This window comes from Ziziphus jujuba, chromosome 1, assembly GCF_031755915.1.
Source record: "Ziziphus jujuba cultivar Dongzao chromosome 1, ASM3175591v1".
NCBI classification, from domain to species: Eukaryota; Viridiplantae; Streptophyta; class Magnoliopsida; order Rosales; family Rhamnaceae; genus Ziziphus; species Ziziphus jujuba.
In genome coordinates this window covers 13,934,515-13,995,587 of record NC_083379.1, presented here as the reverse complement: position 1 = coordinate 13,995,587, position 61,073 = coordinate 13,934,515, and the positions used below count along the sequence as shown (strand labels likewise).

At 32.1% G+C, this 61,073-nt stretch overlaps 5 protein-coding genes and 1 pseudogene across 8 annotated transcripts; 2 read left to right on the top strand and 4 right to left on the bottom strand.

Moving 5' to 3' along the window:
• Positions 1-10,903: 10,903 nt before the first annotated feature.
• On the bottom strand, positions 10,904-17,492 carry LOC107418458 (probable phospholipid-transporting ATPase 4). Its single transcript, XM_060820096.1, is given in 11 exon segments — positions 10,904-11,680; positions 11,802-11,993; positions 12,121-12,219; positions 12,315-12,440; positions 12,626-12,835; positions 13,030-13,114; positions 13,362-13,450; positions 13,590-13,866; positions 13,980-14,093; positions 14,193-15,664; positions 17,079-17,492. Coding segments are annotated over 11 exon segments (3,780 nt in total). The 3' UTR covers positions 10,904-10,978.
• Positions 17,493-20,700: 3,208 nt separating this feature from the next.
• Positions 20,701-25,277, top strand: LOC107418384 (uncharacterized). Of its 2 annotated transcripts, none has more exons than XM_060813959.1 (2): positions 20,701-21,063; positions 22,143-25,277. In XM_060813959.1, the coding sequence occupies exon 2, from the start codon at positions 22,158-22,160 to the stop codon at positions 25,149-25,151; it is 2,994 nt and encodes a 997-aa protein (XP_060669942.1). In that variant the 5' UTR covers positions 20,701-21,063; positions 22,143-22,157; the 3' UTR covers positions 25,152-25,277. The 2 variants fall into 2 exon arrangements, with proteins under 2 accessions (XP_060669942.1, XP_015882567.3); XM_016027081.4 differs by having other exon boundaries at positions 22,095-25,277.
• Positions 25,278-27,063: 1,786 nt separating this feature from the next.
• Positions 27,064-31,852, bottom strand: LOC107418555 (geranylgeranyl transferase type-2 subunit alpha 1). The gene is made up of 8 exons (XM_016027261.4): positions 31,511-31,852; positions 31,217-31,379; positions 30,822-30,982; positions 30,618-30,722; positions 29,357-30,160; positions 29,077-29,257; positions 28,272-28,458; positions 27,064-27,609 (listed from the first exon to the last, which is right to left on the bottom strand). Exons 1-8 carry the CDS (start codon positions 31,624-31,626, stop codon positions 27,221-27,223), a joined length of 2,106 nt encoding a protein of 701 aa, XP_015882747.3. The 5' UTR covers positions 31,627-31,852; the 3' UTR covers positions 27,064-27,220.
• A 3,067-nt stretch (positions 31,853-34,919) lies between these two features.
• On the top strand, positions 34,920-43,315 carry LOC107418662 (uncharacterized). Of its 3 annotated transcripts, none has more exons than XM_016027368.4 (13): positions 34,924-35,200; positions 36,354-36,969; positions 37,548-37,732; positions 38,486-38,566; positions 38,663-38,704; positions 38,795-38,839; positions 39,058-39,144; positions 39,554-39,680; positions 39,772-39,852; positions 40,938-41,063; positions 41,335-41,399; positions 42,427-42,532; positions 42,944-43,315. In XM_016027368.4, the coding sequence occupies exons 1-13, from the start codon at positions 35,162-35,164 to the stop codon at positions 43,042-43,044; spliced, it is 1,701 nt and encodes a 566-aa protein (XP_015882854.2). In that variant the 5' UTR covers positions 34,924-35,161; the 3' UTR covers positions 43,045-43,315. The 3 variants fall into 3 exon arrangements, 2 of the variants coding, with proteins under 2 accessions (XP_015882854.2, XP_015882850.2); XM_016027364.4 differs by having other exon boundaries at positions 34,925-35,200; positions 40,932-41,063; XR_007241702.2 differs by lacking the exon at positions 41,335-41,399 and having other exon boundaries at positions 34,920-35,200; positions 40,932-41,063.
• A 425-nt stretch (positions 43,316-43,740) lies between these two features.
• LOC107418468 (alpha-glucosidase) lies at positions 43,741-48,906 on the bottom strand. The gene is made up of 5 exons (XM_016027169.3): positions 48,662-48,906; positions 46,709-47,439; positions 46,023-46,253; positions 45,153-45,799; positions 43,741-44,711 (listed from the first exon to the last, which is right to left on the bottom strand). Exons 1-5 carry the CDS (start codon positions 48,889-48,891, stop codon positions 43,827-43,829), a joined length of 2,724 nt encoding a protein of 907 aa, XP_015882655.3. The 5' UTR covers positions 48,892-48,906; the 3' UTR covers positions 43,741-43,826.
• Positions 48,907-50,791: 1,885 nt separating this feature from the next.
• LOC125422832 (alpha-glucosidase-like) lies at positions 50,792-55,644 on the bottom strand (annotated as a pseudogene).
• Positions 55,645-61,073: the final 5,429 nt, after the last annotated feature.

Below are 61,073 nucleotides of genomic sequence, written 5' to 3'. Positions count from 1 at the left end.
TCCATGGTTGTGAAGTGCTCGTCGATACGAGTTCACAGACTAGCGGCACGCTCAAAACGGACATCCGGTTAAAAAGTTATGGACGTTTGAAGTTTACCGGATACCGTATTATTTTAATGTTTTTGTGTCGGTGAACAGTGAAATGCCACGTGTCAGCTTCTGAGTGGTCCACGTGTCATGAACAGTGTCATGCAGGGGTTTTATTTGTTAAAACACTCGGGGAAGAGAGAGAAAGAGAGAGAGGAGAGAGAAAGAGAGAGAGAGTCACGGGCCGCCGGTCATTTTCACGTTTTCCGGCCTAGTTACTGTACACGCGCCGGCCAGCCAGATTACCCACCTCATTTCCGGCAAAACCTCCAAATTTCACGGCGAACGGCCGCCGGACGCGCCCGGATCGGACCTCCGAAGTTTGGCGGCGAGTTTTTCCCCTCCACCGCCGGCCACCGCGAATCGACCCTGTTTCGGCCGATCTACAGTACACGCGCCAGCTAGTCTTGATCCTCTCCTCAAGTCCGGCCTACCCACCAAAAATCACGGCCATCGGACCACCGACGCGCCGGGATCGGAGCGTTTTCCAGCAAGGGGTCGAAAATCTTCAAACGGTGATTTCGCCGCCGTCCGACCTCCGTTTTGCTCACCTCCGGTCCCGTTGGATTGCTCTCCTCACGATCTATAAGTCTGCAAAATTTCACAGCCAACGGCCACCGCACGCGCTGCAGCCGGCGACGGTTGCCGGTGACCGCGGCGACCTGCCGGAAATTACTGTTCCGGCGAATACCCGAAATTCCGGCCAGCTCCAGTCCGCTGTGTTCGACCTCCTGAATCCGAATCCGGCTTCCGTTTCCGCCAATTCGCGACGGTTTGGGAGAATTGCGGAGCCGAAACTCAAAAAGTTTTCCGGCGATATTCCGACCCCGTCGGGTCCGATCACCGGGAAGTAAGACCGAATCTGTGATCAGCATCACTCGAGCTTTGATTCGGTATATAACTCGTAAATTCTAGATATCGTTTGTGTTTTGACCCCCCGGGTACCGGGTATTATTTACCCGAATAAAATATTAATTTATTTGACTGTCTGTGAATTTTGTTCTAGTAGCACCGGTGAGTCGTAGAATTGATCCCGTAGTGGATCATGGGTTAATTGCGTGCTCCAGGTGAGTGACCCACCTTCAAATTAATTTTGGGGAATTTAATTGATGAATATATTATGTGTGAATTAAATATTTGGAATTTAATTTCTATGTGCCAAATATTTATTGGATTTATTGTAGAATTATTTATGAATTTATTGGATTTAAGAAAATGCGAATTCTACAAATTTATGCCGTGTGGAATTATTTTATGGTTTTGAGGATTTTGAAATTGGTGTGGTTTTAATGGTAAATTAGGCACGATTTGATTTTCAAATATTTCAAAGAAAATATTTGGTTATGTTGCTGATTTCAATTTTTATAAAATATGCCCATGGAATATTATGAGATTTGACTATGATATTTCGAGAATTATTTATGCTTGGAAAAATGTGGATATTTAAATTGATGGATTTGGAAGTTGGTGGATTTGAAAATCATGGAATTTATGGCATTGATTATAAAGAAATTGTGGAGAATTTTCCGGTTCAAGCGGATGGATTATGCCCGCTATGCTTATGAAAAATGTGAAATTTGTTTTATGATTTAAATTTATGGATTTTATGATTTTTAGATGCACCGTGCACGTACTGGTGTTCTGATTATGTGATATGGTATATGTGATATGGATATTGTGCACACGGATATGATTAGCGCGCAGGTGGGTGTGAGTAGCGCGCAGGTGATATTATGAGGGTGTCCTGTGGATGCCATCGGAGAGGGTGACCACCCCCCATTGGCCGGGACACCAGGTTAGCAGCGGCGCAGTGGGACGCCACGCGACCGTATGCCGGTTTCTTTCTATAACCTCCTGTCTGGCGGTACCTTGGGACGCTGGGTACTGTTGGCGCCACTGGTATATAGTGGATGCATCAAATGATTTCAGAACTGTGTTTTAAAAATAAAATGTTTTGAAACTGTATGGGAATTAAAAATTAACTATTACTGTTCTGGTATTTATTTGATGTCTTGGTTTTCGGGGAGTATGAATAAAGGGTTTTGTGAAAATGTTTTAAAAGGGGAACTCTTCCAACTGAGAGAATTGTAAGGGTTTTGAGAGAAATTATTATTTTCCAAATAATTATTATTTATATACCTATTACCGTGGTATTATATTGTATAGTAGTAGGGTCGCTCACTGAGATGATTAGCATCTTACACTCTTAAATTCCGTTCCTCTACGTACCAGGTTGTCGGCGTTCACTCGGAGCGGACTTGATCTTCCTCGCTGTTTTAGTTCGTGCTGTACCCTGTTTTTCTTTTATTGCAGTTGTAATATTTCTTTCATTCTTGTTGTATTTATTATGCACTAGATTACTGTATTTATTTTGAAGTGCTGCAATCTGTGGAATCAATTTGTAGTATTGTGGGAGGAATAAGGGGATATTTTTAGAAGTGCGTTTTCAGTGCAGGTAGTTTGTGGTAAGTAAATCCCTTAGGGGAGGCTCTGCCGGATTTTCCGTTGGAGAGTTCGGTAGGGTTTCCCTGGGATCAGGGCTGTCTAGGGTTCCGGGGAAGGAATTCTGGACGGGTCCTGACATAAAGGGTGCATTTTTATGTAAATAGGTACATTTTCAATTTAAAAGGTGTCTATTCAAATTAAAAGCTATATGTAAATATATGTAAATTCATGAAGAGGTATATATGAAACCTTTTTGATTTAATAGGAATCTATTCTTTTTAAAAGGTACCTTTTCTAATTAAAAGGGTGTGTATTGATAGGCATGTTTATGCCCATAAATATAAGCCCCTAATTTTGGCATTCATATATTAGATATTAGAAAGCATTAGTATACAAAAATGAGAGAGTTTTAAGCATTTTTTTCATTCATAGGATCTTGCAAATTGGAGTGCAAGTTTTACAATATTAAAGTTGTTGTATCTTAGGAGACAAACACCATCTATCCACAAACATCTATGTGAGGCATAATTCATCTTAAAATTATGATATCCAACACAAATCTCAACTTATTTAACATTTTTTTTTTATATATATATAGTTAACTTCTCTCTATATATATATATTGGATTTACTTGCTTTTATATAAATATATATAAATATATATATATATATATTTAAGTTCTAATTTTATATAAATATTTATGCATAAGTATATATTTATAATTAAATATATATTATAAATATTTTTGAGTTATATTATAGCAATATCACACCTATTTTTTCCTACAGTTTTGACTTTTAATTACCAAGTAAGAATCGATCTCTTTCCTAATTCCTTTTGCATTTGAACACTCCTATAACACATATAAAACGAATTCATCTCCCCCACAATACATATCACAGATCTTGCTTGATTTTATTTTTTCTGCGACATAAATTTTCGGCATAAAGAAGATCTGCAATATATGCTCTCCACAAGAAAATTTTTATTTTATCTCCCTCACTACACATATTCATCTGAAATAATGTTAGCTTCTTCATGTGAAAAAACAGTTTCGAATCAAACTAGTATTCCAGCCACTTGACAATGATAGAAGAATATCAGTAATCTGTGCATCATGATCCAGAATTTTCAGAGACAACACTGGATAAGCGCTAAAGGACGGCAACCATGAATCTGTACAAATCCAAATCTGCTTAGCATTTCCCACTCTCCATATATACACCCACATTCTAAAAGAACACAACCCTATTTCAAACTACGCTAAAGATGCTATGGTTTATTGGACTTAGATCCTCTGCTTGTGTTTCTTTTATTCTTGTGTATGCTTATTTTTTTAACACAGAAAATATTTAATCATGTGTTTTATTTGAATTTAATTATGTCTTAAAAAATTGTATCAATAAAATAGATACATATCATCCATTGAATTGACAATGCACCACTAAGATTGAAAAACAAACATAAACAAATATAGAAAAACTAAGCAGAGTATCCTAATTCTAGTTTATTACCCACTCTAGCATCCATAAAATAAGTAAATTAACATAATCTCTAGGAGGCTAACGTTTGAAGCCCTAGCTATTGCCATAGCTAAAATAACTAATATATATTTGGCCATATATACGTCCTTAAAATTACCTATGCACATCTATGGGTTTTGGTCTAGTTCATTTATTTGCTTTTACTGGCACTAACACTCTCATTTCCTTGCATTGATATTTTAGGTAATCTGTTTCCTTTTTTTTTTTTTTTTAATATCATATTTTCATTTTAAGAGCAATTCATTCACACACAAATATTAATATTAGAGGTATTAAATTATTTAATAAATTAATTTATATATCAAATAAAATGGTAAATGATGTGGTAATATTTAATTAGTTTATTTTTTATTTATTTATTGATTTAAGATTTTACTTATTCATACCTAAGTTATATGAAAACATCAACCAATAATATATTAATTATACTATTTGGTAAATAAATTTTATGACTATTGTAATATTTATAGTATTATTGTTCACACACTTTAAAATAATATTTTCTTTGATAAATTTCTGCAAATTAATTCAGAGTTAAAGTTTAAACGACACACTGTATATAACTCATACATATCTTACCATTATCATCATGATCATTGACCATGAAGTTTGAAATCCGTGATCTACTACTATACATATGTGCCATTTTTCATTTCCTTGACAAATGACTACAATTTAGTTGAAGTTATTTGTTGTCGGTCAAAGAGTTCCACCTACCACTTACAAATTGATATAGCTCATTTTAATTAATTATTTCTTTTAAAGAAAAACAATTTTGTTGACCTTGTAGTGACTAACTTTTTATTACTATTTGAATATAATAGTAGCGATGGTTATTGATTGATGCATGCAATGGGTCTAATTAAGATTGCTTGGGATTACATTTATTCTGTAAGCACTTTGCATGAATCAATGATTACAAAATGAACTAAATTAACTATAAATCTTCCGGTGGATATAGAGTCGGAAAAAGTGCCTGGCTGATCATTTCTCAAATATTTAATTAAGATATATATGAAACAATTTTTTTCCCAAAAAAATAAAAAAAAAAAAGGAAAAAATAGTCATAGTATAACTTGTATTTTTTTTATTCCCCTTCTTTCTATCCATTTCATGTTTAAATTGTCTTAGTTATATTATATATTGAATCTAATTATATTGTCCTGAATTGTCAATTAAGTTTTTAATTTATTTAAGGGTGAAGTTTCAGAACAAACTTTAATATTACATTTATCTCTAACTCCTAATAAAATTTTGATCTCACTTAACAAATTCAAAAACATTACCATTGATTATATCTATGGAGATGGTATGCATATTGATTATGTTCTTAATATAAAATGAGAATTTATGAATGTATTAAATGCTAAGAATATGTAACCTTAATAAATAATTTAAAACTAAAATTCTAATTCCAAAAGTACTAACAATTAATCTTACTCCTTACGATAGCAGTGGATTCTCAATACAAGTTAGGATCGTACATGCTGATCCTTAGGGTTTGATCAGATGTACCCAAAAAAAAAAAAAAAAAAAAATCAATTGCTGTCGGGGCAAAAGGTACAACACATTGCTTTATCATGAGAGGGGCATGATGATTTGAAAACATATTGGTTGAATTTTCAATTTTCTCTGAAATTTGGAAGCAAATCAAAAGCTTATAGCATCAAAGTCCACCAGCAATCATCATCCCAAGTTGTAGCATATTGCTCTATAGGCTAGCTAGTTACAAGGGAATAGAAGTCCTTGTAGCCAATTGGGGAGCCATTTACAAAATTCCCATTAGCAGGTAAGTTAGGTTTGTTCAATCAATTTTCTTTTTGGAGAATTAATAAACCAGCTCATGGTATAGGACAGCTTAATTAGGTGAAATTCCTGGTCAAAACTATGGAAAATAATTAGGGAGTAGCCATGAATGATGAAAATCAAACTTTTGTAGTGGTGTGATATAGACTTGCATCCATTAATTTGCATAGTCAACTGCAAAGGAAACATGATATTCGACCGTTGGAAAAGAAAAAGGAAAATCTCTTTCGGTTGGTAGAGAGAAAGCGGAGGGAAACAACGGCAAGAATTTCAAATATAGACTAAAAAAATATAAATTGAAAACAAATAAATAAATAAAAAATGTCTTTTCAAAGCAAAGGAGGGGTCCCAACATGTGAGAAATTATATATCTACCTTTTTCTGTCCCCCGCAAGACCCCTTTCTACTAAACCAAATGCTGTTAATTAGGTCATTTAAAAAGAAACTAAAGAGGATCAATTGATCTCCAATGAAGAAGGAAAAGATTGTTAGTGTTACTATTCTAAATTTGGAAAATGGGTTGAGCTAGCCTACCTCAATGTAGAAAAATGGAATAAACAATGAAAGGTATTATTGAACCTTCAATATTTTATTGTTTGGATGGTGGAATGTGGGCACTAGAATTCGGAACATTGTTTGAGGGAAACCATCAACATATAGTTAAGGGTTGTTTAATGCATTTTAATTACTTATGCATCTTTGATTTACTATCTTTTTCATAAACTTAAAGCCACATGTTTTGAAAACTTACAATTGAATCCTTTGATTCGCAAGTTAGTTTCAACTGAAGACAACAGAAAACTGAACGAATGGTGGTAGACAAAAATAAACATATATCTCCTATGTGCTTAGCTCCAGTTCGGTGCTTATCTAATAAAGTTAAAAGCTTCACAGTGGCCATATATAATATACAAACAAGTATTTGGAACCTATTACCAAAGTCCGTGTATTTAGAACCATATAAATTATTATTATTATTATTATTATCATTTAAAACATTTTTTCTAGTGTTTCGAATATATAATTTTTTAGATATGAATGTAAGTAGCATCCTAATTCAGCCAACCTCCTTTAATAATGTTATAAATTAATTTGAATACACTTCGTTATAAATGTATCAAAATTATAAATGTATCAAAGTCATTACTTTACTGAAATAGTCTAAAATAGTTAAGGAAAGACGAATTTATTGACTGACGGGTCTCCAAAGTTATATAGAAGGTGCAGTACTAAAAGCATGATAGATTGTGAAGCCCCTTAAACTTTTCCAACTAAGGCTAGAAGTGGAAAATTACAGAAAATTTAGGAGGCAACATAGAAAATTACCCCTTTCTATTTATTTATTTCTTTTTTGGTTATATATTATATATGAAAAATATTATTTATCACCATACATGAATTATCATCAATGAAATACCTGTATGTTAATAATAATTTAAAATTTTATTTTTAAAATTTTATTATAATAAATAATATAATTAAATGTCTCAATTAAAATTACCATATAAACTGATGATTGATCGTTACTTGTAATAATAAATAATAAAACTTATTATATATATATATATAAATGTGCATGTGTGTATGTGTGTAATTTCACATGATAAATAAAGTAATGTCAACAAGGATTTGATTTCTTGATTACAATGGCAAGATCCTGCCTGGAGCTGTTGACATAGACAATATTAACCATTGCCACGCACAGTGACACCGACTTTTTTCCTTTTATTTATTTTGTGACCATTAATTAATAATGACATAAATTGACCTGAGATAGCTCTTAACACTACCATTTAGCAATCCATAAAGTCATAAGAGACCAAGTACGATATTACAATAATGAAATCACAATAAAATAAAATATGATTGATGAAAGGACTTTATGGCTCTCAGACATCCCATGATCCCCATGGAGAGGAATAATTGTTACTGGAATTGATTAAGATAATTAAAATCATTAAGACAGGAAGTGGCTTGAACCTTAAGCAAACCTTTTGCGTCTCATAATGCCCATTATCCTCTTATTAATAGTAGTTAAAGTATAATTTATATCGTTTTTAACCGACACCAAAAAACAATTAAAGATACGATTAGATTTTTATACATATCATATACATCTACTTTTTAGCAAATCGTTGACAAATACATGTTTATTTTACTTATTTATATATTTAATTTTATAACCAGACTTTCATCATATTGATCTAATAATTTTAGCATAATAATTTTTTCTATATGTCACTTTTTAGATTTGTATGAGATTCATTTTATCCAAATAAAATTTTAATATTCAATATTACTAGAGTTGTCAAAATATTCACAATATTTATTTATTAAATGATCTGATAGATGATATAATAATATTTAATTAATTTATTTTTTATCCATTTATCCGTTTAAAAATTTACTTTTTTAATATATCAAATAATAATATTTTAATACATATTATTTAATAGATAAATTTGATAAATATTTTGATACCAATAATATTACTGTTTAATATTTTATTAATTAATTCATATTAAATTACTAATATATTTTTAAATTTAATATTTAAAATTATTCAATTCCTACTAAAGGAGTTATAATCGTCAAATCATGAAAATGTCGACTTTGTAGTGGAATCTGACTCTTTAATCTCATCCTTTTAAAGAAGGATAGTACATTTTTATCTTCCTTCTTCATTTTCTCTCCCAAATAAAAACAAATTACCGAGAATAAATTAACGTTATATATGAGTTGTATGTACATGGAGAAGTACCAAGAATCTTATCCGGACAGGTGTATATGATATGCATGCGAATTGTCTGTGGATAGTTTGGAAGTTTGTGGTGGATAATGATTCTGTATTTGATGGGTTTGCACGTTGTGTGACATGATCAGTAAATCTTATGTATACAGAAGAGCATGCGAGAAAGAATAAGAAAATCATTTTTTGGGTGGTGAGGGCCAGGAGACAAGTCAGAATATCTTTAATCATTAATTTTGGACCTAAATCATACTTTTTCTAAGACACACTTTAATATTTTATGCACTTTATTACCCTTAGAGGTTTATAAAACGAAGCATGGGAGAGATTTCTTGGAATTTGGCATGATGAATTTGACTTTACAGAGAGAGTTTTATATTTTGCTTAGTGGACCACTTACACTCTTCCAAAAGAAAATTGCACATCAACAATTCGGTCAAGTAACTTGTTGAAGCAAAGTATATTTGATTTGTAGGTTATTATTATAAATATTTTTCTTATAGAGGAGTCCTTTTGAAGTTTCTTTAATATTTTGAAGTGGGAAGGCAAATGTGGATTTATAACAAATATGGGGAACATAAATAACTCATTGCCTTAAACTTTTGAAATAATGAGGAATAAAATAGGGAAATTATGGAGAGGTAATGGAAGAAGAAGGAGGATTGGACGTGTTAGCTAAATAGATTTTTTTTATGTTAGAACATGAGGGTCCCCAAGACCCTTTATTGCCATGCGGTGGTAGGAACAAGAGAACAAAGCATGGCCAACAAGGAAATTATGTTATGGTCACCGAGGGAGAAAAGAGTGCAGATAAATGACTTAACTCGTATTCAAAAAAAGCTAATATGGTACACTAATCTATATCGACTTCATCCCACATCTCTCTCTCTTTTGTCCCCTTGGAATCCCATGACCCCCCCACCCCATAATGGGATACTCTTCCAAGTGTCATGCCATGCAACACAAAATGTGTTTTGAGTATTTTGATTGCTTAACTAACAAATTATATAGAAACAACTAAATGCCAAAACCATTATTTTCGTTATTTTCGATTTGAATTTTATTATACTTTAAATGATTGGAAACAAAAGAAAATATATATATATATATATATATATATATAAATCTGACTCTTCCCTCTTGAAAATAAATGGCCAACTCGGAAGGACTGAGCCCAAGCCCATTACAAAGCCTACTTAGCTCTCACCCACTCTTTAATTGCCAACAATATTACTTGTTCATATTTTTGGTACGACGGGTTTGCACACCTATTTTATAGTGACTGTGAGCCTCTTATTCCATGGAGTTGGCCCTTCCTTACGTGTAATTCAGTGTATAAATCACATGATTTTCAAGCCCATTATATATAGTTTAGAAAATACCAATTAGATTTAGCACATTGATAAACATTTTCAATTACATTTATTACTTTGAAACGAGATTTACTTCTCGTTATATTTTAAGAATGATCAATTTGGAGGTGACGCATCAACTCTACTTAATTTCAAGGATAGTTCTTGAGGTTTTTTTTTTTTTTTTTTTTTTTTTTTTTTTTTTTACTTGGTAAAATGGCTGGTACGTTCAACCGTTCAAGGAAGGTAACTACCTATTTTTATGGTGGGTTGAATCATATTTCATGTACTTTATGATTTAATCGAGACAATGTTGCAGGTGACCAAATGAAAAGGTAAAAAGTAAATATAATAGATAAAAAGAAAATAAAAATTGAAAATAGGAAGGAAATGGGTGTTTTACTTTTACATTTACATGCACGGATCGAGCCCATAAACAAATATGGCCAGTGTTTTTTTACAAAGAAAAAAAATTCTTTTCCAGTGTACAACGGAAGTTTTATACACTGCCAAAATGTCTCTATGCACGCTCATTATATAATTTTATTTGATTAAAATTTTAAAAATTTACTAAAATATTAAGACGTTTAGTTACAAAGTATTGAATATGTTATGTTTGATTACAAAAATACTGAATATGTCTAAAATTTTCGGTTGTAACTATGTCTTAAGATTAATATATACATATATATATATATATAAAGCTCCCCAAAACATGAATAATTAAGAAGGTTCGTAAATAAAATGAATTAACATTAACTGGTTATGTTACTATGCTAGTGCATATAATATAACTCTTTCAATTGGTTTTGTTAATCATTCATACAGAGAAAATACACCTTCAATTTATAAGCGTCACGTATAGGAAAACATAATGAAGTAAATGTAAATAAGTTCCTAATTATATAGCTCTTAGAGTGAAAATTATATAGAAGATCATTAACCAACGAAAAGATACAAAATGAATTAAAAAAATAACAATAAATCACACCTATTAGAACAATGGACTATTTGTCAATGATTTATAAATTGGACTACTTGTCACTGATCTATATATCAAAGTTTTCTTCTGATGCAAATGCTCTCGCAGATATAGAATCCTAGCATCAACTCTTGCAGAAAATCCAATCTGTGTCAACTTCTTGGAATTGTTCTGTTCTCTCTGCCACATTTGATTGTTAAACACGTCATTCCTCGAGTACTTCATTTCCTGGAGCACATGATCATCCATGGGATAGAATGACCTCTGAATGACAACATGTATGAAGTATGGAAGAAGAGAAACAACCACAACAAGCAATGTGACCATCCAATACATCGGTGCAAGTCCTAGAGATTCGGTTAAAATTCGAAACCCACGTTGAGAGTAGGCATGAGGTAGTGCACCATACACGAACATGAAAATGTACCATAGTAATATGCTACCCCATATGAAAAGATGTTGAATCCAAGTGAAGTGACTTATGATTAGAGCAATCTGGCAATTAACCGTCCATATTATGCATGTGTATGTGGTTGCACCGAGATGTGCTAGGTCCGCGACATGTCCTTCTTCTTCGAATGCAGCCGGGGAGAGTATGTACATGTTTGCAAGGAAAATGACTAGAGATGAAACAACACCGTTTAGTATCCATCCCATTATGCCGCTCCAATTGAAATATATGTTCCTTTGGCCTTGTTGGTAAAGTGATGGAAACTGCAATGTGGAAAATGTGTTATACAATTAAAACTTTATCTAGGAAATGAGTAAATTCAAAACCTCCAAAAAACTAAAATAATATCCCACATAGATCATGTTGGAAGTATTTTTTTTTCACCTCAAGACACACTTCTGAAGAAACATCCTGCTCGAGAACACCTAATGATATGACTGGCAAAGATGTCAAAATGACATTAAACAATGTCATGTACCAATCATCGTACAAGACCTCTCCAGAGAAACTTGTGTACAATTCATAGTAGAACAGAGTAAGGCCAAATGCAACATTCTTGTATACAAAGTATAGAATCTGCATTCATAGAGAGAATTTTGATTCAGTTTTGGAGCAAGTACTATACCATAGTAGAAGAACAGAGTAATTAATTGCCAAACCTATATAGTAAAATTATAAATTGTGTTTCATTTGAAAGACTTACCATTTTGGAAATTCTCTTGTAACACCAGTGTCCATGAACTATAAGTAATCTGCCTAAAAATCTGAATTGAGGCAATGAGAAGTCACTGGCCATGACTGCCTGTATAAATATGGTGTTTCGTTAATAAACATTTAGAAACACAATAAATAAGTTGGAGTAGAAATCAACCATTGTTACCAAGTACAAAGGCTTACTTGCATTCCTTCCATGCCACTGATTCCAACTCCAATGTCAGCTTCTTGAATCATGCCAACATCATTTGCTCCATCCCCAATAGCCAGTGTTGTCTTGCCAGTATATTCCTTTACTAACTGCGTAATCTGAAATTCCATGCTTGTGTGACTCACTCATATTGGAAAAATATATCTATATTACTAACAAAGTGCAAAACTGTAGAAATTCGTCAACGAGTAACAAATTGGAAAGTTTTCAAGAAGTTAAGGTCTCGGAATTGTACTAGCCTTTTACTAAGTGAAGCAATGAAAAAAGAGATGGACATAATTACCAAAGCTTTCTGTTTTGGTGAAACCCTGCAGCAAATAACAGAAGCACAGTTCACAGCCAACTGTAAAAACCGGTCCTTGACATCACTTTTCAAAGCAACCTCAAGAGCTTTTCCATCTATCACCAAAGATAATGGTGACCCTTTAATGTTTTCTTCATGCATCACTTTGTAGAAATTTTCAAGTTGGTTTAAAATATCTTCTTTCATTGCCTGAAAACTAGAAAAACAAAACCTGTTATTATCAACTTAGCTTCTGCTGAACATCATGTTTAAAAAATACCATTTTTTTTTTTCCCCAAGAAATCTGTTGTGAAAAAGAAAATTTAGGCCCATAATTTTTTTTTTTTAAATCTCAATTAAAAAGATATATAAATTGCCCTTGGATTTATGAATTGAATTTTCACCTTCAATTGATAATTGCTTGTTGTTTCATTGGCCAAGGTCAAATGAAATTGATTCATGTCTTGCCTAAGTAAACTGCAAGCAAACCTGCCAAATTGGGAAGAAGAAGGCATGGAAAACAAGCAAATTAAAGGAAAATAAGAAAGAGCATTTCAGCTTCAATTCAAGTCTTTATTACTTGTAAGTACTGTATGACTTGCAATAACATGAATGCACTATCTGTTTGGTCATGCACTAAAATACTTTTTTTTTTTTTTTTCATTTTACTAACAATTTTATGTCTTTTAGAACATAAACCAGCTGTTTCTAAGTAGATGTCCAAACAGAGGTTTACCCAATATTTATTGCAGTTTCCTTCTTGTCCCCGGTAAGTAGCCATATTTTGATCCCTGCTTGGGCAAGTTTATCGATACATTCAGGAACCTGATACATGGATACAAAAAAGAGAGTTAGCAAATAGCAATCATAGGGAAAAGCTTAATACATGTTTAGTGAGACATTTATCATAGAAACACATATACAAAGAGACATAAAGACACAGAGACAGAGATAGAGACAGAACCCCTTTCTGTAACTTGTCTTCAACAGCAGCAGCACCTAACAAAATCAAGTCCTTTTCAATCATTTCAGATGCTTTCTCTAGCAACTCATCTCTTTCAGGACCAATTGTTGTCTTTGCCTCCGTAAACATTTTGTTCCAATGTTCGTATTCGGTGGACTCAAGTCTCCTATATGCAAATGCTAGTGTTCGAAAACCATCTTCTGCATAATTTGAAAGGTGTGAGGTTGTTGCCTCTTGGTATGATCTACCATCATCAGCAAGCCTATCGAAGATTATGCTGTAAAACAAAAAATTTTAAATGAGATTACCAAATTTGTATCTATTAAAAAAATTTCAGAATTAGTACTTAGAAGAGGCTTAAGATATCTTCTTCTGTATGATATGACATACCTATCTGCACCTTTGCAAAGGAGAAAAATTTGACCTTCTTCATCTCTTACTATAACAGACATTCTCTTCCTTGAGCTACTGAATTCCAAAAGATTTAAAAGCTTATATTCCCTGCAAATAAATTTCAATTGTATTAATAAAACTATATATAATAAACAAAACTAGTAATGAAAAGATATTAATTTTAACACCAAGAAATTGTTGTAGTGGGGAATGAATTACCTCTTCACTTCTTTATCAGAATTATCAAATTCCTTAAGAAGCATTGTCGATTGAGTTCTCCGCATGAATTGGAACCCGAATTCTTGTGCAGCAATCAGAAATGATACTTCTTCTGGTGACTCTGCCTCATACTTGAACTTATTATTAATTGCATTATCTTCAATAGGTATGCCTGTGTGACACAAGGCCATGACTCTAAAAAACATTTTTACATCAAATAAATTTGTTCTGCTTGCTATCCACTTCTTGTCCATAAGTCTACTATCCCTAAAGTTGAAACCTTTTATGACAGATTCTTTCCCGAGATTCGAAATTCTTGAGTTTTCTGTAATTGAATTCTGCACATTCTTTTGGTCCCCAAGAGCTTCCATTTGAGTCTTTATATCTGCAACAGAGAACTCAAACCTTTCAAAGCTTTCAGTTGAATCTGATTTCTGATGCATACTAAATTGATATGCTTCCAAGTCGACATTCATCCGTTTTGATACTGCAAGATCAACTTCATTGATATCACCCCCATATGAAACACCAGCAATTGAGCATTTCCTAAATTCCATCTGGTTACATGTCAAAGTCCCAGTTTTATCTGACAAAATCATCTCTACCTGACCAAGTTCTTCATTCAAATTTGATGTTCGAGCACGAACTGATTTCCCTGTTACTTCATCATACAATTCCATATCCTTGTTGATTAGCATGGCTTGTAGAACTTTAACAACTTCAATGGACACATATAGTGAAATTGGGATCAAATAGCCATACAATATAAGTGCTCTTATGAACTGCGAGAAACCAGATACAAAAGGCTTAGATGGCTTATAGAATCGATCATCATCACTGCCTTGCAAACGAAGGTACCACCATTTATGAATCTCAGAATTCCAAAGGAAAGCAAACCCGGTTGCAGTTATCAATGAAATCAAAACCAGTAGTGAGAAAAGAAAGTAGATAACATGATCCATCTTTCTTTCAATCCGGCTTCGCTTGGATGGAGACATGGTCGAATTTCTCACTGCTTTTGTATCAGGACCAGTGAAGATCACTGCTCCATAAATGTAATCTGTGTTGCGAAGTTTTGAATCTCTTAGAAGTAGTTGTGTAGGACATAAAGGATATGATTCATTTTTGAACTCTAAATTGCCAACAAAGGTATAGAGGTGAGGATTTGGATCCTCACAGCGAACAATGGCTCTGAATTCATTGAATTGTTCATCTTTGTCTAAGCCAAGTGTAGCTTCTAATGATCTTTTTATCTTGAGATTGGTTTCTCCATCAAGGTTCATGGTTTCTACATAACAAACACCATCTTCAAAGCTTGAAGACAAAAGGAGGAGATCACATGGAAAATATTCATTCTTGTTTACTTTCACAATGTCACCTGAACAGAGATCTTTCCATGGCTTTTTCACAAATATGCCGTCTCCAACATGTGCGTGCACTGTTCTTGAATTCACATTCAAATCCTGCAGTACAAATTTTATTCAGCAATATATACATATATCTATAAATAAATATATATATATATATATATATGTGTATATGCATAAGCATCTATCTATATTAATATATATGAGAAATTGCATATGCAAATTGAAAGGTTTATATGATGTTCACTGATAGTAACATGGCAAACCTATCCTACATACTCTATGTTAAAAGAATATTCGACATATATATAGATATAGATATAGAGATATATATATATATATATATTTTGTTTTTTTTTTCCTTATCTTGGAGGTGGGGGATTCTTTATTGGTATATAGTTAAAATGTATTCTTAAATTTAAAATTAATATATAGTTAATTAAAAAATTAAATAATAATAATATCAATGCAAGAAAATGTTATATATATATATATATATATGAAATTGTCACATTAATATAAGACAATTTATTAAATAAGTGAAAGCTAATTGAATGAAATATCCTAGTGGATATATTTTCTAAAAGAAATCTCCTATTATTTAAGTAGAAAATGCATATATTACTTTTAGTCTTTTATTAATCATCCTAGTGGTTTGAAAAGTTGTGCTTATAATATATAGAATTTAATACATTTGTCAACCTCTAGCTATTATCAACTTCTTTCACTTAGAGTTTAGACCCTGCTACTAATTTCCGAATCCTTCAATGTATACTATAAAAGTCCAACACGTTCAGATCTCTAACTAAGTATCTTTAAAAAAAAAAAAAAAAAAATCTCTAACTAAGTAAAACGTAGAACTTGAGTAATAAAAATGTATTAATAGCTAGCTGGCCAATTAAGCACTATTTGAATTAGTTAGTTGGCTCAACATGCTACCACTATTTGAGTTTTTCAGTTTTTCCACCAGCTACCCCTATTAATTTCTTCTAAAATTTTGTTGCTTATATAATATCTTCCCGGCTTATTAGGGTATTTTTATCGTTGATATTGAAATTTAAGAAGTTCATGCTTGCTTTGATAGGAAAGGTAAAATGATCAGCTAATTCATGTCAATATTATATATAATTTAAGTACGCAGCTATATATATGCAATTGCAACATGCCTAGCACCAATAATATATACATTTTCCCTATATATCAAGAAATTAAATATACTAATAAATAATTAAATCAAGTATAAAGCAGATAGAACATTAATATGTTTGTGATATATAGGTAGCTAGGAAATCAACTCTAAAGAAAATATAAAACAACACAGCTTTTGGAATAATAATAACTAAATTTCATTCTCTTCCAGTTCCACAAAGAAAACTCTTTTTTTTTCTTTTTTTTTATTGACACAAATAAAAGCAAAGGAGGCCAAACACACTAAGATCTAAGAAGCAAAACAAAATTAGAGGAAAAAAATGTTATAATTAATTAAATTGGTTGATGTTAATTAATTTACCTGCAAAAATCTGTGCCAATCTTCCACAGCCTCTTTAAGCATGCTAACCCCAACAACAAAGACTAAAGGAGCAATCAAACTTATAGGATTAAAAGGAGTCAAAGATGTAATGGACAAAACAGCGGCCAAGAGAAAATAAAGATTGGCAACTCTCCTGAACTGCTCGAAAAGTGCTTTGGGAAGAAAACTCAACACGTTGTATTTGGTGGTTGATACATGGTTTTTTGGATACTTGAATGGCTTGTCCTTGTGAAGATGAGGCTCATTGCAGAATACCACCCTCGAAAACCCTGGCTGACCGACAACATCCCCATTGATGCTCGGTCGAAAGCACGAAAACGAATACAATTTGCTCCATCTGATCTTCCCCTTTCTTGTCCCAGCTGATGATGATGATGATGAACCTGATGCCATTTTCAGTACTACTTTGACGAGTAACACTAGCTACTTTTCATCGTGAAAGTAGAATAAGAAGAAGAAGAAGAAGAAGAATATCATCAATTAATTCAAAGCCATCTGAAATTTGATGAAGCTAGCTAGGTAGTTGGAACTAAGATATAATACATGGCATTGTATGCAAAGACTAAACAAAGCTAATTGTGTTTGTGTGAAGTTGTAATTTTGTTGTTTGTCTGCTTTTGTGTCTTTGTATGCGAGTCTTTTATTTATGTATTCCTCCTCCCCCGGCGGCCTTTCACATTGACTAATGATGATGTTCTTGTGAGAGAGAAAGAGAGAGAGAGAGAGAGAGAGACTTCCAATGCAGAGATTTTGGAGTTTTTGGGATCAAGCAGGCCTTTCCTTTGCCGTACTTGACGCTACCATTTAATTTTGTATATCTATCTGAATCTGTCTTATGCACCATCTCACTGTAATATTTAATGGTATAGTTTATTTTATTATTATTATTATTATTTTTTTTTTTGGGTGAATTTTAAAGTTATATATAGTTTTGAGCTAGTGCGTAAGTGTGAGTTTGGTCAATTATCAAATTTATTCCTTTTACATTCAAGGAGTGAAATTAAGAAAGTTTCGTAAACTCCGTTTGCCTTAAATTTGTAATAGGCTAATATCCAGCTTGCACTTAGGTACAACTATAGTTTATTTTGATATATATATATATATATATATTAATAGTTTTTAATTGTAAACTTCACAAGGACTGTAGCAACTAACAAGCAAATGTGGTTTATAGGTTTACATATATATATATATATACACCCCAATTTTATTGTATTAAGAATTTAAAGTATTACATTAAGCTTAATTCATTTCTTAAGTTCTAGATTTTTAAAGTAAAACTATTCTAAATTGTAGACCTTTTTTTTTTTAATTTTAATAATGATGTCTTCTAAATTGTAGATCTTAAATTTCATTTTTGCTACAATATTTTTCTACTATCTAAACAATTAACTTTGACCAGTTATACCCATTCCAATGCCATTTTAATTTTATAGCCCACCTCCCAATTCATTGTTAATTCATTTTATATAAAATATATATATATATATATGGATATATAGAGAAATGCATAAGTTGTTTTTATTTTTTATTTTTTTCCCTTTCAAAATTAAGTTCTTGATACAAGATGAGAAGATCATATAACTGTGCTAGTTAATTAAAAGGGTAATTGTCTTTTGAAAATATTTTTATAAATGAAATAATAAAAATTGAAAGATAAGCTTGTGAAACAGTTTTTTATTAGAGTACAAGTTAATTTGATTTCGGCTCTGCCTATATATATATATAGTCCCTGGTATTTTTCTATTTTTTTGGGTGGACAGCATGTAGCCCATGGTATTTGCAAATGTCAAAAATGCCTCAAAATTCGAGAATTGGAAAGTGAATGAATTATACTATACAAGTCAACGAGCCCATTGGTGTGTTTTTAAATTGAATATTATTTACAAGCAATGAATGTGCATTCGATGGAGCTTTTTATGGACAATATATGTGATTAACTTTTTCTTACTTTGGGAATATCACTTAAAATATTCGTTATATTTAAAGCTAGCTGCTGATTTTTCCCCATAGAATATATATCATGAATTGTTTAATGCCAATATAATTTGGATCAAATTCAAGACCAGATTGAAAGAAATTTGGATTGCCAACCTCCACCCACATGGAGTATATACAATTTGAAGAAATAAATGTATATATATATGTATGACTCATCACCATTGACAATTTTACCATTGTTCAAGAAGTTGTAATTTGCAAGGTGGATTTGTTTAGTTAATTTATTGAATGCCTTCTCCAATCTCCTTGTTTGCGTGTCTAATTATAAAATTATATGATATATTCATAGCTCTGTTTTTTTTTTTTTTTTCCTGCTTAAATTTAACTTTTAATATAACTTGTTTTAAGTTAATAAGAGATTTCTTTTCTTTTCTTTTTTCTTTTTTTTTGTTTTATTTTATTTAATAAGGGATTTCACCTAAAATATATACTTGGGAAGTTATTTTTTTGTATATATGCATACCACACACTTTTATCATCCTAAGTAGTTACTCACATAGCCAGCTTAATAAACTGTAAAGCTATTGTTTTTTAAGAAAATGGGATTGAATTTGTATCCCTCAATTCCAATATTAAAAAAGAAAAAATTAAAGGTATTTAGTTTTTGTTTTTTATTTTTGTTTTTTTTTTAATAGATTGCTTACTTTAATAATTTATGAATATTAGTGGAAAGTAATTAAATATCCTTATTAGTTATAAATGTAAAATGAAAAAGATATATAAATAAAAAATAAAACACAATTTAAAATTGTGTTAAATTGTGTTGATTTTTAATATTTGATTTTTTTTTTTTTTACAGTTATAGTTTAATAATATATTTAATAAACTATAACAGCCACTAACTAACTAATAAACAATTAAAATAAAGAAACGACACCAAATTGCAAAATAAATAAATAAATAAATAAAGACAAAAAATAAAAACTGTACAGGTTAGCAAACGATACCTAAACAATTTAAATTAATCACATTTACGAGGAGTGTTGGACCATCTATTTTGAAAATCTGTTTTCAAAAATAGAAAATTGTTCTCTAAATTATATATGAGATGTTTGGCCATGACTAGTTTTTGAAAAAAATTTGAAAAACAAAAATAATAAAAAAGATCTTTTAAAGAAAATTATAAACTATGGAAGAACAATTTATCGGTAAAGGGACTCCCACTTCATAATTGTAGAAGAACAAGGATAAATTTTTCTATTTCTTTCACCAAAAAAAAAAAAAAAAAAAAAAAAAGAGAGAAAGAGATAGAAAAGAGTTTGTCAAACACATATTAGTTTTGCAAAACAATCTTTTTCTTCTCTATTTTGAAAGCTATTTCTGAAAACAAAAAAGGGAAAACATAGCCGAATAGATTCAGAAGCTTTTAGACTAAACAAAACAGCCAAAAAAAAAAAAATAGGGACAGTAGTTGAAAGCACCATCTATTTAAAGAAACGGACGAAAAAGGAATGGACTTGAAACCGATTATGTGGCCCAAACTGTTGGCCATGCTTCCTAAGGCCCATAATAATAAATTATTATCACTATTTATTTATTTATTGAAATACTATTTTATTTATTTATTTATTCTTTTTCAAAAGAAAGAAAGAAAGAAAAAGAAACGGTATTCCCATGGCCCAAACACCTTTTTTCCACTGATGTAGTGAGAGAGAGAGATTTCCAAATCTGAACAAAACCCAGCGCCAATTTCCTACTTTGCTTCGCTTACTCTCTCTCTCTCAATTTTGGCGTTGGTACAAATTAAACACTGAAAACAAAAAGCCCATATAATATATATATATATATATAATATATATAGCCAATCATATATTCACAGCTCTGGGCTTTCAACAGACAAACAGAGAAAAAGCTAGAAAGAGAAAAACATTGTTTTCCTCGCATTTGCCGCGCTGCTCTGAACTTTCCTTTCAACTCGTTTTTGTAAACCCAGTTTGCGCTTTCACACCTCCTAAATCTACATGTAAGTACTGGAAAACCGTTTCGCATTCCGGTGACTGCCATTTTTTTTTTCTGCATTATTGTTTTTTATGTTGATGGAAATACTGTAATTTTTTATCAGCCTTGGCATTTAAGATTTTGATGTTCTCCGATTACAAAGGACCCATTTTTGTTGGTTTGTTTTTTTTATTGGTTTTGTATTTTTTTTTTTATGGGTTTAGTCATAGTAGCTGAGCTGAAATTTACCTGTGCAACATTTGACTGAATTAGATGGATGAGTCTTCCACTTTCTACAGAATGCTTTAGTTCTTCCATTTTTTCTGTCTTTCCTCTTTTACATACTGTGGGTTTATTTCATTTTCCTTATGGTGGGTCAGCTTGGTTTTCTATTTCTTTCTTTCTTTTCTTTTCCTCTTCGGTTTCCCACGTTTATTTATGTTTGTTACAGTAAATGATATTGCCCTTTCTCCATTAATGCAATCTTTTTTTGCATTTTTTTTTTTTTCACTATATATTTGTACAGATTTGATTCAGATATTAATAGTATAACTGTCTTATGGTTTCGTAATATGAGCATTCTGCAATGGTATATAATACAATGCTCATTTGATGGATGATGGAAGGAGTACCAAAATATAGCATAACTTTAATAAGGCATGGTTTCTTCAACATATTGTTTTGTAGGCATTCGTTTATATATTTTATGACCCAGTTGTTGGCTTCTATTTATTAGATACTTTACTACTTCTGTATTTTCCAATTGGAAATTGTGCTGTATTCCCTTGTTCATGCTTCACGTCTGTAGACTTGCGGTCCACTGTGTTTAAGAATCTGCTTACATTCTAATAAGCTTCCTATTTCTCATCCTTATTGTTTGTAAAGTAAATTTAAAAATTTTCATCATCTTTCCAGTGAGAGTGGCAGTTATTGTATTGAGATGTCTGTCTTAATTTCTTAACCATTGGAAGCAATTACATATTACACATACTTTTAGTTTCTTTCTTGTAAATTGTGTAATAATGCAACTGCCTAAAGAACTATTTTCAATTTCAGATTTGTAGTTAAAGTGCATGCATAATTTTTGGCATCTGGAGGATGTAGGACATTTTTTTAAGGATGGCTTCTGGAGAAGATAGCTGCAGGTTTGGTTCCTTGCCAACCACTTTAAGGGATATGTCGTCATCATCTTCAGCATTCTTTTCTGCGAATCAGTCGCCTTTCTTCTCTCCAAGATCATCATCATTCCAATTATCTGAATCAACAAGGTCTGGTGCTCCATGTGACAGCTTTCCATTAAGTGTTGATCCCCTTAGCAGTTCTGGGATTCTTCAACCTGAAATTGTATCAAATGTTAGGCATGCATTGTCCGACATTTCACCAGCACCAGCCACGTGTATTTCCAGCAATTCCCAGAAGTTTGATTGTGTAGGTTCCTCAACTGGCATCTTTAACAGCACCCAATCTAGTTACAGCAATGCCAATGGCTGTGGTTATTCTGGACACAGAGAAAGACAGAAGAAGCATGAGAAACACCATGGAGCCTCATTTATACCAGGTCCATTTTCACTTTCCTCTAACAGAATGAGGAGCTGTGACATATTCATAGGCTTGCACGGGCGCAAACGAAGTTTGCTCAGGTTTGCTAATTGGCTCCGTGCTGAATTGGAGGCTCAAGGGATTAGTTGCTTTGTATCTGATAGAGCTCGATGTCGGAACTCGCGTAAACTTGGACTTGTTGAGAAGGCTATGGATGCTTCTTCATATGGGGTTGTCATTCTCACAAAGAAGTCATTCCGAAATTCATATACCATTGAAGAGGTGCGATTTTTTTCAGGTAAGAAGAACCTGGTCCCAATATTCTTTGATCTGAATCCTGGTGATTGCCTTGTCAGGGATATAGTTGAGAAGAAGGGGGAGCTGTGGGAGAAACATGGAGGAGAGTTATGGAATTTGTACGGAGGTTTGGAGAAGGAGTGGAAGGAAGCTGTTCATGGCCTTTGTCGGGTTGATGAGTGGAAACTTGAAGCCCAGGATGGTAACTGGAGAAATTGTATATTCAGGGCTGTCATATTATTAGCAATGAGATTAGGGAGGAGAAGTGTTGCAGAGCGGTTAACCAAGTGGAGAGAGAAAGTGGAGAAAGAGGAGTTCCCTTTCTCTCGAAACCAGAATTTCATTGGTAGGAAGAAAGAACTGTCTGAGCTAGAGTTTATACTTTTTGGTGATGTTATTGGAGATTCAGAAAGAGATTATGTTGAGCTTAAGGCTAAACCGAGGCGAAAGAATTTGGCAATTGGGTGGTGTAATAACAGTTCATGTGAGGAAAAGCCGAGGGATTGGCAGTTCGAGACTGGCAAGAGTAAGGGGAAAGAACCAGTTGTATGGAAGGAATCAGAAAAGGAAATTGAGATGCATAGTACTGGACTTCCTCAAAGGCAACACCAGCCAAGGCCAAAAATTGGTGGGAAGTATGCAAGAAGAAAAAGATCAATGAAGATTCTGTATGGGAAGGGGATTGCTTGTGTGTCTGGAGACTCAGGAATTGGCAAGACAGAGCTTCTTCTGGAATTTGCTTACAGATATCGCCAGAGGTACAAGATGGTCTTATGGGTAGGCGGGGAAAGCAGGTATATTAGGCAGAACTATCTTAATCTCTGGTCATTTTTAGAAGTTGATGTGGGGCTTGAAAATTTTTCCAAGGAAAGCAGCACTAAAAATTTTGAAGAGCAGGAAGAGACTGCCATATCTACAGTACGCAAAGTGCTCATGAGGAACATACCTTTTCTGGTGGTAATTGATAACTTAGAGAGTGAAAAGGACTGGTGGGATCACAAACTTGTAATGGATCTTCTTCCCCGTTTTGGTGGAGAGACCCACATAATAATATCAACGCGCCTTCCTCGTGTGATGAATTTGGAACCTTTGAAACTCTCATACTTATCTGAGGTTGAAGCAATGTCACTAATGCAGGGAACTGTAAAAGATTATTCAATTGCAGAAATCAATGCTCTAAGAGTTATTGAGGAGAAACTAGGAAGGTCAACATTGGGGCTTGCAATTGTTGGTGCAATATTGTCTGAGCTTCCTATAACTCCAAGTAGACTATTGGAGACCACTAATAGAATGCCCTTGAAGGGGCTGATATGGAGTGGTAAGCAAGCTCATTCATTGAGGCGGAACATTTTCCTGTTCCAACTCTTAGAGGTGTGTTTCTCAATATTTGATCATGCAGATGCACCAAGGAGTTTGGCAACCAGAATGGTCCTGGCAAGTGGTTGGTTTGCACCTTGTGCAATTCCTGTTTCTTTGTTAGCCCTAGCTGCTCATAAGATTCCAAAAAAGCATAGAAAGACCCGTTTGGTAAGAAAATTGTTGCATTCTTTAACTTGCAGTCTTGCTTCATCATACACCAAGAGATCGAAAGTTGAAGCATCATCCATGTTGTTAAGATTTAATATTGCAAGGAGCGGTACCAAGCAAAGTTACATATATGTCAATGAGCTCATCAAGCTTTATGCTCGCAAGAGAGGAGCAAGTGGAGCTCCACAAGCCATGGTTCAAGCTATCATCAATCGTGGATCAATAACTCAGCATGCAGAACACATTTGGGCAGCATGTTTCTTGTTATTTGGATTTGGTAATGACCCTGTGGTTGTTGAGCTCAAGGTGCCGGATTTGCTATACGTTGTCAAGGAAGTGGTCTTGCCTCTTTCAATCCGAACATTTATTACATTCTCTAGGTGCAGTGCTGCTCTCGAACTCCTTCGACTGTGTACCAATGCCTTGGAAGAGGCAGACCAAGCGTTTGTTATGCCAGTTGAGAAGTTGTTAGACAGATCACTTTGCTGGAGGCCTATTCGGACTAATGCTCAGTTAAATCCTTGCCTTTGGCAGGAGTTGGCACTATCAAGAGCCACAGTTTTGGAAACTAGGGCCAAGTTAATGATAAAAGGGGGACTATTTGACATAGGGGATGATCTAATTAGGAAGGCTGTATTTATTAGAACTTCTATTTGCGGTGAAGATCATCCGGACACCATATCCGCTCGCGAAACTCTTAGCAAACTAACAAGACTTCTTGCTAATGTTGAAATACATACTTCTCTATAGTTTTTATATTTCTTGTAAGCAAAATTTACTCCAAAATTAATACAAAATTCTCAAGTGAAACTTATTGTATACCAATCGGGGATTTTCTAAACCATTTTTTTTACCACAGAAAAAGATTCTCCTGCATTTCAAAAGTTTCCTATTTTCTCATATTGACTAAATTATTCTGGCATTTATGCACTTTGCATGCACTCAATCCCATTCTTTCTTGTGTGAAGACCTAACAAAGTGTTAATATTGGGTTACCTACATATAAAAACCGTTCATGTAGAACTAATATATTTATTAAGAATGCCTTGATACTTTGATCAAGTGATCCAGGAACACTTTTTTTTTTAATTTATTTTTATTTATCTTTTTTTTTTTTAATCTTTTGGACCAATCACGCAGGACTGCAGGAGTATTTAAAATTCTGATTATTTATTTGTGTTCATTTGATTTATTTGACATTTCACATAAGTAATAAAACTAGACTCAGCCAAAGTATGATGATCACAAAGCCAGCGTTTATATTCTCAATTCAAAGCCAAAAAATGTGTCTCATAGTAGCATTTTCAAAGCCAGCATTTACATTTACATTCTTTATGTCCCTATGATCTTGCAACTTCTTACAACTTAAATTTCTTTTATTATGACTTTTTGCAAAGAAAAAAAATACTAAAGAAATTTTATTCATATAAATAAAAAGTTACAACTGATTTTACGAACTCCGTTATATAAACAAGATTGATACTATTTACTGTACCACATGTACATTTAGATATCACACATAATAAATATTACACCTTTATATATTAGTACAATAATAAAGTATTTATGTAATAAAATTTTTATCTTTACATCATTTCATCATAAATAAAGATTTTTATATTAAATACATAGTATAATTATCTAAGATACATATTTATGACACATACTATATAAGATTATTTATTCTTTATTTTATGTCTTGTCAATTGTCCTATCGTTTATACTATAGTTTTATTTGGAATAAAATTTGAATTCAAAATTATTGTATGAAAAAACAGTAAATTTTTACTCTCTGTTATTTCGGCATGCTATGTTGGTGCACTTTATAACGTTAGGCAAGGAGTATCCTGTATCCGAGATGGCTCAATCATTGTGGCAATTAACTTCGTTTCTTCATGTCAAAGTGTATGCAGTTTGCTCTCCATACTTTTCGTGCTTTTCAAAGTTTACGTTTTTTTTTTTTTTTTTTTTTTTTTTTTTATTATTTGGGGAAAAATTTCAAAGTTTATGTTATATACAATGTTTTCTATTACCAACTATATTTTTATATTATTTACCCAAAAAAATAAAAAAACTATTTTTATATTAAAAGAATATACTAATGATGTTTAATACCACATTAAACATAGTGGCACTGAACGAAATTTTAAATTATACTTTAATCCAATTTTAAAGAAAATTAGATCGAAGAAAGTCATAATTAATTTAGATATTAAAAAAGTTATTAAACTTTAGTAATTATAAAATCATAATTAAAATACTTGTTTCATTTAAACTCTTTCAATCATTTATGTTATAGAAATAATCAGTTGACAAACACCTTATTATTGTAAGTTATTTAAACTGATATATGTTAAAGAAATTAAATTATTTCAATTCTCTTATTCATTTAAAAACAAATTATTCTCATTTCATTCTCTCTATTTTATAATTTCAATGTAATTAAATTATTTCATATATTAGCATAATAACTTGGATCAAATCCAAAATTAGTGAATTATATTTTAGCATAATAACTCAGTTCATATTGCAATTGATTAAAGGCATTTAAACATGTGATCTCTCTTCCATATATATGGGGAAGAATTAAATAAATAAACAATAAAAAAGATAAATCAAAAATAAAAAAGGCATAAGGTGAGTTGGAGACTAAGGGGACTCCTTGGTAGCCTTACCCTAGAAACAGCCCTAAAAGACAGGACTTGGGTAGTTCAAAGGTGTAATTGTTTTCTAATATAATGTTAGTTGGTACAACAAACCGTATGGAGAACAAAAAGGAAGGAAAAAAAAAAATGAGAAAACCAACAAAGATTTGAAAATTAATGCAACAATTCACCATTTAGCCACTTAACTATAGGCAGGAACCTAATAACAAATGCCTTGAAATTTTCATTCTCAATAGCATTCCCTGAAACATCTATTTGTGTTATGTTCAAGCCTTTAAATATTAAAAAGGCCTCCCAATGATAGGTCTGATTGATGCCCCCACTTACAATCTCATCAGTTGTCCAATCAATGTCTTCTGTATGAGACAGAGGAGAAGAGAATAGGTACCTTGTTGTGTCAGTTGAGTGTAAACCTATCTCGTTGTATGAGATATCCAAAACTTTTAGTGACTTCAGCAGTCTCAAAGGCCCCAGGGCACTAAAACTACTAAGTTTGTTGTAACTCAAATTTAAGCAAGAGAGAAGCTGCATAGCTTCCAATCCTGTCAAAAGACCCAAGTAAGAACTTCTTTCATTAAATGATAACAATGAAGTTGATTTGAGTATTATATATGTATGATGAACGTAACCCTATCCCATAAAACTAGATAAGTATGCAACAGGAACTTCAGTGTCAGCACATACAACTCGAAAATCCAAGTCATTCATAAAACTATTCACATTTATTTCAATGCTTCAACTATGTAATAAGTTCATAGATTTCCAAACCTTCCAAAACTAAACTCAGAAATATCTACTTCTATATCATGAGGGAGTTCTCTAAATGGCACCGTACCTACCAGTAAAACTCAGAACTATAAACTTCTAAATTATGAGGGAGTTCTCTACATGGCACAGTACTACCAGTCTACAACCTGAAATATCAAACTTCCAATATTTTTATTCATTGACAAGTATGTGAATTTAACAAACGTTATTGTGTAAATAGGTTTAACACGAGCTAAACACTATTCATAGGAAATTTGACCACTACAGACCACTGCAGCATAACAGCGTAACCACTTAGAGAACAAGTTTATTGGACGAGGGAGCCATTAAAAAGAAAAGGTCTTAAATGTGCACATAAATTGTAATTTGAACATAACTCTTGTAAAGAGCCCCAATTAGATATACAAGATTTACATAATTGGCAGTAGAAGTGTACCTTCAATTGATCGAAGTTCATTGTGGCTGAGATCAAGCATTTGGACCCATAATAATTTCTCAACAGACCCTATCCGCGATAATGATAAATTATTTAGTCGAAGACAGATAAAATTACTAAAACTTGACCCCTTCAAGTCTTTGTAGTGATAGCAATGTGTCATAAGTGACTCTCCATCCGAAATGACCTGATAATTCAACATAATATGCAAGTGTTTAAGCTTTCAAAGATACATTAAATGTTAACTCGTGCTCACAAGATCTTCAGCAGGAATTTTTCAAACAATCTAATGGATAAACAATAACATGGAGTAGCAAACAAAATTGTTTTTATTGATATGAGCTTTTGAATAAATCATTTTCTCTTGAACACTTCCACCAAAAAAAGGTTCACATAAATGCCCTAAGCATTGGTCATACTTTCTATAGGATCAATAATAAAATACTCCACTTGAGAAATTAAATAATTTGACAAAGCATCATATTCTTAACATAAAAGTTAGCACTATCCATTTCAGAGGTCCTGAAACTGTAGATGCAGTATGAAAAACATGCATGAAAATCCATATGCACAAGTAGCACGAGCATAAAAAATTCCAAACAAATGCTTTCTCCATCCAAAAATTAGAGAGTGATAGTGTATTCTATGCAATGTATTGTCTAGGATTATTTCTTCCTAATTTTATTTAATAAAAAAAGTCTTTGATACATTCAAAAATCCAGATAAATACTAACATTCTCATCAACAAACAAATGTGAAAAGTGTAAAGAACCATTTTTCTCTTAATCAGAGAAGAGGGAATCACCTGCTGTAAACACACTAAGCTCCATTCATCCTTGTAGTACCAAGAATGCCCTGGGTCCAACTCTATTAAATCACCATAAAGTCTAAGAATTTCTTCAGAATGCACCATTTTTTGGGGAGACTGAGACAAAATGGCATCATGAGCCTTCAACAGTCTTGCTAGTGTAAGCTTTCCAATTTTACTACAAAAACAAGAGTAATTGACAAAAAGTAAACAATTAATAAATAACAAAGTAGCCACTTAAGAGTTTCTCTCTTCCTATCAAATAAGACAAACTCACCAGCTTATCTCTGATAACAATTCCCGGAAGAGAGCTATTTCATTAGCTAAAGTCTCTGCACGCCAATTGGAAGTTGTTGGTTCTCGGTAATCATTTATAATTAATTTATTCAAAGACTCAACTGGATTTGGCTCTTGAGATTGTATCTCATGTTTCTGAAAATTTGCTTCTTCCCATGAAATCATCTTCCCATTCTGTTCTTCGAGTGGTTCTGTTTGAACAGACTGTAAACGCACTTCAAACGTAATCTGGGTAGGATGGCTATAGTTGAAGCCACTTATAGAAATAATACCCTGAGGATGTCCAAGGCTAACCTCCAGATGATATACTTCAGAACAGTGGAGGTCCTTGTCAGGAAACTTTATATGTGTAACCCAAACTTGAGCCATTTTAGAGTTATTTGTGGAAAGTGGTTTCCAAGTAAGATCATTGTCTGTGCAAAATGAAGATTTGACAGTAACTGTAGATGAATTTACACCTTCAACGGCTTGACTAAAATAGAGAATAAGCGGAAATGTTCCTGAATCATAATGGTAACAACATGATGAAGATAAAGTCGAGTCCTCCAAACACTTATCTCCTGACAGAGTGATACTGGAACCATGAAGAGGCCAAGAAGAAACCAGTAGAGGAGCATCGCCTTTAACTGTCTGATCAAGAAGCCAAAGATAATAAAACCAACCACTCTGATCATCTGGATCGGTAAAAATAGCTTGGTGAACAAGTTCATACTCTTCGCTCAAAACCTTCTCTTTTGGGAAAAACCCTTCAACCTTTTGTTTTAGCAAATGAGACAGAAGCACACTGCAGAACATATTCATGATTACAAACATGCTCAGGAAAGAATGATGCATCATATGGTAATTAACATACACTGAAAGAATACGGCGTTTCTGATGGTATAATTTTATAGTGAAATGCAAAAAGGTAGATAAAGTTAATGAAAAACCAGAAGGAATAGCAGGACTCTTTAGAAATTATATAAATCAATCTAATCATAGTCTACTGCATGCGTAAAATCGTCTACTTTTCTACTACACTATACCAGTAAAGGATCAGTGTTTTAATTATAAAACATATTCATAATGTTAATGATTTCAAGGGACAACTCACAACCAAAAAATGAAGTACCGTCTTTAAAGACTACAAATTGGAGACAAACTATATTAGAGAGCTCCGTTCAAGCAGACAAATAAGTAGCACTCCTTTCCACTTGTAACAGCTAAAAGTATATACAGAATGCATAATCGTTAACTCATACCTACGGTTGTGCCATGCAGAATAGTTACTGAAATTAGTATTTATCATATCAGTGGTATAATTCAATTCTTCCTCTTCTGGTCTGCTCATCAAAGCTGCCACGAATCTGGAAAATTTTGATGATAAATAACATTAACATAGAAATGAAAACAACAACTTAAGAATTTTATTTATAACTAAATTTCAGGGCGACGGGACTACGCACCTTCTGTAATTCCAGGCATGAAAGTTCCGGGAATCGGCTTTCTGAAACCGGTTCACAAGCCGCAGTTCACGATCAATTGATGAATGCCCCTTGTTTAACACCCATTTTCGATGATGCCAAGCTCCATAAGACTTAAAATTCTGTCTCAACGCACTCTCTACCTGCATAAAAATCAACTCTGAAATTCAAATTCATCTTGAACACATAGTACTGGAAATTACCCCTCTGTTTGGTCATTGAGAAAAATTATCACGATGTAGTTTTTAACCCTGCATTAAATCTTGCCAAATTTTCCTTCTTTACTACATTTTCTCAGCACACAAAAACACACACACACACACACACACGCACACGCACACACACACACAAAACAAAAAAAAAAAAAAGGATTATACCACTCTAAGTTCATCGTCAAGAATGGATTTGATTGAGTCAGTATCCGAGTTGGAATGAGCAAGATTGTATTCTACAGCGAATTTTCTGTAATTCCAAGCCGTGTAAGACTCCGGATTGATCTCGAGGAGCTTGGCGCTTATCTCAAGAGCTTCCTTAGTATAACTGAAATTTATGTCACAAATCAATGAATCAATGGAAAAATGATAGACGAAGACCATCAAACGTGTTTGGATCGCAGGAATCAGAGAGAAAACTAAAAGAGAAAAATAAATAAATAGATAAATGAAATATACTTCTTTTCATGGTGATTAGAGAGGAACTGCGTTTGAAGGGCGCGAAGCTTTTGAGCTTTAGCTGCTGAAGCCGCTTCATCTTCTGGTTTCGGAGATTTGCGAGGCCGTCCATGCATTTTCTCCGATAAAATTTCAGAGCTTGAAAAATAGTGAATTGGAAGGACCAGTGCTCGCTAATTTAGTTTATTCGAATCGATTTTCACTAATAAATAGTAATACTTTTTATTTTTTATTCGAGTCGATATTGTGAACGAATCGTCAATTTGAAACAGATTTGCATTTGGTTTTGTGGCTTACAGTTCGCAGTTTCGTGTTCATGAGGAGAACTGAGAAAGAAGAAGCTACTTAAACAGTCAACCCTATAAATGCCACTTAATGAAACGACACGTTTTGGAGAAATATATGTACACACACACACACAGAGAAAAAAAAAAAAAAAATCTTATTTTATAAAATTAAGGTTTTTATTTAATAATTATTGAATTTTTATTTAAAAGATAAAATTCATACTATTATTAACTATTAGATTCTCATCAATGGTAAAGGTAGACGCTTACCCTTTGTGCACGAATCTTGTATAGGAACCTTTAGGTTTTTAGACACTAAATTCTCACTAATGTTTGCGTTGCTCAAAGTTGGTATTTTAGCTTCTACTTCATCTACCACTGCTTACACGGATGCTTCTCTCTAGATGGAACGCTCTACTATTGATGCATTTTTACATCTCATAACTTTGGTAGATCGCTTAGCTGTGTTCATCTTTGATGCAAGAGTGCTCGATCAGTGAGTTATTATGCACTCTTTCAAAGATGGCTGTTTCTAAGCAAACCTCTTAGTTGTCTCTACAACCTTCCCTTCTTTATTATTGATCGGTCATTTAGGGACCTTAATTGATGATTCGAGTTGTTCCCCTTTTGACAATGTAGCTTATCCCCCATCGTTTCACTAGTTGATTTTGATCCCTGTTATTTTGAAGTAATATTTAATATTCAGAGTTTGTTTTGATTTGGTACTACTTTCGTAGCCCACACCAAAAAACTTCTTTGCCCCTAGAAGTCTAATCAACTACTTAACCTCAATGTATTTTGGAAAGAACTAACTAGTTCTGGGTTTGAGTGGCATTTTACCACCACAACTTATTTGCCAAGTCTTCAACAACAATCAGTTCGAACTTCCACTTAGTTTCGCCTAAGCTTCATCTTGATCATTGATAGATCATCCAAATTCGGATCTATAAACAGTGACAATTGCCTTATGAAAACATCTTTCATTACAGCTTTGGTAGGTTCCCTTATCCAAGCCATTGCCTTATAAGTTGTCAACTCATTTTTTTAAGTAGATCTTAGTTTAATAAAATAAAATAAATTATTTGAAACTAATGATATATATTATATTTTTCACTTGAAAAATATATATTACATTTTTATCCCTCTAGTACAAAGCTTTTTATTTTGCTCTCTATTTTTTTTTCCTTTTTTTGTTTTTACATATATTGTTTTCAATAATAGGTGTGATGGTGAGTGTCTATTAACTAGGACAAACTCATTTGATGATATTATTTTCTAATTTAAACTTTTACTTTATTGACCTAAACCATGTCGATTAAATCCAATAATATATTTTGACACATATAATATAGAATTAGATAGCATCTTCAGCTGGAATGTTATTTAAAAAAAAAAAAAAAGAGTTGTTAAAGTAAAATAATTCAGAATTTTGACCTAATTTTATATTTTTATACTAAAAGCATGAAATAAATTTGGCAAAGAAAATTAAATTTAAAAAATAAGATTTTGAAAAAATAAAAATATAATAATATAATGATTTGTATGTTAAAATTTCCTAATAAAAGTTTGAAAAATTATACCTCATTATTAATAATTTTTTTCGCTAAATTCCCTTATTATTAATAATTAGTTTCTATAGTGGGTGATTGGAGGTATAGTTTAAAATATCAAAACTTTTTACGAAATTTTTTTGAAATTTTCAATTTTTAAACACATCGAAAAACATTTAATGTCCAAATGGAAACAGATATAATTTTCATAATATTCATCAAAGTTTTTGATATTTCTCCATAATTTCCATGAAAATTTCCATTATAATATCCACATTAAATCCTACACAATTTGATTAAAAAATTCATAATTTCATGAAATTTTGATAAATTTACATAGAAATTTTGAAAATATCTATAATTTTTTTATCAAATTTTTTTATGAATATTATTAATGTTAAGTAAAACTTTTTGCCAAATTAATATTATTGATAGTTTTTCTTTTTACCTTTTAATTGTCTTCTAATAATTAGGCACATAAAAATAAAAAAGAAAATTCACGTTTAACTAAAAAAGTCTAAAATTACATTAGATAAGTCTACCTATTATATTTTTAGAGAAAATTAGTATCATAAGTTACAAGTTTACCGATCTATTATTATTATTTTTTTTTACAATAATTTACTTAATATTTGTATAAATATTATGAAGCAAATAAAAAGTTGTACTTGAATAAAAATTAAAAGCTATACAATAAATATATTTTCTGCAAACCAAGGTTTAAAATTTCAGTATCGATAGTATATTAAAAATTATATGTAATTATCAAGGAGAAACATTTATAAAATTTATATTATTTGTATGAATATTATAAAGTAAATAAAAATTTAAACATGGACAAAAATTGAAAGATATACAAGAAATATATTTTCTATAAATTAGGATTTAAAATTTTAATATCAATACTATATTAACAATTACATGCAAAATTATCAAAAAAATATATTTTTCAATAATTACTTATTATATTTCACATTTTAAAATGAAAATAAATGAATATAAATAATTCTCAACCATTCATAAGTTTTATAGTAATGAAATATCATTTATAAAATATAATGTAACTGTAATAATTATTTTATATATTTTAATTAATAAATAATTTTATTATATATTTTTTAAATTAATAATACAATTTTTTTAATTATTAATATTTATTATAAATCGATTAGTTAAGAAATATATAATATCTATTTAATATTTTTATAACTTTAATAGTTAATTTGATAATTAATTTATTAATTAAATTAATTTTATAATTTTATTAATAATTTTTATTTTTAAAAATGAATTTTTTAATTATTATTATTATTTTTTATTGATGATAATTTTTTATAGTAGATATTTTTATATTTTGAATTTTAAGATAAAATGAAATTTCGAAACTTAGATAGCTCAACGGCGATCAATGAGAAGTGTTCACGTGGCAAAAGAAATTGCAACGATGAATGAATCCCAGCCGTAGAAAATAGGAAAGGACACGTGTTATCCATCGATCCGATCTGATGCTGACATTCAACTTTCCTATAGAAAAGGACACGTGTTAGCCATCGATCCGATCTGATGCTGACATTCAACTTTCCTAGGCCAAGTAACAGAAGGTTGAGAAGAACAAGGTACGTTAGTTTGGCTTTTGAGCATGTCCTAACAAAGAATATTTTAAGCTTCTCTTCAATGGCGGACTTGTCAAGAACTCTCAGGCTTGTCGTCTCTTGTATCGTCTCTTTCTTTTACTTTTCGACTCTGCCGTCCATCCATGCCCTCAAAACAACACCACCATTTTCCTCCTTCTCCTTCTCCTCACTATCAACACCATGGGCTCACCAAAACCTGTTCGCCGGCAGCCTTTCCAGGTTATTTTTCTTTCATTTTCTTGCAGCGAAAAGTTTTTCTTTTTCTGACTGTTGAAATTTGAAAATGCCTAGATATATATACCCAACTTTCTGTTTTTCTTTACATTTTCTACGTTGTATTTATTTCCCTTTTTGATTAGCAGTTTTTTTTTCCCTTTGTGTGGTAGTATATTTTTTCTTGCTTAGCAATGAACTGAAAACGATTTACAAGTATTTGGAAAGTGAAAATTATGTTTATATAAAAAAATAATAATAATAAATAAAAGGCTATAAATCAATGTCAGTGTACTGATTAATCAAATATGCTTGGACTTCTAACTTTATGTACCATAAGGTAATATGTACTAAAATTTACAAACTAATGGAAATGTGTAACTAACTTTTCAATGCATATGGGCCTAAAGTAAGTATAGATGCAATCATTACATTTGCACCAGTTTCACAGCTTGTAGGGCAGTTACAGTGCAGTGGATAAGTAGCTCATGGAGAAAAATTTGGTTGCATTGATTCTTTGAGAAGCATTAACCTTTATTTGTATAAGTTGCACTTTATAACTTCCTAATTGATATAGCTGAAGATCTAAAAGTCTTTTTATTTTGTTTTGTAAGTCATGTTGAAGCTGTCCATTACTTTATGCAATTTGTTGGCAAGACACTGCTAAATCTTGTATTCTTAATCTACTGCTATTTGCTCAAAAAGACTAAGAGTCTCTACCTTAAATTTTAAACTTGTCAAAAGGTGTTGGCCTCTATTTGATTCTAGTGTGGTGATGGATATCTGCAATATCACTTTGTTAGATTTGAATATCATAAAGAATATCAACATGTTTGCATACCAGTCATGGTAATAAAATCCGAACATACAACTCCATGTATAGAATACCTCATAATGGCTAACAATAAGAAAGGAACAGCATGATCAATTTGTAACAGCTTGCATCTCTGTACTTTTGTAACAATGAATTACATTTTACTAAAAAAGCGTAAAAAGGGAAATGAGACATCAAACCTGAAGGGCCAGGAGATGCTCTCTCAGAGCTTCATTTTTTTGTTTGTCTTTCTCTGTTAGTAGTAGTAGTAAGAAGCTTCACTCTATAGACTATTAGTTTACCTTGCTTATTTTATTTATTTGTTTTTCCCCTTTTGTTTTGCAGGAACCTTATGTTCGGACACGTGAGAATTCATTTTTCAATGGTTTATTAAGAGGTGATGATCAGGGGAATACTAGCAGCCAGAAAATTTCTCAATCTACATCAGATATTGGCAAAACAAGACAAAAATATGTTCCAGATATATCTGAGAAATGTATGGGATCATCTCTGGAAGAGTCAATGTCACCAGATATTATCCTTGAACCAATTGGACGGTCTTCGTCTGGGAGATGGTTCAAAGATGCTAAACCAACTTCATCAGCAGTCACAAGTACTCGGTCAGATTTTGCTTTTGATGTAGAAGATCAGCATGATTCCGTAAATCAGTCTATTTCTTCAACCCTTGACACAAATGAAGTGTATGAAGCTTTACCTACCCTATCAAGGCCAATAATTGAAAAAACATATACTGTAAGTAAATCAAAAGGAATTCTATCGAGTATTCCACTTCCTCAGTCTGCTGCATCATTTTACAATGGATTTTCTCCAGAACTGGTAATTACTGAAGTTTGTGAAAGCACAAGTAGGCTTGATTTATATCTGAAAGCTGGAAAGGCTGAAATCAATGCTGGGGTCCCAGGAAGATTCTTACATGCTGTAATGGGCCAAGATGTCTCTGGTAATCCCTTTGGTCAACCTTAATGTCTCAAATAAAAAAATTCAATCATTTCTGAAGATTCCTTTCTTGACTCTCTTATTTTTAGTTTTTCCTGCTTTCTTAGAAGTATGTATACTGTTTTAGCTGCGAAGCTGTGTTAACTAATTCTAAACATTTGATAACTCTAATGCTACTTGTGCAGATGACTTCAGAAGTTCAAAATACTGTATTTGATTTTCTCATGAAATATCTGCCTGCTGATATGTTGCAGTTCTATTCAAACACATGGTTGGATAATCACCAATGTCAACACAATTATTTCCCCAAATTTGACAAATTTTTGCTGAGGTTTTATATCATGCATCCAGTTCTGAATTATCAATTTTATTTTTCTTTGTTGGGAGTTCACGTATAGAAAAGGAATACAATATTTGTTGTATTATGTTTTGAATGAATAAACATCCTGTTGTTGCTACTGCCATATGCAATTTGTGCCTTTAATTTTCTTAACCATTTTGCCTAGTCTTCATGTAGTTGATTTGTCCTATCATTTTCAGCAATAAACAAATTTAATGCTTTGTCTATTTCACTCTTTACAGGTGTTGGATCTGTTGCTTCAACCATCATGTATGCCTTCTACCTACATGAAACACAGAAAACTGACGAGTTTTGCACTGTGCCTGTCATCAATATGCAGAGGGACGACCTAAGCTCTAATGCCGAGCTCAATTGGTTGCTTGAATCTTGTCAAATTGATCCAACATCCTTAATTTTTATAGATGAGGTGTGTTCTGTTTGGTTCTGAGATTCTTAGTGTAAGGTTGATATTGGCTTCTTAGGATGGACACTAGACCCATGAGAAAGCCATAGCTGACAACTATCTTATTGAAATAAGCTTATTGTTATAATTTTCTTGGTTAAATAAAATATCAGATTTAGCTCAGTAAATCAAATGATCTAGGGAAAGTGGAATAGGTACACAATATCATGTAATTTCAGGTGGTCTTGCGTGCTGACTACCATATGCATTTTTCCCTTCCAGCCACCATTCAACCCCACACTTTTTCTGGTTCAAGTAATCAACATGGAACATCTAGTATGTTAGATCCCAATGTTTAAATAATTCTGTTTAACATTATCTACGGGTTTTAGTTTTTTTCTGTTGAAAATAAGCTTGATATACATTGTTGGGCCACTTCCTGTCAGCTTAAGCTTTTGGAATAGATGGCTATTTAACATGGTATCAGAGACTCGGTGACCGAGAGCTCTTGTGTTATTTGTATTCAATTGTAGTTTGGGTTGTGTTTGCATTGTATGGCATGTACAAGCCCAGTTTCTTCTCCCTCTTAATGGGCTTACACGTGAAGGAGTGTATTGAAAATCAGCTTGACATACATTGTTGGGCCAGCTTTCTATCAGCTAAAGCTTTTGGGATAGATGAGTAGCAATAGTATGTAGTATGGGTGCACATATGTTATTACATATATTTCTTTCTTTTTTGTATATATGTGCTAATTTTAACGTTTCTGTTGAACAGATTGACCTGTCATATTATGATCTATTTGGGAGTCTTAAGTTAGTTCTATTAAACAGCCACAAGCTGCCAACTAAACAAGAGGTAACTTTTTATTTTGAAGTCTGATCATATTATTAACATTGACCATTTAATATAATACCTTTCTCTTTTTTTTTTTTTTTTTGTCTTTGTAAACAGGCACTAAAAGAGGCAGTAGTTGAAATTTTAAATTGCAAAAAGGTGCTTTAATGATCCCAATTTAATTCTTTTGCTGCTTAGAGACATTGTTTGTTGAAAATATTTATTATAGCATTTCTCTTTGCTTTACAGGGTGAATCAGGATATCCTTGGGTTCAGAATGTTACCCCAGGAGAGGTATCATGTTATGAATTAGGCTATAATTTTCTTTCTCTTTCATTATTTACTTGTTTATTTACTTTTTCTATGTTAAAAATAATTCATTATGAAAAAAGTTCCAATTTCAAGCATTTGATTCTTTTATGCTCTTTAACAGCTTATGTGTGATATATGAATTTGAAATCACACTAAGCATGCATAGTGGTGTATGCTAATTTATTTAATTTGTGAAACAGGACTGCTCTTGCTGTACGCTTATTGCTGAGAAATTTGCACTGACTTCACCTGAACTTTTGGTTGGGCAAGGACTTAGTAGGCTATTGGTAACTTCTTTTTGGTAGCTTCTTTTTTTTTTTTTTTTTCCTGAACATATTTGTATATGTAATTTCATATTTTGCTAACTAAGCACCTACCTGGTGAGATTTTTTATTTTTTTATTTAAGTGAATTTCCAAAGCAAGAGATTTTGCTCTCCTTCCCTCAATTTTTCCTTTCTCCAAGGATTTGCCACTTACATTTTAGATCTCCCAGTAATTGCAATTGTGATGCAATAATGCTCTGCCCTATCCTCTTTTTCTTTTGTTCGTATTTCAGTCCTTTTAGTTTTTCCTCTGCACACTAAAAGTTTTGATAACTTGGATAACTATATAGCACTTATGTTTTTGGAGGGATCAACTTTCACGCTATGACCTTAGACATGTCTATTTCCTGGTTTCCATTTTCTTGCTTGCAGTTAGCTGGCATCCTTATGGACACTGGAAATCTATCCAACTATTCTTGTTCCTCCCAAGATAAGTACATGGCTACCTTGTTAATCCACGGTGCTGGTCGCTTTGGATGCAATGGTCTATATCAGATATGTATGTTCCTTATCCCAAGTTATGCATAAAGGTTTCAGTTATCGGTCCTTTTCTATAACTCATGGGAGGCTCGATTTGTATGATTTTGCAGTAAGATACAAAATGTATGATGTCTCCGAGCTCAAAGTAGTTGATATCTTGCGGAAAGATTTCAAAAGGTGGACCAGAGTAGGTCCGTACTTGCACTAAACCTTTGCTTGTTCTTTTATATGCTATTAAATTAGACCTTATCCGGTGCCTGTCCCAGACCTTAAAAAGTCAAATCTTTTAGCTTTTGTCTTATTGCACTTGTCTAACAATTTCTTTTAGTATTACCTCCATTCTATGCTTCCACTTCCTCAATAGGTTATGACCAAACAATTATAGTTAAAATTTACAAGGGTAATTATATAAAAATACTAATAATTTTATTTTTGATAGGTAATAACATGCCCACTTAACACTTGCATCTGGTATTAAGAAAATGTATATAGTATTATCATGCTGTAATGACATTTGCTAGTAACCTCATAAATTAACATTCAATATGTATAAATTTTATTTCTATGAAGAATTCATACTTGAAGGTGACTTATTTTGATGCCCTGTTAATCTTTAAATATGAATTTTATAAGACAATAAACATAAACTTCAGAAAGATTGATAGGTTCATTATCAATTTAGATACTTATCACTTTTCTTAATATCTGATATCAATATTGATATTTATGTGTCTGTAGATATTTTTGTAATCCATAGCCCTGATATTTTGTAAATAACACCTAATTTTGAGGTCTAGAAGATGATATTGTCATAAAGAGGACTGCACCAAATATTTGGATAAAGCATCCTTGAAAGTTACAGTTAAAAAGAGAACCACAAGCAACCAGTTTCGTCTTAATACCAGTCATTAAAAAGGTAGAGCATACGAGTCATAATATCATATATACATAAAGGCAGTACCACCAAGCCAAAATTCTTAAGGTGCTCCCAAGTATACACCAAGTCATTTATGCTATTTCTCTTCTCATTGCTGCCGAATATATTGGGATACTTTAGTGCGCTTTTTATTTTTTTATTTTTTTATTTTTTTATTTTTATTTTTATTTTTATTTTTATTTTTATTTTTTTTCCTTCTGAAGCATCACTGTGAAACAGATAATAATGTCTTTATTCATAGCGTGCTTTGTGACTGATGCATTGTGAAAATTTACTCTGGTTGCCATCTGTAAACTGTTGCTACTCGGACTAACATTTCACAAACTGAAAAAGGAATAGGTAAGCAAGAGAGTGCTGGTGCGAGAATGTTCGTTTCACACATCGGGATGAGTTCTATTGGAATTTCTGTTGCAGACCTTCTTGCTCACGAGGATACTGCAACTCAAGAAATAAAATACTTTCAGCGTAAGTGCTGATAAATTTTATATCATCGATCTCTGCTATTTACTCTCAGTATATCTGCTTTTACCAAGACCTTTGGAAATCATTCTATATAGTGTTAAGAAGTCATGGCACTGTATGATCATTGCTTAATCTTAGAAAGTTAACCTGCATTTTTGTTCCAGTTTTGAATAAGAAGTATGGTTATGAACATTGTAATTGTAGTCCTTGTGGAATGTGGATAGCTGTTGTTTACTTTTAATTTTTTTTTCCCCTTCTGTTGGTGAAATTTCAGAGTTTGAAAAACTACGGCTTCTCATGATTGTATCTGGCTATTATGATTCGCAAAAGAACTTCAAGGTTCGTGTACATGGTTTATTCTTTTGCTATTTCTCCTTCTGTTAATCCCCCATTTTTAGGTTTTGACCAGTCATGGATCCTTATTCAACAGAATCAACACTAGAAGGTGGAATATGATATATATATATATATATATATTTTTTTTTTGGGTATGCTAACTCGTACCAACATTGAATAAGAGTTTTCGAGGATTCTTCTTTTATATATGCCTGACAACTTTAGTTAGGCATGTTTGTTGCATATGGCCCATTTTTCTAATTAAAAGAAGAATATAAGAAAGTTAGGCATGTTTGTTGCACATGGCCCTTTTTTCCAATTAAAAGAAGAATATAAGGAATCTTAATTTCATAAAAGGACCTAAAAAAGGAGGATTATTATTACTTATACTTTTTATTTATTAGTATTGTTTTATGCATGGTCATCTATTGCAAAGACTGTGAAATGTCAAGAACTCCCCTACCCCCTTTTCATGAGATTCCCATCTCAAATTTAATTTGTTAAAGCATGTTTTTGTGCAGTTAGATGCAGCTTAACATCCTGATTGGTTCGCACGCCATACATAATCACCATTGCTAGTTTGTTAGTAGAAATCATGTCTTTGACAGCCAAAGAGAATAATATATATAGAGAAGCTATGATTTTTTAGGGGAAAAAAAATGATAATTAATCAAAAATGGAAACAAAAATCCTGTTCTGTCTCCCAGTTGGCTGAAATATTATTCCCTTTGCATGGTTTCAACTGTTTTATAATTGATACACTACATATCTTGTTTGCTAGTGCGATGAGAATTTCTCTAATAGTAATAGTTTAAAGGTTATCTTCTGTTTGACCTGTGAAAATTTCATATTTCCTAAATCTACTGGGTTAAGTGTCGGTTCTATATGGTTTGTGTCCACGAAGGAAACATGTAGTCAAACAAGAATCTTTTTGATTTGTCTCTGAATTGGTGAAATATTATTCCTTTTGAATAGTTTAAGCAAGTTTATAACTGACACTAAATTTCTTGTCTGTAAATGATGTTATTAGAGGGAGATCCTCGTCTCTGCTGAGTCTGTGGAGCGTATGAAGAATCTGCTGTTTTTCTTGAATTCAAATGCAACCCAACTGCCTCTCAAAGTTATCCATCGGCCAGGCAAGTTTTTCTCCAAAACCATAAATTATTTTGCCACCTTTCTGTTTGATATGTGGAGTCTGTAGAGGAGTATATAGGCACCACTCCAAAAATATATATATATATATATATATCCTGAAGTCACATAAGGAGGAACAAGAGATTAGGTGGAATTTACTCATTTACATATATAAGTGGAAATTAATTGTTGGTTCCACTTTCCTATAACGTATCAGGAACAAATACTAGTATGTTTTTGTGCCTTAAATTATATATGAAAATCCATGCCACACTGAGATTACACCATTATTATTAGGCAACATGCCAAAAAACTGGGCAAGATTTACATGTTATTGTTTCATCTTAGCTGGTTGCTTCTGTTTGTATAGAAATTAAGAAACTTGGAAGTTGTACATGTTGCTGCTCATACAGGTCTTAGAGAGGAGATGAGAGCATTTGAAATTGACAAGCTTACATCAAGAAAGACCATTGAGCGCCTCTTGGAAGAATTTGGAGGAACTCCAAGAAGCTAAGTTAGCTTGGTCTTTTTCTGATCATCCCGGTGTTTCAAACATGGAGGTGGCATGCTTCTCCTTTACCATGTGGATATCCCTCATTAAATGCTCAAGGAATACGACTATATATATATTTATATATATACACACATACAGCTCATATGAGCGCTTGGATTGAAATGCTACTCGAATGTTTTAACTTTTTTAAATTCAGAAAGTTTTGATTAGAGTATGTATATGACGAGATCAACACAGTTTTAAATTCAGAATTTTTTGTTTTTTTTTTTGGGAGAATTTGATGATGGTTTTTCGAAAATTTGATATAAAAGGGTGTGCAAGTTATTTAGGTAACAATAATGTTATGGGCACCAAATTATTTAGATAGTGATATGACAAAATGATATGTTCTTATTTTACAAGCTTATACTTTTTAAGGATTTACTAATTTATATTTAAGATATATTAATTTTTCAACCAATAGTAACATATTATCTTTGCCATATTACTTGGTGAACTCGGTGCCCATAACACTAACTAGGTAATTTATGTCACTTGGACCTTCAAGCACGATGCTGCTGGTTTAGCAGCATAACACCGTAGGCCACCACCACAAATGTTTAAAGTACAATAGAATATATTTTGGATTTCTAACCAAACAAAAAACAAAGAAAAAGTAACACACTAAAATGCAAGAAAGAAAAGGAGAACCAAATGGAAAAAGAAAACAACCATGAGCTGTGATTTATTTATCGAATTTATTGTTCGCTTACAATTAATTGAACAAAATTCTTAATGCTTCGCTACCCAAGATTTACTTCCAACTTGAATGGCTTTCCTATAGGCAATGACAACCCTGGCACCTCTACTTTGCTGAATTTACCAAAGCTCTCAAAGCTAGTTTTGATACCAGAATATTTTCTGAAACTGCTTCCAGACGATGGATATAATTGGTAACCTTTCACTGTAGTAGCATTTTCCAAGCCTATAGCAGTAATTTTATCAATAATCCAATTCTGAGATAAAGCAAATTCTGGATTTGTAACATTTGATTCAACCACAACTTTGTTCCCTTGAACTGAGCTTGAAAAACTAACAAGACTCCACTTCCCTCCATCTCCTCCTATCTCCACTTCCTCCCCATCATCCAGAAAAACTTCTCCAGAGCTGTTTGTGCTGTTACTGTTGACAACCAAAAGCTGGAATGTGGTGTTCCGAGCAGCATTTGTTGTTAACGCTTCTCCTTGCAAGGCCAAGATATTCCCTTCTCGAACATGCACATTTATATGATCTGGAGGTGTGTCGAGTGTGACAAAGTTTCCTGATTGTACACTCACCGAATGAGAAAGATTAAAGAGGTCAAACCAGTTTCCTGCTGGGAAGTATGCATTAACAGATACTGATCCTGACTGCAATGCAGGTGACACCAATATACCTCTACCAATTAAAAATTGTGAATTGATGTCATAAGTATTGTTGTCTTCAGGAAAGGAGAAGAAAAGGGGCCTTGCAATAGGGGTTCCCTTTTTGTGTGCCTCATACATCAATGTGTAAAATAAGGGGAGCAGCCGGTAGCGGAGACCAAGAACCTTTCTGGCTGATGCAGCAACTGACTCCCAGAGATAAAGCTCTTGACGGTTTGAATTCTTGTCAGAGTGGTCTCTTGAAAAGGGATAAAAAGCACCTAACTGTATAGTAAGAAAAGTGTTAGCCATCAACTTGGGGCATAAGACAAATTCCCCACCAACCCATGGTAACATTTGCAGATCATTTGAAACTAAGATCTTATCTGTTTCATATAACATTCATTGGATTTACTTATACATCTCTATAACGGGCAGGGTGAAAACAAAGTAATTGCAAAAATGGTGTGCAGATTTCCACCTATATGGCTATGCATGAAGGACATTAATTGATAAAAAAATTTGAGGTAATATATTATCAACAAAATCCCTAAAAGTTCTTTTGAATGCAAGAAATATACGATATATGACAATGCACACACACATACAAATCAACTTATATAATGATATTTATGTAAAAGGAAAAAAAAGGAGATTTAATCCACCTGGGCGTATAACAAAATTATATAACATCCATATCATGCCCAGATGGAACTGTACTCTTACCTGAATCCAACGTGCACAGAGCTCTTCATTAGTGCTTCCCAAGAAACCACATATATCAGCTCCAACCATCGGAATTCCAAACAATCCAAAGTTCAAAATGGCGGGAATGCTGTAAGCCAAATCCTCCCATTTGGCAGCATTGTCTCCAGTCCAATGTGCTGTGTACTTACCAGAACCAACAAAAGTTGATCTAGTAAGTATGAAGGGCCTCTTACCAGTAACATTAACTAAGGCTTCATTTGTGGCTCTAGCTTCTAGTAGACCATAAAGGTTATGAGCATTGTACTCTGTAATGTTGCCAAAGTGCAAAGCTGTAGCTGGTACGGTATTAACACTAATGCCTCGCTGGCCTCCAACACTGTTGATTTTGTATGGAGGTTCATCAAGTGTAGAATTTGATAGGGAAGGGGTAGTTATGAAATTGGCTATCTCATTCATGTCAAGCCAGAGACCATCGAAGGCAATAATATCTTGAAATATCTTGATCTCATTACCCCAAAAAGATCCACCAGCTGGATTCAAGAAATCAGGGAAGTAGACTGGTCCAGGCCAAACTTTCCCCAAGTAGTTAGTACCATTATGCTTAATGTATGCATCAGCTTTTAACCCTCTTGTGTAGGTCTCATATGAGTCATTCACAGCAATACCTGTGTAGAAGACAAGGTAATTATCATTATAATAAGATACTTGTTTGAAATTGAATTGGTTAGCTTGAAAAAAACTATTGGCTAACTACGTCAAATTCATACACATTTTTCATATATTTTGAATCCAAAAGAGTAATAAAATAAAAGAAGAGTTCCTTTTACTTGGTGAATATTGTCAATACGGCAAAAACAGAGGAAAATAAGGTTAACCATCAGCACATACCGGGATCTAAAATGAGCACATATTTCTGACCATTTTGGTGCAACCTATCGGTAAAATTCTTCATCTTATCCTGTGGAAAGTTAATGGGATCAAGAGTGAAATCCTTATAGCCATCCATGTGGTCAATATCAGTCCAGATAACTTCGAGAGGAATTTGAGCACTGGAATAATTAGCAACCACGCCTTCGAGATCTGAAACATCCTTGTAACCATATCGGCATTGGTGAAATCCTACAAAACAAATAGAAGTAAAACGATTGTGCCAAAAATGTCAAAAATTTCCAGGAATACACAATGGATGACAGTCGGCTACAGCGTTTAAATTTCATTCAGTTCAAATAAAAAAACCTTCAAATTTTTTTTCTAACTCTAAAATGATAACATTTACTATTCAAACTATTCTCTTCACCACCAGCGAAATTTTCCATAACCTTGTGCAATTTTTGTGCCTTAGGAAAATAATAAAGATCATTATCCCACAATACTATGTACGTAGATACATACATACATACATACATACATATATATATATATACATACATATATATATATATATATATTGTTTCTCTAGTAGATGCATCAACATAACCAATTTAGATTTTAAATACAATTTATCCAAGATTTAATTAAGTCAGCTAAAAATACTTCCTAACTCAGAAAGAGGGTTGTGATCCTTCCCTACTTACCAAAAGCCCAGTATGGAATAGGGGCAGGGCGGCCAATAAGCTCTGTGTACTGCTCAGTCACCAATTCTGGCGTCGACCCAGAAAAGATATACAGATCAACAACTCCACCAATCACCTTATACGTAATCCTATCACCACCATATACAATATCCATCCCATTGCTGTTGAGCAGCAAAACACCATGACTGGTTCCGGCAGCGACTTTCCCATCACCGGATGCCGATCTGACATCCAGATAGAAAGGGTGGGACCCATAAAGATTGACATCGGTTCTTGCGCTGGGGATGTCAGAGTTCCAGAGGGTAAAATTCTGTCCAGGGGTGAGCTTGAAGGAGCTCCTGGTTCGCTCACCGAGGCCGTACAGAGAGGACCTGTTGTTGTCTGGGAGAGAGGAGGAGAGCTGGATGTACTGGTCCTTGAAGATGAAGAAGGTGTCGGGGTTCGAACCATTGGGGGAGGTGTCGAAGAGGACGTCGCCGGAGGAATTGCGAGAGACGGTGAAGCCGAACGGAGTGGTGTTGTGGAGGGTAAAGACGAGGTCGGAATTTGGGTCGGAAAGGAGGACCTGGTTTTCCGACGGTGAGGAGAGGTTTTCCGACGGCGGAGAGAGGTGGTCGTGGTTTAGGGGGTTGGTGGGATGGAATGGTCGGGGGATGATATCGTGGGAGATTTCCCATCTTTGGGTTTTGGCGTCTGTGATTCGGATCCTCAGACGGTCCTTTGTGTCATAGCTGTGAGAGACGACACACCAAAATATTCATTCAAAAAAAAAAAAAAAATTTAAAGAGAATTTTGTTTTCACAAAATAGAATAATAATTTTTTTTTTCAATTAATAAAGTAAATGCATACACGTATTATTATTTTTTAATTATGTTGGAATTTTTAAGTATTGTTCAATCATTATTTTAAAAAAAAAATAAAGAGCATTAAATTTGAAAAATCCATGTAGGAATATTTATTTTAATATGATAATGAAAAATAGAATATGTTTGAATTAGAAAAATGAATAAATAAATTAGTACTTGTACACATTTTAGATATTATTTTAACAATTTTTTTTTTCAAGAAGTTTCTTTATAATGAATTATCATTTTAAAATTTTACAATAAATAAATATAATTTAGTGTACATATATATATACAGTCCGTCTATGGTGCGGACGGTGTTCATGCGGATCACAATATTGGTGACAGTTTTTTATAATTTAGTGTACATATATATATACAGTCCGTCTATGGTGCGGACGGTGCTCATGCGGATCACAATATTGGTGACAGTTTTTTATAGTATTGGTGACAATTTTCTAAAAAATCATCGTTAATACTATGAAAAACCGTCACTAATATTACGGTATTCATACGGACCGTCCTCACCATAGAATTTCCGTATATATATATATATATATATATAATTCAACACTTAGTACACATACCGCAAAAAAAAAAAAAAAAAAAAAAAAAAAATCTACTTTCATAAATAAAATAGGAACTAGAATGTGAAATGCTAACTACATGATTTTATCATACTTACCAAAAATTATATAATAGAACATAGATCTAAAAGTTCATCGCAAAAAAAAAATCCATCTTTATTTCTTAGATGGTATTACACAAATGTATTAATTAATTGTAAAATAAAACAAAATAAAAACAAAACCAAAAAGTAATAGTCTAGAAAAACAAAACAAAAAAACAAAAATTAAGCTAAGAAAAGCAAATATGAAATCCCAAAACGGTAATTACATTATGTCACCTTAACCATGTTGGTTTTTGCATTTTATCCACCAAACTATTTCCTTATTCTTTGACCCTTAAGTGTAATAATGAAAATTTCCTTAAATAAATTTAGCAAAATTAATCGTGATTATTATACAAAAACAAAGTAAAATATAACAAAACAATTTAGAAACATAATTATATAAAGCATGTAATGCTAAATTTCATCAAATTCACCTAGCAGTAAGCGTGAGTGATTGTACATCCGGACCAAAAGTGTTGGTACCATTGATGAGTTCAAGTTCAGCAGTCAAGAACTTGCCGGTGTCATTAGAAACAACGGATCGAACAGAGTATCCAAATCCAATAGGATCTTGTCCATTCGATCCATTCAATAAACCAAGAAATAAAAACCCTAAAACAACAAGAAAACAAGGAATTTCAAGAAGATTTTCTCTCTTCTTCATGATGATAATGTTTCACTTTTGAGGTGAAGGAAGCAAATTATTCCACTCCTTTATATAGAAATACAATGCTGTGGGAAGTGAAAAGACAACAACGTGACAAATAAATCATATCTTTAATTTCTATATATGCACCTCCACCACGTACTGATTTCTTCATCTTATTCTGTATCTTATGTCTATTTCTAGGAGGATTAATTATATATAACGGAGGCAAAATGCAAAATAAATGGTTAATATTTCAAAAATTGGCATATTATTAGGCGTTCAATGATGAATTGTTTTATTACACCATATTATAACAATTGCATATAAAAAATTTTCATATTTTAAGACAATTTTAGTATTGATGAGATCATTTTTATAAAAATACATTCCAAAATGCATCCATTATTAATATTTCTGAATTTTAACCTTGATTTTTATGGTTTTCTTAATTTAATATGAAATAAATTATGTAAATAAGTAGGTTAATATTGAATAAAAAACGGTTTAGTATCATTTTAACCTCCAAAACTGGATAAGGATCCTATCTTAAGTTGAAGTAAACATTTTATGCTACATCATGATATATATATATATATATATATGTATGTATATGATATATATCTAATGTCTACTAGTTAAAAGTATATCCACATATTTTACTTAAAAAGAAAAACTCTCATAAATACTAATAACCTTAGATTAATTTCGTTTTTATTTTTTTAAATGTCTTTTATGGAAAAAAAAAAAAAACCAAAACAATAATATCATTAAGTCCTTTTCCAAATAAAATATTTTTATAACAAATATATAAATGCCAGCTATTAATAAAAAAGAATATATAGTACAAATAAAAAGTTTATGATTTATCAATCAACCTTCAGTTATTCAAAAAACTTCAAATCATAAATATAGAAACCATAAGTATATCACTTATTTCGTAAAAGTATTCAAATTATTAGATTTATGTCCTATTTCACGCACGTATTTCTATTTTAGGCAAGTAAAACAATCTAATTGTTTTAATTTCAAATTCCTTCAAAACATATGGGGCTATATTGAGATATTCCATTTCCGTAAAAATGGTGAGCATCCTGATCGACAAACAAAATCAGAAAAGGAAATTAATTCATTTAAATTTATTAGAATTTATTAGGATTTTTCCTTTGACGTAAAATTATTGGATTTAATCATGAATAGTAGATTTATTATCAAACAAAAATTAAATACTAAATATATAGAATAATGATTTATAGAAATATGTTTTCTTTTTCGTTTTTTTAACTCAAGGCCCATTTACAAAGTTTCAAAATTAATGGTCCGAAGAAATTAAAATTTTTGTATCTATAAATGATTTATATAAGGAGAAAATTATATGTCATAATGTAAGAAAATAGAGTGGAAAATAAAATGTCATTTTAAAATTTCTTGATAAATTATTTTTTTATATTTTATTAAAAGACAATCCTATTCTCAAATTTTAAAAAATAAATTATTAATTACTTGTAAATCTTAAATATCATGATACTAACCAAACATTCTAAAAAATAATTTATAAAAAATGATTTACAGGAAACTAATTGCCAAAAAATCAAAAATTAATTCCCTTCTAAATTTTTACACTTCCCAAATTTGAATTAAGGTGAGAATATGAATTTTGAGGCTATCACATCAAATAATTATTCAAAATTAAAAATCAAGTTGGGTAGGTAACAGCTTTTAATATCTGCCACAATTGGTGTCCCATATAAAGTGGAAGTATATTGCCAATGGATCAATACTAATATGTGAAACTCAAAGGAACCATCACAAAGATTAATCTTCATACATAATGCCCTATATTCATGGTTTCTCCTACCACTTCTACTAGTCGAATTTACCTAACGTTTTTTTTTTTACTAAAAGAAAGAGAAAAGGCAAATAAAATAGAGATGAAATTTGTTTGTAGTCAAAAATTTATTTTTCGATCACAATTCCTTGTAGAAAATTCTTAATGCTATGCTAGCCAAGATTCAATACTATCTTGAATGGCTCTCCTATAAGCAACGACAACCCTGACATCTCTACTTTGCTGAACTGATCAGAGCTATCAAAGCTAGTTTTAATACCATAATGTTTTGCAAAACTTCTTCCTGACTTTGTATATAATTCATAACCTTTCAGTCTCTTAGCCTTTTTCAATCCTATAGCGGTAATTCTATCAATTATCCACTTCTGAGATAAAGCAAATTCTGCATTCACAACATTTGATTCAACCACCACTTTGTCCCCTTGAACTGAGCTTGAAAAACTCACCAGACTCCACTTCCCTCCCTCTCCTCCCATCTCCACTTCCTCCCCATCATCTAGAAAAACTTCTCTGGTGCTGTTTGTGCTGCTACTGCTGACAACCAAGAGCTGGAATGGTGTTCTCCGTGCGGCTTTTGTTGTCAATGCTTCTCTTTGCAGGGCCAAGATATTTCCTTCTCGAACATACACGTTTATATGATCAGGAGGTGCATCAAGTTTGAAATACTGTCCTGATTGTGCACTCAATGAACGGGAGAGATTAAAGAGGTCAAACCAGTTTCCTGCTGGGAAGTATGCATCAACAGAAACTGCTCCTGACTTCAATACAGGTGACACCAATATACCTCTACCAATTAAAAATTGTGAATTGATGTCATAAGTTTTGGTGTCTTGAGGAAAGGAGAAGAAAAGGGGTCGTGCAATAGGGGTCCCCTTTTTGTGTGCCTCATAATTAAGTGTGTAGAATAAGGGAAGCAGCCGGTAGCGGAGACCAAGAACCTTCCTGGCTGATGCAGCAACTGAATCCCAAAGATAGAGCTCTTCACGGATTGTAGACTTAGCAGAGTGGTCTCTTGCAAAGGGATAAAAAGCACCTAACTGCATTGTAAAAAAAGTGTTGGCCATCAACTTGGGGGCATAAATTCAAAATCCCAAGCAATCTGGTAGCATTTGCAGATATTTTGAAAACAAGATTTTTATTTCACATAACATTCATTAGATTTATATATCTTTATAATGGACAAGTGAAAACAAAATCATTGCAAAATGAAGAGTACAGATCTGCACATGTAATGCTACACATGAAGTGAATTGATTGATAAAAAAAAAGTGAGGTAACCTAATTTCAATAGATTCCCAGAATGATCTAGTGCATGCAACTATATTACTCATATACATATAAAACAATGCACCGCATGACAGAATTAGATAACTTCCATATCATTTCCAAATGCACCAGCACTCTTACCTGAATCCAACGTCTACAGAGCTCCTCAGTAGTGTCTCCGAAGAAACCACATATATCAGCACCAACCATTGGAATTCCAAACAATCCGAAGTTTAGAATGGATGGAATGGTATAAGCCAAATCATCCCAAGTGGCAGCATTGTCTCCAGTCCAATGTGCTGTGTACTTACCAGAGCCAACAAAAGTTGATCTTGAAAGTATGAAAGGCCTCTTACCAATAACATTGACTAAGGCTGCATTTGTGGCTTTAGCTTCCAATAGACCATAAAGGTTATGGGCATTGTACTCTGTAATGTTGCCGAAGTGCAAAGCTGTAGCTGGTACTGTATTATTATTAATTCCTCGCTGGATTGCAGCATTATTGATTTTGTATGGAGGGTCATCAAGTTTAGAAGATGGTGTCGGAGGGGATGTTATGAAATTGATTATCTCATTCATGTCAAGCCAGACACCATCAAAGGGAAGAATATCTCGAAATATCTTGATCTCATTACCCCAAAAAGTTCCACCAGCCGGATTTAAGAAATCAGGGAAGTAGACTGATCCAGGCCAAACACTCCCCAAGTAGGGGATACCATCACGTTTTATGAAGGCATCGACTTTTATCCCTCTTAAGTAGGTTTCATATGTTTTGTTCACACTGATACCTGAGGAGAAGACACCAGATTTGTCATTATAAGAGACTTGAGAACTTGAATGTGAAAACCGATGCCGAATGTATTCATTTTTCATATATTTTGCAGGCAAAAGAGCGATAAAACAAAATAAAAGTCAGTCGAATAAAGAATATTTCCTTTTTACATTGTAAATATTGTCAAAATAGTTTATTGAGCACTTGAATTTTCTGAAATGAAAGTTTAAAGTGAAATTATATATTTTTAATTATATTTAGAGGCTAAAGGATCAAATTATATATACTAACAGAGGAAGATCCTCAATGAAGGTTAGCTCAATAAAGGTTAACTATCACCGCATACCAGGATCTAAGATGAGCACATATTTCTGTCCGTTTTGGTGAATTCTTTCAGTAAAACCCTTCATCTTATCCAGTGGAAAATTAATGGGATCAAGAGTGAAATCCTTATATGCATCCATGTAGTCAATATCTGTCCAAATAACTTCAAGAGGAATTTGAGCTTTGGAATAATTAGCAACCACGCCCTCCACATCAGAAATGTCCTTGTAACCCCATCGGCATTGATGAAATCCTTTAAAAACACATAAAAGAAGGATTATGCCAGATAATATCAAGTTTACCCATGTAAAGTTAGGCATACAGATTTTAAATCGCATTCAGTTTATAACAAATTTTCAAAATTTCCCAACTTTAAAATAGAGACGACACTTAACATCCAAATTTTTTTTTTTTTTGAACAAAAATCATTAGCCCAAACAAAAAACTAGTTTCATTCTCAAATAATCTGGTTTGATTGTTCAGTCAACAAACTTATTTTTGCTTCCTTTCACCTATTCCCACTACCCAGTATGCATATTCAATACAACCTCGACATAGATATATTATATTCATATAACCAAGAAATGGCAACACCATGGAAACAATCAATAAAGCTCTTACGGTGTACATGTATTGGTGTGTATACCCGTGTAAAATATATATTGCTACATAATGCGCATAACATATATGTTACAATGACCAAAAGAACAAACAGAGTAGTCCTACTTACCGAAAGACCAATATGGCATAGGGGCAGGGCGACCAATAAGCTCGGTATACTGCTCCATAACCAATTCCGGCTACGACCCAGCAAAGATATACAAATCAACGACTCCACCAATGACCTTGTACGTAATCCTATCACCACCATACACTATATCCATCCCATTACTGTTCAGCAGAAAAACCCCATGACTATTTCCGGACGGCGATCTGACATCCAGATAGAAAGGGTGCGACCCATAAAGATTCATATCAGTATTGACGCTCCCGATGCCGGCGTTCCACAGAGTCAGAGTCTCTCCGGGTGTGAGCTTGAAGGAGCTCCTGGTGTGCTCGCCCAGGCCGTACAGAGAGGATGTATCCTTGGGGAGCCTGGAAGAGAGCTGGATGTACTGGTCCTTGAAGATCAAGAACGTCTCGGGATTCGAATTGGCCGGAGAAGTGTCGAAGAGGACGTCGCCGGAGGAACGGCGGGAGACAGTGAAGCCGAATGGGGTGGTGTTGTGGAGAGTGAAGAGGAGGTCGGAATTGGGGTCGGAGTAAAGGTGGTTTTCCGAAGGCGGGAAGTGACTTTCCGGCGAAGAAGAGAGGTCGTTTTCGGGGGAATGGCAGAGGTGCGGATTGGGATGATGGATTTGGCGGGGGATGATGTCTTGGGGGACCTCCCATCGTTTGGTTTCGGAGTCTGTGATTCTGATTCTCAGACGATCTTTTGTGTCATGGCTGTGATAGACAACATGTTTGAAAAAAAATGTTCAAATGTTTTTTTAAAAAATATATATATATATATATATATGAATAAATTGTAGTTTTAAAAATAAAATTGACAAAAATAAAACTTAAACGGTTAATTATCCATATTTTCTTTAGAAAATTTGAGAAAAAAATGCTTTAAGTTTGAATCTAATTACAAATATTAGCTAAATATGAACCTTTAAATATTATTAAATTTGATATTCTATAGTGATTGATCTTTCAATTCACATACGAAATTTAATGACCTGTTATAATATTAATATCAAAATAAATCGTTATCATTGCATCATTTACCACGTCAATAATTACATAAGTTGTCCTATTTATCACCATGTTTTAATTTTTTTTTTATATTATATTATATACATACTATAATTAGGAATTCAAATTTAAATTATTATTTAAGTTTTTGTTATTAGGCTGTCTTAAATGCAAATTTTAAAAAACTGATTGATAAATGTTATAACGAAAAACACTTTTTTTTTCATACATATTTATATGATTTTCCATTATTGAATTAAATTGCTCCCATGGGAATATCTAGAGTTCAACCCTTCACTCATAATAATAATAATTTAACCCCCAAAAAAAAAATAATAATAATAATAAAAGATAAATGAAAACTATTGAATTAAATTGTAGATAATAAAAAGAAATATATAAGAAAAAGGCCCAAGAAATTAATCATGTAACGAAAAAGGAATGACTTGGGGCTACCAAAACATATATGGAATTGAAAATTTTAATATATATATATATGTATATTGGAAATGAATGAATTAATGGTCTCACCTAACAGTAAGGGTGAGAGAGTGTATATCAGGACCTAATATGGTGGAAGCTTTGATGAGTTGAAGATTCGCAGTCAAGAACTTGCTGGAACTGTCATGACCGACAGATCGAACGGAGTATCCAAATCCGACGGAGTCTCCATTAGATCCAGTCAACAAACTTAGAAACAGAATCCCAGAAACAACAACAACAACAACTCTTTTGTTGATGATAACGTTGTTGATGTTATCCATCGTTTTTGGAGGACACAAAAGGCAGAAGCAAAGCCTCTTATCAGTCTTTATCTTTCTTGACTTTATGCATCCATTCCAAAACTATAACTATTCCAATGCAATACACCTTGCTTTCCACTGTGGGCTCCCACACTTAACAGCGTATCAAATAAATCAGCCGTATGTTTAAATTTCTATTGCATTCCCTACCATGTGATTTGTGTGTGTTAGAAGATTAAAATAATTAGGATAATAATTAGTATAGTCTCATTGTAATGGAGAAGTTTCCATAAGAAGTTGAACTCAATTGAGATCTAGGCTAATATAATACAAGTTTAGACGTAGGTCGACCTAGGTTCGTATCATCACCTACAACAAATGGAGATAAATTAGCAACATTAAAGGTGGCACTCACATTATACTCACTTGGCAAGTCAAGTTTATAAGCATTTTGGTTTGGTTACTGGATCGATGTGCTATCTATGATTGAGTCTCATCAAATTTAACCTCTTTTATGCGGTACTGGTTAGTAAATAAATATGAGTTGTAGATGTATATAATTAGTAGTTACTATTCTTCTTTATATTCCTGGCTACTCATCAACTTTTCAAGAAAATTTGACTTTATAGTGATATGCCTATGGCTATACATATAAAGTTGATTTATGAAAAATATGGGAAAACATGATTTGCTGTAATATTCATTGTTATATGATACAACTTGATTAAATCTTACATGTTTAAATTTGATTTTGTTTGGTATTATTCTGTTTAATTTTGTTTCCTTATTTGACTTCAATAACTTCCTCCTAATTATTAAAGTTAATAGTTTTGTGTGTAAACTACTATTTTATCCTATTTTATATATACAACAGACATAAAATAGGAGAACTTGTTATATGCAGTTACTGAAAGAAAGAATATGCTACTGAGGATTTTGGCAGGGGCCATAGGTATGTGAGTATAGTTTCTGAAGATTTGTCTGAGGTAATCACATTTTGTATCATGCAGCTCCTTATTCTTGTGATTTATTTATAAAGCGTTTATTGCTCACCCTTTATAACCATAGTAATTTCAGTTAATGGATGCTTTATATGGATTTATATAAGTAGAAGAACTAAGCAAATTAGTTACTAGTCAGAGATATCTTTGGAGTTTTTCTTCCCACTTATCATAGCATACTATACTAGTCAAGGGTACATACACATATTAAGGATTTACTAAAATTAAAGAGGTGATAAATATGTTTGTACATTTCCTACTATTTATTATTTTTGTAGTTTTATTTCATTTAGTTTGGTTATGCCTAGACAACTAATCACTGGATCCAAATAATTTATAGGTAGAGTTGCTTCTTGTTCACTATTGCTCTTTATTTTAACAAGGCTTTACAGTTTGTTGGATCTTTATAGTTGTCTCATCAAATTTAATATCTTTTATATGGTACAGGTTAGTAAATAGATATGAATTGTAAATGTATATAATTAGTAGTTACTTTTCTTCGTTATATCTCTGGCTACTCATCTGCTTTCCAAGAAAATTCAACTTTACAGTTATAAGCCTTTAGCCATACATATTAAGTTGATTTATGAAATATGGAACAATATGATTTGCTATCACTTGATTAAATCCTGCTAGTTTGAATTGGATGCTGTCTATTATCATTCTTTTTAATTTTATTTCTCTTTTATAGTACAATAACTTCCTCTTAATTGTTAAAGCTAATAGTTTTGTGCATAAATTATATATACAACATACATAAAATTGAACTCGTTATATGCAGTTACTCAGAGAGAGCAGATGCTACTGAAGATTTTGGCAGAAGCTATGGAGGTGTATTTATATATTCTGAAGATTTGATAGAGATAATCACATTATGCATCATGCAACTGCTTATTCTTGTCATTTATTTATGAAGTGCTTATATCACTTACATTGTTCACCCTTAATAACCATAATAATTTCATTTTAATGGATGTTTTATGTGGATGTATATAATTAGAAGAACTAAGCAAATTAGTCACCGGTCAGAGATAATTTGCTAAAAGTGGGTCATGCTTCATTGCTAAAGCTATCAAATTCTATCCTAACTCCTAGATAAATTGAAGGTGCAATTCCTTTTGAATCGACAAAGCCTTTTGTAACACAACCAGAGACATAGGTATTAATTATATTATGACCATTGGAACATTATATTGCATGCTTAAATTCCAATTACTACACTTCTTATTTATAGATTATGTTCTATTTTGTTTGGGAAATATAGAAAATTTTCCTATTTAGTTCACCTAGGTAGATTGAAAATGCTAGAAACTTCACCCCTTTTATGGTCAATTTAAAATATCATATTAGAAACTCTAATTTTATTTGTTACATTTTCTGGGTGGGTATTTTTATTTGTGCATTTGTGCATGAGGTTCAATTTATTTGATTATCCAGTTGAAACCTTATTCTACTTTGGCATAGCTAACCATGTTTAATTAGTAATGGAGAAAAATATGCATTTTTTTCTCCATTGGTTGGGGGGAAAAAGATGCATTTGGGGATTGCCCATATGCTTCTATTGATGCCTTTTTCTTTATTTATTCTAAGTGAATGTACAATTCCTATTGATGCTTTGTGAAACTATTGATCCTTTGTGAAAGTACTTACCACTTTTTGATTTGTTTTGTGACAGTACTAATGTATTATTCCTTTAGTTGTTCCATGCATAAATGAATGAGATAAATGTATAGCAATCAAAATTCTTATGACTTGTATGAAGACCTTTTCTTCTCCACTCACAATAAGGTTTAGTGAATTCTTATTTAAACTAGATTATAAGATACACACATGTAGTTGTCAACTCATAAATCTGAATGCAACTCAAATGTTTTATGTAAAACATCGTATAACATGAAGATGAAAAATAAAATTAATTATCATTTGGAAGGATCTTTGTGCATTGAACAATCCAGTGAATGTGTTTCAATCTTCCACAAAAAGATATGTATACTAGCAATTATTATAGAATTTCTAACATGAATTTTTTTTTTTTTTTGGGTTTAGTAAGATTCTTTATGCATAAATCAAGTTTATTCTGAGCATATAAATTGAAGGTATATCTATTTTCTATATTTCCTTTTCTTTCTTCAATACAGAGTAACTCTGAAGAAGCAGAAGCAAAAGAGTACATGTTTAAGCAGGCACAATTGTCAAAGACAAGGCAGCACCTGATATAAATCTAAATTTGATAGAGGTATTAGAGATACTTATCAAAATAGAAAAGTTACCTAAGAGCTATTCATGTCCACAAGTAGAGTGGTGGTAAATCCTAAATGTATTCTTTTTTCTTCTTTCATTTATTTATTTATTTTCTTTCTCTTTTCTTCTCATTATGCCTATACTTTTCATTGCTGTTACAACCTTATCATCTGATCACGAATAAAAAATGTCCTACAAAAATCATTGCTGGAATTGTTATTTAGAATAAAGAACCATTGAAAGGATGGAAGAACTAGGGATAAAAATCATTTTCAACTCATTAGCATTGGAACTGGTCATTGTCTTTTTAAGAGGTCTCACTGTTAAACCATGACAATTTTCTTTTTTTTTCCCTTTCACAAAACTATTGTTCTCTACCTATTGCCATGTGTCTACCATAACTTTTTTAGCATAAAATAAATTACCAGTGCACTTAATCTGGAGCTCTTTGGCTAATGGATAATAGGATGTGGAACACTCACCTACTTTGCTATGTTGCTATTTATGTGCCCAGTGGACCATAAAGTCTTGTGAGTAGTGACTGAGACATCGTAAGAAAGAAATAAACATGTTTTGGATTGATTTTCATTGTTCCTAAGGCATATCGAAATTATATTTTTTTGTTTCAACCGTACATGAAAGATTTTTGTTCAAATGTAGCATATGGTTGGTAGTAACTATTCATTTATGGCATTTGGTGGTTTAAAATTCCATATAGGTTAAGTTGCACTTAGAATTTTATCTTGAAGTTATTTTAGCAAATTGTTATAGTAGGTTGGTTTTCACTTAATATTAGTTATTCTATTTTGACCTAATAAAATACACGTATGTGTGTGTTAGAAGATTAAAATAATTAGGATAGTCTCATTGTAATGGAGAAGAAACTTTTGTTTGTTAAAATAAGTTTAATTTTATCATCGGAAACCAAAACAAATACATAACTAAAGATAAAATAAAAAATAAAAATAAAAAGTGAAAACAAACGCCTACATGCTACCAAATAAAAATAAATTAAGTGATTATTTGTCCAATATTATTCAATATAATTTTACCAAATAAAATAAATTAATTGATTATTTGTTCAATATTATACAATAAATAACTTGTCTGACAAAAGCATCCACAATCTAATAACATAAAATGAACCCATATGAAAATTTATAGGTTTGGATCTTCTATATTATTGATAACTGATGATAGTTAACGGGTTGTTAAAGGGTTGAACACATTTGACCTGATAATATGGATATTTTTATAATTTTCTATAAAATAAAAGATTTAAGAAATAAAGCATATTATTAATTTTTTTTTATTGCTTTATAGCTAACTTTCAATATATTCTAATTTGTCTTTTTAATCTTTGAAAATATTTTTACTTTGTTTCATTATGAACATTGTCTTTTACTTTTTTTTCTATATTATAACAAAGTTTCTTAATGGATCATGTTTGAGTGAGAAAAATTTAATACAAAGTGATATGATGCTATACAAACACAGCATGTTACCAGATATGTAAGGGTTCGCTTAGTATGCAAAATTATATGCACCTATATTGTATTAATCTATATTATATCGGCTTATATTATATCAATATCGTGTAGCATTTAATATATCATCGTACTATATTATAAATTTTTATAAGGAAATTATTTTTAATTAAAACAAAATGATTAAATTATTCATATGATTTTGTATAAATAATTACAATACTCAAAGTAGACAATATTAATTTTTTTATTGTTATTCATATAAAGTTTTTATAAATTCAAAATAGGTAAATTGATTTTTTTATTATTATTCATATAATTTTAAAAAATTAATTACATTGTTCATAATATATTTAATGGAGTTTTGATTATTATTTATCATTATAATTAAAATATCAAAATTTATATAAATATTAAAAGAATTCAGAAACTGTTTAGCGTTGAATATAATAATCAGTTTTCTTAAATAATTACACTATCTTTTAATATATTAATTTTAATTTTAAACGTTAATAATATTAATATAAAATTATATAATCTTAAAGGCAAAAATAAAAAAGCACACAGGCCTTTTTGTTTATTTTTTGTTTTTTTATGAACAAGTGTATTGCAGGCATTAGTTAAGAAGAATTTTTTTTAAAAAAAAAATTAATAATAAGTTAAGAAGAATGATTTTTAAAAAAAAATTTAATAATAAAGTACAGCAGGTATCAGTGTTTGTAAAAATAAATAAATAAATATATATATATTTACATATCTTTAATATATTAATATATT

Excerpts from the sequence above, each read along its gene's own strand:
- LOC107418384 (XM_060813959.1), top strand. The coding sequence starts at position 22,158 with ATGGCTTCTGGAGAAGATAGCTGCAGGTTTGGTTCCTTGCCAACCACT.
- LOC107418555 (XM_016027261.4), bottom strand. The coding sequence starts at position 31,626 with ATGCATGGACGGCCTCGCAAATCTCCGAAACCAGAAGATGAAGCGGCT. Across the intron at positions 28,459-29,076 it reads GCTTAGTGTGTTTACAGCAG|GTCATTTCGGATGGAGAGTC; the intron begins GTGATTCCCTCT and ends TTGAATTATCAG. Across the intron at positions 27,610-28,271 it reads TGAACTTCGATCAATTGAAG|GATTGGAAGCTATGCAGCTT; the intron begins GTACACTTCTAC and ends GTCTTTTGACAG.
- LOC107418662 (XM_016027364.4), top strand. The coding sequence starts at position 35,162 with ATGGGCTCACCAAAACCTGTTCGCCGGCAGCCTTTCCAG. Across the intron at positions 35,201-36,353 it reads TTCGCCGGCAGCCTTTCCAG|GAACCTTATGTTCGGACACG; the intron begins GTTATTTTTCTT and ends TTTGTTTTGCAG. Across the intron at positions 39,145-39,553 it reads AAGGACTTAGTAGGCTATTG|TTAGCTGGCATCCTTATGGA; the intron begins GTAACTTCTTTT and ends TCTTGCTTGCAG.
- LOC107418468 (XM_016027169.3), bottom strand. The coding sequence starts at position 48,891 with ATGAAGAAGAGAGAAAATCTTCTTGAAATTCCTTGTTTTCTTGTTGTT. Across the intron at positions 47,440-48,661 it reads TCACTCACGCTTACTGCTAG|CTATGACACAAAGGACCGTC; the intron begins GTGAATTTGATG and ends CGTCTCTCACAG. Across the intron at positions 46,254-46,708 it reads TATTCCATACTGGGCTTTTG|GATTTCACCAATGCCGATAT; the intron begins GTAAGTAGGGAA and ends TTTGTTTTGTAG.